The sequence below is a fragment of the Jatropha curcas genome, chromosome 2 (genome assembly GCF_041381405.1).
Source record: "Jatropha curcas cultivar XTBG-Jc1 chromosome 2, XTBG_Jcur_1.0, whole genome shotgun sequence".
In the NCBI taxonomy this organism is placed as follows: domain Eukaryota; kingdom Viridiplantae; phylum Streptophyta; class Magnoliopsida; order Malpighiales; family Euphorbiaceae; genus Jatropha; species Jatropha curcas.
In genome coordinates this window covers 27,479,885-27,546,433 of record NC_143152.1, presented here as the reverse complement: position 1 = coordinate 27,546,433, position 66,549 = coordinate 27,479,885, and the positions used below count along the sequence as shown (strand labels likewise).

General features: G+C 30.0%; 7 protein-coding genes across 10 annotated transcripts in view; 2 read left to right on the top strand and 5 right to left on the bottom strand.

The window, feature by feature from the left end:
- Positions 1-2,721: 2,721 nt before the first annotated feature.
- Positions 2,722-4,098, bottom strand: LOC149498522 (peroxidase RIP1-like). Its single transcript, XM_089717951.1, has 3 exons — positions 3,825-4,098; positions 3,536-3,730; positions 2,722-3,445 (listed from the first exon to the last, which is right to left on the bottom strand). Exons 1-3 carry the CDS (start codon positions 4,041-4,043, stop codon positions 2,894-2,896), a joined length of 966 nt encoding a protein of 321 aa, XP_089574077.1. The 5' UTR covers positions 4,044-4,098; the 3' UTR covers positions 2,722-2,893.
- A 1,961-nt stretch (positions 4,099-6,059) lies between these two features.
- LOC105648060 (cationic peroxidase 1) lies at positions 6,060-8,129 on the bottom strand. The gene is made up of 4 exons (XM_012234324.4): positions 7,839-8,129; positions 7,048-7,230; positions 6,803-6,968; positions 6,060-6,724 (listed from the first exon to the last, which is right to left on the bottom strand). Exons 1-4 carry the CDS (start codon positions 8,070-8,072, stop codon positions 6,345-6,347), a joined length of 963 nt encoding a protein of 320 aa, XP_012089714.1. The 5' UTR covers positions 8,073-8,129; the 3' UTR covers positions 6,060-6,344.
- A 1,708-nt stretch (positions 8,130-9,837) lies between these two features.
- LOC119370393 (uncharacterized) lies at positions 9,838-12,507 on the top strand. Its single transcript, XM_037638453.2, has 2 exons — positions 9,838-12,136; positions 12,233-12,507. The coding sequence occupies exons 1-2, from the start codon at positions 9,838-9,840 to the stop codon at positions 12,505-12,507; spliced, it is 2,574 nt and encodes an 857-aa protein (XP_037494381.2).
- An 8,865-nt stretch (positions 12,508-21,372) lies between these two features.
- On the bottom strand, positions 21,373-23,090 carry LOC105648136 (cationic peroxidase 1). Its single transcript, XM_012234439.1, has 4 exons — positions 22,887-23,090; positions 22,302-22,484; positions 21,882-22,047; positions 21,373-21,758 (listed from the first exon to the last, which is right to left on the bottom strand). Exons 1-4 carry the CDS (start codon positions 23,088-23,090, stop codon positions 21,373-21,375), a joined length of 939 nt encoding a protein of 312 aa, XP_012089829.1.
- Positions 23,091-39,783: 16,693 nt separating this feature from the next.
- On the bottom strand, positions 39,784-41,346 carry LOC149498521 (transcription factor bHLH61-like). Of its 4 annotated transcripts, none has more exons than XM_089717836.1 (4): positions 41,127-41,346; positions 40,772-40,867; positions 40,330-40,503; positions 39,784-40,006 (listed from the first exon to the last, which is right to left on the bottom strand). In XM_089717836.1, exons 1-4 carry the CDS (start codon positions 41,202-41,204, stop codon positions 39,911-39,913), a joined length of 444 nt encoding a protein of 147 aa, XP_089573962.1. In that variant the 5' UTR covers positions 41,205-41,346; the 3' UTR covers positions 39,784-39,910. The 4 variants fall into 4 exon arrangements, with proteins under 4 accessions (XP_089573962.1, XP_089573960.1, XP_089573963.1 ...); XM_089717834.1 differs by having other exon boundaries at positions 40,739-40,867; positions 41,127-41,345; XM_089717837.1 differs by having other exon boundaries at positions 40,330-40,500; positions 41,127-41,345.
- A 9,471-nt stretch (positions 41,347-50,817) lies between these two features.
- On the bottom strand, positions 50,818-52,989 carry LOC149498520 (D-mannose binding lectin protein with Apple-like carbohydrate-binding domain-containing protein). The gene is made up of 2 exons (XM_089717436.1): positions 52,286-52,989; positions 50,818-52,006 (listed from the first exon to the last, which is right to left on the bottom strand). The coding sequence occupies exons 1-2, from the start codon at positions 52,670-52,672 to the stop codon at positions 50,996-50,998; spliced, it is 1,398 nt and encodes a 465-aa protein (XP_089573562.1). The 5' UTR covers positions 52,673-52,989; the 3' UTR covers positions 50,818-50,995.
- A 10,226-nt stretch (positions 52,990-63,215) lies between these two features.
- LOC105648063 (alanine--glyoxylate aminotransferase 2 homolog 2, mitochondrial) overlaps positions 63,216-66,549 on the top strand; it is a 4,172-nt gene continuing 838 nt past the window's right edge. Inside the window, exons 1-6 of the mRNA XM_012234333.3 lie at positions 63,216-63,553; positions 63,873-64,103; positions 64,228-64,398; positions 65,428-65,571; positions 65,672-65,851; positions 66,127-66,352. Coding sequence (XP_012089723.1) covers positions 63,317-63,553; positions 63,873-64,103; positions 64,228-64,398; positions 65,428-65,571; positions 65,672-65,851; positions 66,127-66,352 — 1,189 coding nt within the window. The 5' untranslated portion in view covers positions 63,216-63,316. The remainder of the gene's footprint in view (positions 63,554-63,872; positions 64,104-64,227; positions 64,399-65,427; positions 65,572-65,671; positions 65,852-66,126; positions 66,353-66,549) is intronic.

The following is a 66,549-nucleotide window of genomic DNA, read 5'->3' as shown; positions in this document are numbered from 1 at the left end:
AGTTCTTCCTTTTGATTTGAATACAGTCCTTCAAAACTTGCTTGCAACTTCAGAAGATGTGTCCATACTCAACAATCAATATTAGACTTGATCTCTTTGCCATCCACTGAACAACCGTTTTCTGTAGAATATGAAACTACACCACCACCAAGTAACATTCCAGAAGAGGCTCAAAAAGGCAATAAAAGGAAAAACATCACTGAAGATGTGAAAAATACAGTTTGTATATTACAATGTTCTAAAATTGAAAAAGGTAAGTCAAATGCTCGCAGTATTCATAAAGTTACAGACAGTTTATCCATATCCACTAAGACAATTTATAGAATTTGGCATAATGCAAAAAAATGAGCGCAACTATTTTTATTTAGGCAATGAAATTAGGTTTTAGGTTCTGCATCTTTCTCTTTAGCCCTCGTCAGAGTAAATATAAATTGGCACAACTATTTTTATTTAAACATTGTCGTTTGGAGGAAAATCTTCCTTCGTTCAGAATTTATTAGAGTTGTGAGTAAATTTGACTATATGTGTACACTTAAATGTTTAGCATAAGATTCTTGGTGAAATTTCTATGTGCGCATAATGTGCTTAAATTTCACATTTTCTTAATGCACGGTTCAACCAATTTTTTAACATTAAATGCTAACCACAATAATGTCTATCACTTTCTTAAAATACTCCCAAAATCAATGTTTAATCTATAAACCAAAGCAAGGGCATATTGGACTCTTTGCTTTGGTATTTGTCCCAAAGTTACTATAGTAGGAAAATTTCTTTATATAAATAGAACGCTCAAAAAGTAAATTTTCTCTATATAAATAGAACAGGGAATATAACTTCATATTTTTTTTTTCCAGTGTATAATCAGAAATATTCTCGTTTCAAAAATAAACTTTATTCTCTTGGTCCATGAGTTGATGTTACCGTTCAACAAATGCTTAATTAGTCAAACCTTTTGTTGATTTCATCTATGATGGGATCAAATCGTTCTTTATTAATCATAGCTTAATTAGTTGATGTTACAGCTTAACCAATGCTTAATTAATTAAATAGTTGAAATTTTAATTTGTGTCGATTTCATCTATAATGGATTAAATCACTCTTCATTTAAATTTCATATATGTATATAAATGGAGAATCATTGACCATCTATATCTATAAATAAATATAATTTGCGCTCTATTACTTCACTGAAAATATATCTATCTCTGGAAAATATTTTCTCAAAAAATCTTCCTTTTAAAAATATTTTTTTCAGAAATTTGCTTTTAGTTGTTCAATTGCAATATTATATTTTTAATATATACAAATAAAAATACTTAATTTTATAAAACTTCATGTATTTTAATATTTAAATGGAAAAAAATACTTGCGGGATTGAACATCATGGTTAAGGTCATAGGTTCGATCCTCCGCAACGCAAATACCCTTGGGCTAGCTCCTTTGCCTCCGAGAACGAGCAAGGATTAATTAGGCTTGAGTACCGTTAAAATGGGCATAGTCTTAAATATACCTCGCATTGTATTAAAAAAAAATGATAAAAATAATATCCACTCATTATCAATTGATTAATAGGGTATGTATTAAGCACTTTTCTTTGCTTAATGATTTACTGAAATTTGGAAAAATAGCTTTCTCTTTTCAAAGTGATAATTTTTTTTCCTTTAAAAATTAAAATACATTTACTTGTTTTATAAGGAAATATATATTTCTCATTGATCAATTCTCGGAAGTATTTCGAACACAAAAAATGAAAGAAAGAAAAAAAAACGCTCTTCATTTTTCTTTTTTTTTTCTCTAAATTACCTTTAATTAATATGTTATTTTGAAAAATGGTTCTAATTCTACATATTATAAGATATATAAAACAATTTAACTCCGAGAAACAAAAAATAGATGTCTTACCATTGAAATTATATATACCAATATTTTAAATATAGCTAAATGCATAAATGGTTATGTACTTATATTATTGCAAAATTGTACTTATATTAAATTTCTAAACTTAAACTATGTACTTATATGATTTTATGCTTTCATTATATTGTCAAATGTAACATTTTAGGAGGGAGAAAATTTCAATGACACAAGAAACGGAGAGATAATTGCCATTAAGGGTACCATTTTCCATTAATGGATGGAGAGAGAGCCATTCTCTTGCAAAGTGAGATACAACAACTTTAACGATTTCAATGTATTTATTTATTTTTTTAGCATATATATTTGCTGAATAGAGATTTGGATAGATGAAAGAAAAGAAGAGGGATAGCGACTTTAATTTTTATTTTATTAGAAGGGTATTTTATTACTATGAATTTAACGATAAAAATCACTAAATCACATGGAAGAATAATTTGATTTGATACAATTAAATTTTAGAGAATAATGCCAAATATACAAAAATAGGAGAATGAGTTAATTAATTTTATAAATTTTCATGCACGAAATATTTATTTTCTTTTCATTATCTTGTTACATCGGAAGTATAACATTTTAAAGAGAGAGAAAATTTAACTGACACCATACAACAGTGAAAATAGCCTCTAAGTAAAATAAATTAAATAGATGATTTCTATTAACGTATTTCTTTCATTCAAAGTGTAATAATTGATTTTGAAAAATTAAATTTACACCATGTTTGTAAATATTTTGAAGGCAACACAATTAAGGTAAATATTTTTATTTCACAACTTTTATGTAAATTGCTCAAATTCTTTCGCAAAATACAAAAGTAATTTTATTTATATATTCGGCCTTTTAACAAATTTCAATAGACAATCTGCACCACGCATATTTCCATGCATGCATGCTTTCTTAATTAACAATCAAATTTTTATTTCTTACGAAATAAATTGAAGCCATAATTTAAAAATAATATATTCATAATCCCAAATATCTAATTCACCTTCCTGCAATTGCAACGAATTTGGCCTTGTTTTCCAGTCAATGGCTTTATATTTCCCATCTTAACCATAGAATTAGCAAAATCTGCAGAGAAAATCTCAGCATTTGAGCTATAGGTCTTTACTAATCCATCAGTTGAGCCGCCCACAAATAGCTGCTGATCGGAATGAAGAAGGCCTCTCTTATTTATCAAGTCAGTGAAATACGCAGTGTCAAAACGTGCAGGCGATGAATCTAGCGGTGCAAGATTTGTATTTCCATCAACGCGTGGGCATGTTAATCTGCGCTGTCTTGCGAATTTGGGGTCAATAGTATTAGCTTCGTTGTAAATTCGGTTTCGGAAAACAATGCACCGTGCAAATCCTATAGTATGGCCGCCGGAGAGAGAAACAAGGTCTTTCTTGTTAAGACCTTGGTTTTTGAAGTTAGTAATAAGTGCAGGAAGGTCCATGAAGGGTGATGGTATGTCTCTGTTAGCTTTTGTTCTGCTTGCTGTAGTTGAGTCTCTTCTCCCAAGCTGCACTGTCCATGTTGGTCCTCCTAGCTGCACATTTCCATTGTGTATATGTCAGCAAAAGCCATTGATTATATTGACAACCTTTAGAGAGGTATGATCAGAAATTAAAGAAAGTACCGCAACTACAGAATCGCGAGCTGCTACAGCTAAAATATCAGCGCAGGAGACCACAGGGCGACCGCATACTTTATCTACTTCCAGCTTAATTTGATCAATAACCTCGAATCCTCTAGCAGAATTTACATTAGCAACTGCATTCTTTTCACTATCAATTGTAGGTGAAGGATCCAAAAGAACTGACGCATCACAGCCCTATATTAATCAGAAACCATTTATTAATATGTTAATGTAATAAAATCAAATTAAAAAAATGAGAATAATTGGGAAAAAAGTATTTATAGAGTACATTAACGAAACAGTCATGAAAATGGAGACGTAATAAAGAAGCACCCATGCGACGTTCTTTGTAAACGGCAGCCTCAATGAGTCGTTTAATAGTGGGTAAAGCTTCAGGGCACACTTTATCATAATAATATGGAGACAACGATTGCGAAGAAGCAATAGTAGCAAAAGCATGCAATATCAGCAAGACTGCATAAATAGAGAAAATGTTTCGCCAGGCCATTTCTTAACAGCTATATGCAGTATATGAGCTACTGATGTAGAAACTAAATAGAGGTTTTTTGTTTTCCTTTTGCTTTATTTTGGGCTCAGTTGGGGTCGATATTTATAGATGGTGAAAGTCAGAATAGGCTTAGATCCTTTGGACTTAGCCAACAATTTCATGTTGCAAGAAAACATAAGTGGACTCTGTCACTGCGACTTAGTATATAAATAATTTTGGTTATTTGATTTAGTCGTGTATAGGCAATCTGTAATCTTTTGTTTTATTTAAATACAACTCTCATCTCTCCATGTAAATAAATATAGATTTATATATAAAATTGTCTTGCCAACCGCCTTAGGCTGGTGGCTAAGATGGAGACGGCTTCAATTCCCTTCCCCATATATTGCCTTTTAGGGATTAGACTGCCCTTATTGGATTTTGATTTGTATTTGAAAATTATAATTGTGTTAAGTCCACTTTTTTTTTTTTCTTTTATTTATATCGCAAATATGTAGTCCCCATAGACTCCAATAATATAATATTTTTAATCAAATGAGGCAAAAAATTAAAAGAGGTAAAAGAAAGAGAAGCATGATGGAGCTTTTGATAAGTGGCCAAAAGATGTGCGGCTTGATTTCCTTCACGATATATGTGATGAATGGAAGAAGAGTGAAGATGCAACAAGTCAGCAACACGCAGCAAAACTTAAGGACATGCTCTAATCCATTGTGCCCGATTAACGTGAGCAACTAGGTCCAGACAATCCATTTCCACCTGAATGGGATAAAAACCTTTATCAATACTCCAGAAAAGCCCCCAAATCAAAGCCTCAAGCTCTGCATCATAAACTGTCCCGGTAACAATCGAAAAACAAGCGGCAGCAAAATATATATATATATATATATATATATATATATATATATATATATATATATATATATATATATTTGAAATGCCCGCTAAAAAAATATATTTAATTAATGAGTAGTAACTCAACATATATAATCGTGTCAATATATAATTTAGAAATTTCAATTTTAAACTCTTAATCGGAGACAAATTTCTTTTAAAAAAAAGTAATACTGATTTTCTTAATAATATTTGAAAAATATATTCTAATTAAGTTTCTTTGGCATTTTGGTGAGCATCTCTATATTCTTTAAATATGAAATTATTCTCGTGATTAACCTTTTCATAACAAGTATTTTTTTGATGGATTGAATCCAGGCCTTGCAGAATATTATAATTAAAGTTATTGCGAAATAGACTCCATGTGATCACACGCAACGCGTAGCAATTAAACGAGAATTTCTGTCATTTGTCTGGCAGTCTGGCACATTTACTGTGAAGCAGAATGCCAAATAAGTTGGGGCAGTTGAACAAATTGTATTAGAATAAGTTCCCAAAAATTACTAGTTTTTATTATTATTAGTCTAGTATACCTTGTCTACCTTGATATGGTCAACATCAACGCATCCTAATAATAATTAGCAGTGTCTTAAAATAATGTATTTGGTAAGATTATCTTAATTGCTTGCCTCACATGTATAAAGAAATTATTGATGAATCCAAAGGGTAAACCTCCATTGGTTGGCAAAACAATTCCAATGCGCGTATGTGAATTTTTCATGGTGTTTTCTTCTCCAATAAGTACTTACTTTGTCATAAGCATTTTATTTTTAGATTTTGACCCAAGCAAAGGACATTCTTTAATAGGCCCAATACAATTACGGAGTTAGTTAGTTGCCTTTGATAGGCCCAATTTAAGCAATGAGTGGATTTAACTGCAGATAATTTGGGCTCCATGGGCTGGAAGTGCAAAGACGACACTCAAAATGAGTAATTATTCAAGAAGCTTTAATGATAGGCTTGCTTTGGGATAAATGCATATTTAAAATAACTTAAGCAAAACTTGAAGCTTAGTTAATCAATTATATTTAATTAATATGATTAATGATCAAATTGTTTTGTTAAAAGATCAAATTGCTTTGTTGAAAACTTAAAATTGATTGAAATAAATTGAAATGGTCAATATTTTGTACAGAAATTAAGATTTTCATATGAATTTGTATATTAAAATAAAATATTTCAATCACTCTCACTGAAACAGTATAAAATTACAACTATGAAACAGTACAAATCAACAATTATTCAACTATTAAACTATTAAGATACTACATAATAAACAATTTTAGAACCATAAAAATGATAGTACCAACAATACTTTGAAAATCAACATAAAAATTTATAATACCAACAATGAACCAATACAATAAAACCCCCCAAAACAATGTGTATATAAAATGGTGTCAATTAGTCTTAATTGGCTTTCCTGCAGTTTGTCCTGATCTGGCCACTTGTACCAGTAAGTGGGCTAAGGTTTCCCATTTTGACCATCGCACTGGCAAAATCTGATCTGAAAGATGTTGGATTTGAGCTATAAGCTCTGACTTGAGAATCTGTAGAACCTCCATTAAAGAGCTGTTGGTCAGAGTGTAGAAGACCCTTTTGAGCCAGCAAATCCTTGAAGTAAGCATTATCAAAAGTCCTTGTCGTAGAATCAAGAGGAGCAAGATTGTTCCCTCCAGTACTAGGGCAATTTGCTTTTAGCGACGTTGCAAATGCTGTGTTTATATTTGTTTCGTTGTAAATTCTTGTTGCGAACACTGTGCACCTTGCTTGCCCAATTGTGTGAGCTCCTGCAATAATAATAATTATATCAGAGATGGATAAAGTAATCATGCCCAAGAACTATGTATATGTATATATATATATACCTGAAAGAGCCACCATTTCTTTAGTAGTGAAGCCTTTGCTTGAGAAGTTAGAGATGAGAACACTAAGATCTGAAAATGGAGAAGGAAGGCTGCTTGAAGCAGCACTAAAACTTGCTGTGGTTGAATCTCTTCTGCCTAATTGAACGGTCCAAGAAGGTCCACCCAACTGAAACAAATCCAAGAATTACTTAAGAATAATAATAAAGTACATTAACTTTTAAAGGTGGACAACAATTTGTTCTTACAGCAACAACTGAGTCTCTAGCAGCAACCGCTAAAATATCTGCACAAGAAACCACACCAGCACATGAACTTTCCAACTGGGATTTGATCGAGTCTATTACTTCAAATCCTCTAATTGAATTATTATTAGCAGGTGCTGTCTTCTCTCCTGAAGCTCCATCCAATAGTACCGATCCGTCACATCCCTATTCATATGTTATATAAATAATTATTGTATAAATTCAAGTCTCACTAGCAGTAAATTAATACTAAAAATTATATCTAATTATGTATGGTTTCAATAAATCAATCTAATTATAGTTTTAAAAGTTAAAACACAGCGAAGCAAATATTATTAGGAGTATAGAAGATACAAATGAAAAAAAATTTGAAAGGGGGAAAGAAAAAGAAGACAGAAGTTTCCTGTTCTTGTGGAATTCTTTTTTGTTTTTTAAACGAGAAGATTCTTAGTATGTCGTGCATGATTCCATTACTATTGTTATAGACAGTCAATAATGTCGGCCACCGATACCAGACAGTATAATTAACCTTAAACTTTACTTAACTATCTAATGATTAATTACATAAGCAAATTGCTAATTGATTAGATGAAACAAGAAAGTAGATAGAATTTGAAAAATACATCAACCAATCAATATAAGCATGCATATATAATATAATATAATTTATTATGAACTAGCTGCTCTTCATCTCTTGATATGAAACACGACTACCTACATGCAATCAAATGCAGAAAAAGTATTTATATGCATAAATTAAGAAATGGTGATAAAAGAGAAGCTAAGTAACTTGCATTAACGAAGCAGTCATGGAAATGAAGACGAAGCAAAGATGCTCCCATGCGAGCCTCTTTAGAAATAGCAGATGTCACAGCAGAGTTAATGGTGGAAAGAGCAGCAGGGCATGTTGTGCTGTAGAAAGTAGGAGATAGTTGAGCAGAGGCCATTCCAACAAGAAACAAATAAAGTGCTAATATTATGAATTTGAAGCAAGTTAGAGTTGCAGTGGAAAACTGGAAGGAAGACATAACTCTTAAGTAATAAATTGATATTGCTCAAGGCTCAGTGTGCTTTGTTATGCTCTTGGTGTGCATATTTATAGGAGTTGCAGCTTTACTATTTCGAATTTTTTATTTATGTGTTGAGTCAGACGTTGACTAAGAAATTTAATTAGGAAGTGAAATTATTTAGATGGAAGCTGAGGTTGTAATTTCCTTCTTAACGTTGTTTGGCATGTCAAACTAGTTGCATTACATATGATTTTTATCATTAAATAAAAATCGCTCTTTTCACTTGCTAACTCTCCTACCCTTAGGTATTGAAATATAAGGAAACAAAAACATTAATTATAATTCTTAATTTAAAAATTAATTTCTCATAAAATAATATGTACAAAAAAGCTAAACAGGATAAATACATTTTGAATTTTGACAAAAATTTTGTTATCCCCTAAACATTAAAATTCACTTTGACTTTATGACACCTGGAATTCATTTTTTGTGATAACATCATACGATGTCATATTAACAATAATAATTTTTTTAAATTTTTAATTTTTATTTATAAAATATTAATTTAATATTTGATTAGTATAATTTTTAAAATAATAATTTTTACAGTTGAATTCAACTTATAAATGTATATTTTAATTTGTAAGGATTGAAAAACTGAACTACTATTTGCTCCCTAAAATGCCAGTCACTTTCACTGAGTAACAAAAATAAAGAAGGGGTTAAGGGTGGCCTGGCCCCTGCCACTAGTCAATTTTTTTAAAAAAAATATTTACCGGTTAAAATACTGAAATTTTTGAATTTTACCTATAAAAATAGTGAATTTTTTAAAATTTCTTTTTCTCTCCCTAACTTCTAATTCTTACTCCTTCACCCTCTAAAGTTTTTAAAATTATTTTATAAAATAGTATTGACCCTAAACGTTTCTTTTTTTTTTAAATTAGGCTCCCTAATTTTGAAATATGCTCCATAGTCTACTAATCTCACTTTCTTTTGTTAATTTATCTAATTACTTATTTATTAAATTATATTTTTAGCTAAGCAAAACGCGGCGGAGCACGGAGGGGGACCCCATTGCATGGATGCTTATCTATTTCAACGACTCCCACATATCACGGCCATGTCAAAAGGCAGAAAACAGAACAGAGTCAATCACCCATTTTGGCATGGACAAAGCCCATAGTTCTAAACAAATAATTTCACTTTCAGCTTTTATATTTTTTTAAAGCATGCTTTTAAAGATTCTGTTTATACGAATGTTCATTGACCAAAAAGATAACGACATGAAGTCAACTTCCACATTCATCGGTCAGAACTCAATTTGCATTTGTTTTGTGCCCTTCATTTTTGCAATTTAATGTAAGGCCTAATGGTAATAAAAAACATTAATTTTAACATTTTTATTAAATTTAGTCAGTTCTTTTAATTTTATCAATCGATACCATATACTTAATTTTTAGAATCAATTTTAGCATCCGTTTTCCTTGTTAGTCTTTATTTCAGTCAAATAAATCCCTACTTGTTTGGGATACTTGATTTGTTTTGTTTGTTAACATCTTCTAGATTTTTGGTGTTTCTGTTAACTAATTTTCTGCATTTCAGTTCTGTAAAGCTATATAAATAGCTATGCTATGTCAAGTTAATCACATCATCAGATTCTTCTCATAATTCTCTTCTCTTTCTTTCTTAATCTTCTTTAATTTAACATTTGGTATCAGAGCCCTTAGGGGGTTAGAAGTAGCAGTCTTCTATAAGTGTCTTTCTTCTTTTCTGTGATTCAAATATGACAATTGAATCTTCTTTTGTTCAACCAGCAATACCCAAATTTGATGGGCATTATGATCAGTCGGCGATGCTCATGGAAAATTTCTTGCGCTCAAAAGAGTATTGGCACTTAGTAGAAGATGGAGTTCCTGCAACAGCAGAAGGAGTATCTTTGACAGACGCACAAAAGAAAAGCTTTGAAGATCAGAAATTGAAAGACTTGAAAGCGAAGAATTTTTTGTTTCAAGCATTGGGTCGATCAGTCCTGGAGACAATCCTCAAAAAGGATACAGCAAAAGACATATGGGACTCTCTGAAGCAGAAATATCACATAACAACTCGTGTTAAGCGTGCACAGCTGCAAGCTCTTCGAAAAGAGTTTGAAATTCTTCACATGAACACTGGAGAAACTGTGAATGAATTTATTGCCCGAACTCTTACCATTGCTAATAAAATGAAAGCAAATGGTGAGGACAAGGGAGATGCTATTGTGGTTGAAAAAATTCTGAGATCCATGACTCCCAAATTTAATTATATTGTTTGTTCTATTGAAGAATCAAAGGACACAAGCATGCTAACTATTGATGAGCTGCAAAGTAGTCTGCTTGTGCATGAACAACGCATGAATTCTCAGAATGAAGAAGAGCATGCTTTGAAAGTTTCACATGGAGATCATTTTGGAGGAAGAGGTTGCGGTAATAGTCGGGGCCGTGGACGAGGCAGAGGCAGACAGAGTTTTGACAAATCAACAATTGAGTGCTACCGTTGTCACAACCTTGGGCACTTTCAATGGGAGTGTTCACAAAAAGAAAAGGAGGTGCATTTTGTTGAGGCGCAAGAAGAGATGTTGTCGATGGCATATTTGGAAACAAATATTGCCAATAAAGAAGATACTTGGTTTCTCGACTCAGGTTGCAGCAATCACATGTGCGGGAAGAAGGAGTATTTCTTTGATCTTGATGAAAGATTTAAAGATTTTGTGAAGCTAGGCAACAATTCTAGCTTGAATGTCAGAGGCAAAGGCAATATCAGGCTGCTAATGCATGGGATAACACAGACCATCACAGGCGTATTTTATGTACCAGATTTGAAGAATAATTTGCTCAGTATTGGGCAACTTCAAGAAAAGGGTCTCTCTATATTGTTTCAGCGTAATAAGTGCAAAGTGTACCATCCTGAAAAGGGGTTGATTATGGACACGGTAATGGCTTCAAATCGAATGTTTGCTCTAAATGCTATATCTCAACCTATAGCATCAGCCTGTTTTAGCATAATTACAGAAGATAATGTACAGCTTTGGCATTGTCGTTATGGACACCTAAGCTTCAGCGGTCTGCAACTTCTCCAACAAAAAACAATGGTGCATGGGTTGCCACAAATGAAGGCTCCACTGAAATTGTGCAAAGACTGCTTGGTAGGGAAACAACAACGTGATCCATTTACTAAAAAGAGTACTTGGAGAGCTTCACAAGTTTTGCAATTAGTTCATGCTGACATTTGCGAACCTATCAAGCCTGTTTCTAATAGCAACAAAAGGTATTTGCTCACCTTTATTGATGACTACAGCAGAAAATTATGGGTCTATTTTCTAACTGAAAAGTCTGAAGCTTTTGCTGTTTTTAAAAAATTCAAGGCTTTGTACGGGCTTAAACAAGCACCACGAGCCTGGTACAGCAAAATAGAATCATATTTTGTGAAAGAGGGTTTTGACAAGTGTGATTATGAGCATACTTTATTCACCAAAACATCGAAGAATGGAAAAATATTGATCATCAGTTTGTATGTCGACGATCTTATTTTTACTGGAAATGATGAATTGATGTTTGCAGATTTTAAAAGGTCCATGAAAATTGAGTTTGATATGACAAATCTTGGGAGAATGAAATATTTTCTTGGTTTGGAAATTTTCCAAAATTCAGATGGAATTTTTCTTAGTCAAAGAAAATATGCCTTGGAGGTTCTGCAGAAATTTGGAATGCATAACAGTACTGCTGTTTATAATCCCATTGTTCCAGGTGTTAAGCTTGTTAAAAATGAAAGTGGAGCTATGGTTGACAAGACATACTACAAACAAATAGTGGGTAGTCTTATGTATTTCACCGCAACTCGGCCGAATATGATGTTTGCTGTAAGTCTTATAAGTAGATACATGGATAGTCCCACTCAACTTCATTTACAGGCTGCAAAAAGGGTGCTTAGACATTTGAAGGGAATTATAGATTTGGGGATTTTCTACAAGAAGGGGGGAGATAATGAGCTGGTTGCTTATGCAGATAGTGATTATGCCGGAGATTTGGAGGATAGGAAGAGCACTTCAGGCTATGTTTTTCTTTTTAGCTCAGGAGCAGTGTCCTGGTCTTCGAAAAAATAGCCAGTAGTTAGTTTATCCACTATAGAGGCGAAATTTATTTCAGCTGCTTCATGTGCATGCCAAGCTGTATGGTTGACAAGAATTTTGAAGAAGCTGGATCCTAAGCAAGACAAGTCAGTTATGATTCGTTGCGACAATAATTCTGCCATTAAGCTTTCAAAAAATCCAGTGATGCATGGACAAAGCAAGCATATAGATGTTCGGTTTCATTTTCTGCGAGAGCTTACTAAAGCTGGCACTGTTGAATTGGTGTACTGTGCTTCACAAGAACAACTGGCTGACATCATGATCAAGGCTCTCAAACTGGATGCCTTTTAAAAGTTACGAGCTTTATTGGGCATATGTTCAAAGGAATCAGTTATAAACTGATTGCTTAAAGCATTCAGTTTAAGGGAGGAATTGTTAGTCTTTATTTCAGTCAAATAAATCCCTACTTGTTTGGGATACTTGATTTGTTTTGTTTGTTAACATCTTCTGGATTTTTGGTGTTTCTATTAATTAATTTTCTGCATTTCAGTTCTGTAAAGCTATATAAATAGCTATGCTGTGTCAAGTTAATCACATCATCAGATTCTTCTCATAATTCTCTCCTCTTTCTTTCTTAATCTTCTTTAATTTAACATTCCTTCCATCAATTTAAAGTTGATGTGGCTATTAGCTTTAAAAAGCGAGCCCCATGACATAGAATGTCAGCGCCGCGTATTCTAAACACGTGGACTGTAGGCTGATCCATTACCTATCTTAAAACGCTACCGTTTCCTTATAGGGGAACTGAACTTTTTCTTTATTTCAAAATCAAAGCCACGAGAGAGTTTTGACTTCTTTAAATGACCAATCATTTTTTCTTCTTGTCCTTATTATCTTTTCATCAAACTAAAACCCTAAAATTCCTATAACAACTCTTCTTTGATGATGGATCCATAACTTAATCTTATTTCCTTAGTATTTATTCATCTAAAATTTGATCTTTTACTCCCTGCTTTCTAAAATTTAGAATTTCAAATACTCTAAATCTTGGCACTGATTATGGAATTAAGCACTAATTTTAACATGCAAGAAGCTTCAGAAGCTGTGGTCCGACCAACTACGCAAGTTCTCTACCACCATAACCAAAGGGCCAAATGTTATACCTCTTGGAGTTACAACAACCCAAGGAGGCGTTTCTTCATATGTTCCCAATGGCGGGTATGAGTTTATCATATGAGCTTTTCATGAATTTATTTATATTTTATGGAGTATTATTAGACACTAAGCTGATTTTTGCCATGGATTTGAATATTTTAAATTAGGTTAGGAGAGAGAACTATGACTTCTTTGAGTGGTATGATCCTAAAAGCCTTCCTCATGATAAAGAGGTTATAAGATTTTAATTACCCAAAAGAATTCTCTAAAATAACAGATCACCTTGATGGAGCAAAAGGATGGATTGATAGTGGTTAAGCTGACAGCATTAGAGAAGAAAATTAAAAAAAAAAAAAAAAAAAAAAAAAAAAAAAGAAAGAGGAGGTGATGCGCGCTAGAGACATAATAGAGGCACTACAGCTAGAGAATAATGAGTTGAAGCTTGCAAATGCTAGGAAGGAGTACAAGGAGAAGCTGCATTTATGTCGCATTGGTTGTTTGATGTTGATTTTGGGAATTTTTATGTTGTTGTGTATGGGCTAAGAAAATTTATGTAAGGTTAAGCAATAGGCTTTGTGTATGATTACATATGATATTGGATATATATGAAAAGATTAATTGCAAAAATATCTCTTTTTGTCTCCCTTTTTCACATAATGATGCAAAATATTTGCAATTTGACAGAATGCTGATAAATAACCGATTGATATATGAGACTACTATGCTAGCAAAAATCATATAAAAAAGGGAATAATATCTTTGCATATAACTATAGTTGGAATAAAAATATATTGAAATTTTGCAAAAAAATCCATATCCATAGCTAATAAAGTTGCATAAGATTCAATTACAACCATTAACAAAATGGCCTGGTCACATTAATATTTAAAGTAGCTTACAACTCTTATCTATATATAAGAGGCCAAGCAAAAATAACAAAAAAAAAAAAAAATGTTCTTTTATCTTCAATTGCAGAATAGTCACTGCTTAGTTAGAGAGGACTCTTTTGTTCCGATGACAATTCCAATATTAGTCTGTCGACCTCTAGTACATTGTAGCTTGGATTTTCATTGTAAATCAATGGTGCCTTGCCTTTACTTTTAGCAGCGTTTCTAGCAGTTGACACCTTATCCTTGTTCTTGTTTTGACAAGTTTGGCTGCTACAACAGTAGCCTTTGCTCCAACAACATATTTCGATCCTTTATTAACTAGAGCGAAGAAGTGAAATTTTTAGATCTATGTATTAAAATAGTAATTGCATGCTTTTATGTATTACATTACCTTGTAATACATTTTCCCGCACTCAGTAGATATATAGCATCCAAACCCTTTACTTGCCTATAAAAATAACAATTTACAGCTAGTTATATACTTGAAAAAATTTAGGCAATATTACAAAATAATACATACCACTACCTTGTCCCTAGCATCAATAGCTGCCGGAGCTTTGGGATTTAAGGCATGTGTTCTTGCACTAATGGTAGCTAACATATTTGCAAGTCCTTGTTGTTTACTATTTGATGTGCAGGTATAACTATAAAACTGATGTGGTTCTTTTTAGGCAAAGATTGGAGAAACATTAAAGTTGTAATTGTATTAAAATAACTATTTTAATACCTGAACGTTTCCATTTACAGCACTACTGACACTTTGCTTATTTTGAGATTTTGGAGGGTCTACCTCTTTTCTTAGCCTGTACAAAGTCAGATAGAAGAGTAAGATAAAAAAATGAATTAATATAATAAACATATTACTCATTTACTATATGAATTTCACATATTGTCAGTTACTGCTGTAAAGATTGCCAAAAGCAATTTCAAGAATTATACAAAAATTATAGATTTAGAATTTTACATTCGTTTGTACTTAATTAAAAGATCTCAAAAATGACAAAACACTAATGTAGAAGTATGAAAATAAAAAAATATTACAGCATTCATAACAGTTGGCATAAATATTTACAATCACTAACTTAGACAACAGTTCGCATTCAAAAAAGACAAACACTTAGACTGAATTTTTCACTAACTTAGAATTTTACAACCACTGACAGTTAACATTGAAAAAAGACAAACATAAGCTAGACAATAATGTAGACTGACTTTGCTTTTTATAACCATTAACTTAGACTGAATTTTCCCTAAAAAATGACTTAATTTCAATAAATTTAGAGTGAATTTTTCTTTAAAAAAAGACTTGGCTCTTTACAATACTAACTATTAAAAATCAAATGAAAACATAAATATTAACAAGTTATGCATTACTTCTTACGGGTCTAAAGAGTTAAAATTAAAGCAAAAACATATTAAATAGTTAAAATGTGAACCTATTGGTTATGTTTTACCGATTCCAATTGTGCACCAGCATTTTTACAAGTCCTTTTGTTATGACCATATTAGAAGCATTTCTGACATTGCATTTGGCACCCTGTCCTAGATAACTTTCCTTTGCTTTTTAATTCTTCATCAACAGCCATATTTCTTTTTTTCTTTGGCCTGCCAGCTTTCTTCTCATAATTTGGTGGCTTTATTGGATCTTGACTCACCTCAGGCCGCATTTTACATCCATTTAATGGCTGTAGAGCATATTCATAGCATTTCAGATACATGTCCTTCTTCAAAAACTCATGAATGTAATCCAACTCATCATACTTCATGTAATTCATATAGGCAAGCACATGACAGCAACGTATCCCAATTATATCCCATACCTTACAGGAACAAGTATTACCAATCAAATCCACAATAACGTCATCTTCCATATTTGAGACTTGGAACTTATCACCAACTGCAGGCTTAGGAGTACAGTATCTTGTAAGTAATTTGGTTTTTTCTGTCTTAGCTCTAACTCTAAGTGGGAGTATTGGGTCTTAGCTCTAACTCTCAATGTCGTTGTTTACACTATCCTCGTTCCGTAGGATTCTTTTCCTTTCAATTTCATTTTTCGCGATTTAAGGATTCTGTCTTCTCTTTTCAGCGACTTTGGTTTTGAAAAAAAGATCCCAGGAGGAAACGATAGTGTTTTAAGATACGTAATGGGTCAGCTTTCAGTCCATGTGTACAGATTACATGGCACTGGCATTCTATGTCGTGGGACCCACTTTTAGAGCTAACAGCCATGTCAGCTTTAAATTGATGGAAGGGAGACAGAGGCTAAAATTGATACTGAAAATTAAGTATATGATATCGATTGATAAAAATTAAAAGAACATGCTATAATTAATAAAAACGTTAAAGTTCAGGCTTTTTTTGTCATTAGGCCTTAGTGGAATAATCTCTACAATTTCAACCTTGATTATAGTCTAATTGGTAATATTTTTAAGTAGTTGGCAAGATCGCATGATCCTTTCAATTCTTGTTTAACATAATTAATTGAGTAGTTAATTTTAATTTGTTCTTAAACATGTTTATATTGACATTTGCTCCTTTACTAACTACGAAGGTAGATAATGATAAATTTCATGGCCACTAGCGCTAGCTGTACCCCACACGCTTGCTGCTTATTCCATATTTATCACAGTCGAGGACAGAGAGCTGAAATTAAATCTTTTAAACTAGTGTGCATTTTGTCAATGAAGATTCGACTTGATAGTGACATTTGTTTTTCATGCGTGGACGCTTGTATGGTAAATTTGTAATTGAAGTGATTGCACTAAAAAAAAAAAAAAAGTGTATCTTCATTTATAGCACAGTGGTAAGTATAAGTATGATTTAAAAATTGATTATATTTTCATTTTCTTATATTTAAACTCAATCACAATAACTTTAATTTAATATAAAATTACACTAAAGGTAAAGTTGGATTACTCACTCTATTAACTTTTTTTTTTTCCCTTAAAAGTTAATTTTAAATTGGATTTAGATAATCTGAAATTACATGAAATTCCAGTGGATCAGAATCGTGTTGATTGGGTTAGAAATTAAATAATTCTCTTTCATATCTTTTTGAAAGTAAATAAATTTTACGTAGAAATTTTTTGCATCTTTCTAATGAAAAGTTGGCAGTGACAGCTAGCTTTTCTAGCTAGTTAGCGAAAAATTGAAAACTGTTCTAAACGCGTAAATTTAGAAGAAAGATGTCCTTAAAAAAGAAAAATTGGTAATGATGATGATGACATTGACGGATTCCTGAGTTGAGTGTGCTTGCTATTGCTAATTGCTATTGCTCCATACAAATTCGTAGTTATGGTCACTACCCAACCATCAGAAGACGGGAATGTAATGTTGTGTTCGGTTAGAAAAAAAAAAAAGCAATTAGATTCAGAGTAAATTGATGACCCATGATTAATATTATTAACTTATAATTTTGAAGATAGTTTTTTACAAAAAAAAAAAAAAAAAAAAAAAAAAAACAATCCACATCAAGTAAATTTGGTCATGATATATGTTGTTGGTGTACGTAGATATTGTGATTCTCTAGCCAAATTCATCTCTATGGCTTTTCCAATATTGTTTGTTGGATATGAAACCTATTCATCTTTATCAGCAACAAACAGAGTTCTTTAAAGTGATTTATATCAAATTTTAATATTCTTGATAAAGAATGAAAAATTATGACGTGCAATTCTTTTTAAAGATAAACAAAGTATTTAAACATAAAAAATTTATAACCAAAACACCTATTTAGCTCAGCTGTTTATACGAATTGATAGCTGAAATCGGTTGCTGATAGCTAACGGCTAATAGCAGTTAGATGATTAATATTATGGTTTAGTAAAATTTTGATACCAATTACTGTCGAAATATAAAATGATAATTAAAGTATAATTGTTTTTAAATATTATGATATACAATTTATATATTTTATAGTAATTAATTTTTTTAATATATTATTATTTTAAAATACAATAAATCAGATAGCAAATCATCCCAAAATACAATAAATCATTTAATTTTATTTTTTCTCTTTCCGAAAAATGCTAGTCTGCCGAAAAGCTGTCATAACAATTACATTATAAATTTTTAAATACATTATGATTATATTATAAGCCCATTAAAAGACAGCCTTTTTTCATAGAAGTTATAAGTCATAGGGGGCATAAAAAAGGTAGCATGGCATCAGCTTCCAATTGGACCAGGCATTATTTGCAGGGAATCTTAATTTTCGGAAATCCTGAACACTTAACTTCCAATCAACAATTCAACTTTTCCATATATTATTCTCCTGGAACCCAAAGTCCTCCTGAAAGGAAGAGGAATTCAAAAATCAAAATTAATTATAAGCATGGCCACTCCATTTAGTCATGTCCATCGGTTCATTTTGAATCGAAACCGAACCGTATTGTAGATGAATTAAAATTGGATCGAAATCATCGGTTTAAAGTTTTGAACCAGAATTGGTGGTTCAAAGGCCGGTTAAGATTCATGTGAATGTTAAAATCTGAACCTGAATCAATCCTGAACCGTCGGTTAACCGGCAATTCCGATCCGGTTTGAATCGAAAATTTTCTATTTTAGTTTCAAAATAATATTCACTTAGCCTATTTTATACATATCTAAAAGTCTCAATAATATTTTACTACATGATATTTACTTAAGTTTTTTTTTTTAAAAAAAATATACTTTACCTTAAAAGTTAAAAATCTAAAAATTAAAATGGTAAAAAAAGAGAGAAATATTTAATCTAAACTTATATTGTTTTTAACTTTTTTTTACCCATTTAAATTGTTTACTAAATTTAAAATTACATTCTTTTGAAGCAATTTTCAAAATTTTCTTATAATTTATTTAATGAATAACATTTAAACAAAATAAAGTGATAACTTATTTGATTATTTTATAAAATTAATTAATTTTATTCTTATATGAGTATGAGCACTCTAAAATTTATTTAAAATAAAATTTATCAATATTTTTTAAACTCATATTAATATTTTTGAAGATGCAACGTTAGATTTCGATTTAAACAAAAAAAAAAAATATATATATATATATATATATATATATATATATATCGCTGGAGACCGTGATCGGAATTGTACCAAAACCGGTCGGAACCGGAACCGACGGTTCAAGAACCGATTCAAATTCAATATTTTAAATATTTTGAACCATCAGTTCCAGTTTACAGAACGCTCGGTTCAATCAACCGGCTAAGCCTAACTTTGGTTACTTCACCATCCCACTAAGTAATATATTATAACTTTTTCAACTGTGAAGAAACCTAAAGGTGAGGTTATCAATTTGTAGCGACGGTAGATCATATGCTACATAAAATATTAAACTCTAATAAAATAGAATTCATCTTGAAGATTCTCTATTTCTAGAACTAAATACATGTATTAAAGTGAATCAAAATTGTAATGTAATAATGTCAAAAAAAAAAATTGAAATGTAATAAATAAAAAAAAATCTTTCTCAGTGCATTTTAAAAAATAGTAGTATATTCTTTTTCCTTTTGAGAATTGAAAGTATTTATATTCTTAATGCATGCATGATGTATATTCTACTTCTAGATGCAGAAATTAAGAGTCAAGTAAATATTATAAAAATGTGGAAAATTTGGAACACCTCTTTGTGGATCCATTATGGTGAATGCTATTGACATGGACAAGGTGAGTCATTGATTGCGTCAATTTGGTTCCATCACAGGCATTCAAATCTTCTACCGGAGCCCACTTAGACCATTTAATTTTTATCTTCATCGGAATTAGATATATCTGATAATAGGATCCAGATATTATATGAGAGAATTATAAAATTTTAATTTTTCATATTTTCCATGCATAACAAATTCCAAATTGTCATCTTTAAAGTATATTTCTTCTCGATAATATTTTTTTATTGTACTTAAATTAAAATTATTTCATTAACATTTTAATAATATTAATATTTAACCTTACTTTTCAGTATCTTTAAACCAACCAATACGATATTATTTATTTATATTTAACCCGTAGTATATTATCATTAGACATTCTATTTGTAAAATAACTATATATCATAAATGTTTCATTGTTATTTGATTGTGTATATCTTTTTCTTTATAAAACAAATAATTTTATTATAGTGATTCCACATTAAAAAAAAAATGCAACATGCATCGTAATATAATTCAGATATTAGAAATTAAAATCTATATATCTTATAATAAATTATATAATTTTCATAAAATAGTTGTAAATTTTAATGAAAGTGGCTTTTCCTAAATCGCAGTTGTAGATCTTTGCTACTTTTTATTACATTGTCATCTCCATCGTATAACACATATATTAAATCTCTTTTGAGTGGGAATTTTCAGTTTGCACTTCCCACATTTATACTAAATCACTGTAACAAAATATAACAAGTGCAAAGTTTTAAATTGTCAAATATGAATAATACTTTGATATATAATATGCTATAAAATATTTATGATAATATTACTAATTACTTTTAGTTAAGGAGAGGTTTTAATTATACATGGGATAATATTTCTGTTAATTCTTATTACCATTTAATTTTTGTCTATTAACAATGTGCAATATGTAGATCTTAATGTGAAAAAGGGGTAATTTTTTATAATTACAAAGGAAAAATACAGTTAGGTCCCTAATTTATATCTTAATTAATATTTTTGTCTCTTATGTTTAAAAAATTACTATAAAGTCCTTAAAATTCGCTTAAACTCAATATCATGTCCTGTCCAAAAAATTAATATTTTTATCTTAGCTAAACACATTTTTTTGATAGAATATGCTCAATTTTTTTTTTTTTTTTTTACGTAAAGTACTACTAGTGAATTTGAGCAAAATAGAGGAATAAAAGTATTAATTAGAGTATAAGTTAAGGATCCAATTATAATTCTATCTAATTTTATGCATCTAAGAATGCTATTTTCGGAGTACTACGAGGCAATATTGAATTTTGGTTGATTAAAAAAAAAAATTCTCATCCTTATTAATTGGATAGGTTCCATTAAACTAATGAGATTATATATATTAGTTGTAAATATTAAATCAGTTAATCTCTTTCTACAATCAAGCATATGAATTGGATGTTCTTTATGTCCAATCCGTTATTTTACTACATTTGCATTTTATTTCATTATTATTCTTTATCTTTTGGACGTCGATCTTTATCGTTAATTAACAACTCTGCAGGTTCTCCTGATCTGGCCATGTGGGTAAATCAGTGGACTAAGATTTCCCATCTTGATCATTGCATCTGCAAAATCTCTAAAGAAAGACGTTGCGTTAGAGCTATAAGCTCGAACCTGAGAGTCTGTACCACCTCCATTAAAGAGTTGCTGGTCTGAGTGCAAAAGACCGTTTTGGCTCAACAAACTGGTGAAATAAGAATTGTCAAAAGTTGTCGGAGTTGTGACACTGAGATCAGCCAGATTATCATCTCCTCCAGAAAATGGACAATTCTTCCTTAATGAAGCTGCATATGAAGAATTTATGTTTGATTCATTGTAAATCCTACCTCGGAAGTTTACACATCTTGCTTTGCCAATTGTGTGAGCTCCTGCCACAATAATTATACATCAGAGAGCATTACTATAGGTTTTCAGGGATAGAACTTCTTGACTAGAAGTTCTTGTCTACCAAAAAACGTACCAGTTCTTGAATAGGAGTCTTAAAAACACACCTGAGAGAGCTACCAGTTCTTTGATGTTGAACCCTTTGGCCGCAAAATTGGGGATAAGTAGGCTGAGATCAAAAGTTGGGGGAGGGAGGTTGAGAGCCGGTGCAATAGAACTTGCAGTGAGTGAATCTCTTCTGCCCACTCGAACTGTCCAGCTAGGTCCACCAAACTGTATAACATATTACAAGATTTTGAGAATTTTTTATTAACACATTCCAATTGTTTAAGAGTGAACTAAGTTCACGAAACATCCACACTTGTGAGCTCTGAAAAGAATTGAGGTTTCCCTTTCTCTCAAGGTCACTAGTAGAGTAACTTTACATTACCCCATAGTCGAGCCATAGTCAGTTAACCGCCAAATTTAATGGCTACTAGTATAAAATATAGGAAAGCAAGAAATAGAATATGAATATTTGAACTTACAGCAACAACAGAGTCTCGAGAAGCAACAGCTAAGATGTCTGCACAAGAGAGTACACCAGGACATGAACTTTCCAATTGGTATTTAATTGAGTCAATTATTTCGAAACCTTTCAAAGAATTGATATTAGGTATTGATGTTTTCTCTCCCAATAAGCCATCCAACAACACTGATGCATCACATCTCTGTTCATATCCATTAAGCTAATTATGATATTTTTTCTTTGAGCGTCTTATTTCTCAATTACCCAATTATATATATATATATATATATATATATATATATATATATAAACAAATCTAGCTTGTGGTTGCATTAGTTTTATCATATTTTAAAAGATTAGCAAGTGGAAAGTTTCAAGTTTAAATCCTCCCATCGTAAATAAAATTAAAATGCAGAATTCATTTTATAAATTATAAAATCTACCACATTTATGTTGAGTCATAAAATTAAATTCATTCAACCATGAAATTTATATTTTCATTTATAATAAACATTAAAAACATGAAATTTCATGAAGTTATACGTAAATACATGCAAAAATACATTCACGAGAAAGAATAATAAGAAAAAGAGAGATTAATTACGTTAACAACGCAATCATGGAAGTGAAGACGAAGCAAAGAAGCCCCATTGCAAGTTTCATTTGCCACAGCACTCTTCACAGCTGATTTAATGACAGGAAGGACATTAGGGCATGTCTTAGCATAGTAATCAGGAGATAACTGAGCAGAAACTATTCCAACAAAAACTAAAAATGCCTCTACTCGCAACTTGAAGGCATTGATCATGGTTAATCAGTTTGAACAATAAGATTGAGATTATTGCAAGTAACTGAAGAACCTATATCTATATTTATAGGATAAGGTTAAATAGTGACGAATATATATTTCCATTTTTGTATATTTTATTATTTTACCTAATATGACATCTTAAAATATTCATAAATAGATATGAATTAATTATTAAATTTAATATCATTATTCTTTCATTAATAATATTCGTATATGTCAACTCTCTCAGTTCAATTAATTGTATCCGTTGGTCCTTAATTTATAACTATTTTCCTTTATCGGCACTAAATTTTAATTTGTTCTTTAAAAATTCATTTCCTTATAAAAGTATAACAGTAAAATAACTCTTCCACTTGAATTGAATTTCGATGGTTGGAATAATATATGGGATATTGAAAAAAAAAAATTAAACAAGTCAGGAGATAGCTCCATTCTCTCTGTCCTTGAATTGGGCATTTCACTATTGATTATTGTTGATTTCCAACTTTAATTTGATAATTTTGTGGACATCAAGTTAATTGATTATGATTTACAATTTTGCAATATAATATAATAATAAAATAATAATATATGTTTAAAGGGTTTGATTTGCAATTAAACTTACAATAATCATATAATGAAGTATATTTTTTACTAAGTCACTCTAAACATTTTTTTCATTTTTTCATTCAAAATAAATTTTAAATTAATCTAAAAATTAATTTTAGAATATATAAATTCAATATTCAATAGAAACTTATAAACTGAAAATTTATTAAAAAAGTTCACTATTTTTCTAATAAAATATATATATAAAAAGATTATCTTGTTATTTAGACTGTAGGTGTTTGGTAAGTTTTTAATCAGCAACTGATAGTTGATGATCTCAATCGGTTTCTAATTCTATAAACTACACTTTGGAATTTTTTCGTATCAAATCTCGAGTTCCTATTTTTTTTTTCTCAATGAATAGTTAAAAATACTCTCGTTACATTAAATTTGTTTTTGATTGGTTTAATGTATGGAGCAGGTCCATACACCAAGTGTAGGTAAATGTTTCTCTCAATACCATATATCTCGATATGGCATTCGGATAATCGAAATTTTATTAATTCCGACAAACTTATTTTACTACTGTATTAATGAAAATTTATATATTTTTGAGGGATAAATTTTTTTTTGAATATTAGGGAGAAAGATTCGAACCTAAATATATAGTCAGGTCGTAAATGCACTTATCACTTGGTTGTACCTTGCTATACATTGGGCGACAAATTAAACTTTAGACATCATAAAGAAAAATGAGACATATATTACCACAGGTCAAAAAATTAAGCCCAACACTCTCCATGCAAAAGGATATAAAAGGGTTAGAGGATTAAATTATCTAGAGGATATGTAGATCATAGACATAGATGCTAGTTGCTAGCTAGGGACCGACGTACATAGTGTTAAGATACCATTAGCCAAGTCAAGACGTAGATATAATCTTGGCTCAAATCCATGCTGTTAATATTTTACTGTTTCTGCAATTTGTTATATTTCTTGATCTTTGTTATTTACTTTGATTTTCTTTGATTTGATTAGGTTTGTAATTCCTAATGTGTAGCTGATTCATCTCTTGTAAATAGCTATTTAAAAGCCACAGTCTTCAATTGCAAATATATAAGAAAACACTTCCATAATTCTGATTCCTCTTATTTTCAATTTATACATGGTATCAAAGCAAAACCATGGCTGAATTAACAAACCAATTTTCTTCTCATCATACTAATGCCTAGCACTCCTTTTCTGTCAAACTAAAATCATCAAACTATCTAGCCTGGAAAACTCAATTCCAACCCCTCCTCAACTATCACAATCTTAATCATCTCATTGATGGCTCCCTCCTACCCCCAAAAACAATTAAATCCCCATCTAATCCAGCTATTGATATTCCAAATCCGGAATACACGACTTGGTTCAAACAAGACCAGCTTCTACACTCTTGGCTTCACTCCTCTCTCTCTGAAGAAGTCTTTCCATATATTATTGGGATAAATTCCTCTCGAGAAGTCTGGCAAGCTTTAGCTCAATCTTTCGGTTCTGTCTCTCAAAACCTACAACTTCAAATTCACATTGAACTTCAAAAGCTCAAGAAAAATGATCTGTCAATCTCTGCTTATCTCCAATGTGCAAAGGCACTCAAAGACGAATTACATGCTACTAGCCGACCCCTCTCTACGGCTGAATTCAATGCCATTATTTACAGAAATATGGTTTCGAATATCACAACATCATTACTGCCTTGAACCTTCACCCCGACCTTGTTCCTTTTCATGAGCTTCATGGACAACTTGTTGCTCATGAAATACTTCTTAAAAGTTGTCATGAACCACCTCAAGCAAATATGGCATCTCGACATTTCAATAATAATTCACTTCCTTCGCTACTCCCATCACCAAATTCGAACCCTAATTGGCAATGAAATTCCAATTCTAAACCCAAAGGCCCTTGTCAAATATGTGGATTATAAAACCATACTACAGATAAATGTCGTCACTACTACAAAAGACAAAATTAAAATGCAAATCAACACCAAATCACTCAACAACTGATGGCAAATTATTCATACAATTACCCACCACCACCTTTCCCTTACTACCCCATGTTCAATCACTATCCACCCCCATCACCAGTAGTAAACTACTCCAACACATCACCTAACAAAAATAATTGGCATCCTGATACTGCAGCCAATTGTCATGTCACCCCATACATTCAATCATTAAGTACAACTGCTAAATACCAAGGTACGGATAATCTTCATGTCGAAAATGATGTTGGCTTGCCAATTTCTCACACTAGTACAATTACTATTTCTTCTCCTAATGGTCCTCTTCTTCTAAAAGATACTCTATATGTTCCCAAAATTGTCAAAAATCTTTTGTCTGTCCAAAAATTCACCACTGATAATTGTTGTTTTTTTGAATTTTGGCCTCACTGTTTCTTTATTAAGGATCAGGTCACTAGGAGAATTCTTCTGGAGGGTCCAAGTGAAGATGGTATCTGCACCCTTAAATCACCTCTCAAGTCTGCCCTAACAGCTACCGTCCCGTCATTTTCTGATTGGCACTCTGCCTTGGGTCACCCCTATCGTCGAACAGTGTTCAAAATAATAAAAGACTTTAAGTTGCCTTGTTCTAGTTTTGATTTTACTCCTTATTCTGCGTGTAATTTAGGGAAATTGTCCAAAATATCTTTAGCGTCAGTTGAACATAAAAGCACAAGTCCCTTTCAAATAATTCATTCTGATATTTGGAGCCCTGCACCTATTGTTTCTAGCCTAGGTCATAAGTATGTTCTTTTGTTTATCAATGATTATACTCGATTTACATGGGTATATTTGCTCAAAAATAAAAGTGAAGTTTACAATTTTTTTCTTCAATTTCAGTCACTTATAAAGCATCAGTTCAATTCTAAAATATTGGCTTTTCATTCAGATTGGGTAGGGGAGTATCAAAAATTAAATAAATATTTTCAACAAAATGGGACAATCCATAGAATAACATGTCCTTATACCCATGAATAAAACGGCCCTGCTGAAAGAAAAATTCGTCATGTTGTTGATACTACACTCACCTTACTGTCACATATAAAAATCCCATTAAAATTCTGGAATTATGCAGCTAAAAGTAGAGTCCAATCTATCAATATTTTACCTTCTCCAACATTACAAAATAGAAGTTGACAGTGATTTTCGCAAGTGTACGAAATCGCTACAAGTAATATAGAATGAGTAGAGTATCGTATCCACATGGATTGTATACCAAGTATCAAAATTATGTTAACCCATTATTATTTAAACAATAAATGAGAGAATTTGTGTTTGCAAATGTAAAATAAACAAGAGTCAAGTAAACAAAAATTGATTAAAAGAAATCAAGGAATTGAAACTACTAGGGGTTTTGATTTCACTTAATTCTATCCAATTTATTTCATTAGTTCATTAATCAATTTAATTATTCAAGTAAGGGAAACAACTCTGAATTCACTAACAAGCTCTTCCGATGTATTGCTAGCTATTTTAATTCCATTTAATTACCTATCTTCCAATAGCGCAATCAAATATAAACTAAATCATTAAGTTATGTAGTTGTTTATGAATTTACAATTTAAGGTTGATAAATCATAACCCCCCCATGAGTCAAACCATATAGCTTCCGCATCAAGTTATTATTCTCATGTGTTTTATTAACCTTTTCATATCAAAGATCATTCTTCCGATAGTGATAATTGAAATAAATCAATCTAGGGGAAAATTCTGCCTAGAAGCATTAAGTTCATTAATAAATCATAACTTGAATAAGGAAAAATAAATCTAATTGCATAAATTGGAAAAGAGATTAAGCTACATCAAACCCCTAGTATAAGAATTTAGTTACACATAGTACTTAAATAAAACCCAATAATACTTGATAAATATTCCATAATCAATAAGGATAATGAAAGAAATAAACAAGATTAAGAGTTTAGAAATAAGAACTAGTGATAAATTGCTTGGATGGCTTCCTTGAAACTTTGCACAACTCTTGAATACTTAACTTCTAAAAATAAACTATATACAAAGCTATAAAATGAGAGAAAGAGTATGGAGTGTAGTGTAATGTGTGGGATGGGATTTTACAATGCATCCTTCCTCTCTTTATATAGACTTCTTGGGAGAGAATTTCTACATTGTTTAGGGAATAAATTCCACCTTGTTTATGGAATAAAGTTCTCAATCAAGCCTTGAATTTCTCTCAATCATGTCTTCCATGTGCATAAATTAAGGCTTGATTTGTATGTAAAGAAAGTTGTCCAAGATTAGCTCTTGAAATTGGTGGGAATTTGTTGGCAAATTTTGACAAAATTTAAGCTCTTTATCTTTGGCACGGGCATGCTGATTGGCACGGTCTGGGGCGTGCCAGACTCTGGAAGTCTTATGCAATAACAGCACGGGCGTGCTGATTAGCACGGGCTGACCGTGCTAAATGAATTTTTACCTCATTTTTATCCTTTTCTTGCAAAACCCTACATTTTTCCTCAAAATCAAGTGAGTTATGTTTCAAGAAAACTTTTAAATAAAAACATATCAATATTACATAAAAACTAATTTAAATAACTTAAAAGTAATAGAAATTTTAATCAAAATTACAATAAAAATACTATAAAAATAACACTTATCAGAGGTCCTTACATGTGTCTATATAATTCTTCACTAAACTATCTTGTGCAACAACCCTTTGGTTGCACTGTGTATCCTTTTCTTCGACCCTATTCAAATCATAAGTTTTCTTTTAGGTCTATACCATATATATATTTAGGGACCAGCCCATCTCATCATGTCCATCGTTATCTTGACCCAACAACAAGTTGGGTTTATCTTGCTCATCACGTTAAATTTGATCCTAAAATGTTTCTTCGGTTCAATGCAACTACAAATAAGAGTCCACCTCCACCCGAAACACCTTGGTTATCTCTTTCAAATCAGATACCTCAGCACGTGGATACTCCAGAAGGATTTTCAGGTACGACCTTATCTTCTTCTACAGAGTTCAACTCAACCATAAATACTATTTCTCCTCTCACTCATTTATCCCCACCTGACACAAATAGCACCCACGTAGATTCTGTTCCATCTCCTTCTCCACAAAATCAAATCATACCATATGGTGAACCTTCAAATCCACATGCTCTCGACCTACTTGTTGACATCTCCTCTCACTTTCCCAACCTATTTGGAACATCCGTTCCCGGTCCACCCGTAAACCCGAATGAACCGAGTCGAGACGCTACAATCTGGTTGACTCTATGTCCTGTCATGCTGATATCATAATGTATACTGACTATACTATCATGCTGTTGCTTTCTACATTAGTACTGTGCTTAATATTTACACGACATTATACTAGTGTCCAAAATGAAATGGGCCCAACTATATGCCCTGTACATGCCATGATAAATATAGACAGAATTAAAATATCAAAATAAGTAGCTACCCTGAAGACTGGATCTTCAAAAGATGAACTGCAGCAGTTGTAAGATGATTCTCTACGGTCCAGACCCAAAACCTATGAGTTAAACAAGTAACTCGCTGAGCAAATAAAGCTCAGTGGATATCTCAACTTATAAATAAACATGCAAGCACACATATCATTATACTTTCATGATATCAATGTAGAAATAAACATATAAGCACATATTGCATTAGCTTTTCAGTAGTTTATTTACTGTTCATTATGTTGTATGACTTATGAAATTTTTACATCATATAAGTGAGAAATAATATAATCTCCGAACTGTATGGCTCCATAGGGTTACAGTGAAACCGAAGAGATAAGAAGAACTGTATGAATACTGTATGAAACTGGATGAATACTGGATGACTGGGCTGATATGGCCCATATATAATCATATCCACTCAACGGCCTGTAGCCGGAGTACCAAACTGTATGGGGCGCAGATCTGCTATCCTATGTCGCGACATAGTCTTATCTACATGGTTTCTGCCTAACCTCAATGGAGCATATTATCGGTATTTCAAGAATACAAAACAAAAGCATATTCAATTCTTCATCAAATTCATAACCCATGTTGTTTACCTGTATGCTGTCTCATTCTTTCATGCTTTAAGAGGATATCATAGATAAATCGAAGTAAAAGCGCACAATTGATAATTTGCATGGAAATCTAATTGATGCACCCGTGAGGCAACTTGTACCAATCATTAGATCACTTAATTTCTACCGGTCAGTTTAAGGAATTTATTGCTGTTAATGTAACTCAACTCAGAAGGTTCAAATTCAGTAGTAAATCTTAGGTTGCATGAAGCTACATATGCATGCCAACAACATTTCTAATGTAGCCTTGAAAAATGACAGGGCAGCCTGCACATGTTTCACAAATTCTAGTATAACTCTATATTCAGAAGTCCAATTGCAGTAAGTCTAAATTCTATTGTTAGCTAACACATTAAGGTACAACTTTGTCTTCTATCACATCTCTAAATTACGTTTGTAAGGTAGTCAAATATTGAGCTCAAGTAGCAACTGCCAGTCTGCCCAGCTGTTGGTTTCCAGCCTGCATAGTTTGTACTATTGTGGTCATATCTCTCTATTTATACCTCCAATTTAGGTGATTCTACATTCTATGGTTAGATAACACATTAGGCTACAAATTTGTCTTCTACCACATCTCTTAATTACATTGGTAAGGTAGTCAAATATTGAGCTCAAGTAGCAACTGCCAGCCTGCCCAGCTATTGGTTTCCAGCCTGCACAGGTTATACTATTTTGGTCACAGCTCTCAATTTATAACTCCAATTTAGGTGATTCTACATTCTATGGTTAGATAACACATTAGGCTACAAATTTGTCTTCTACCACATCTCTACTTCCAGTCCGTCCAGACTGTTGATTTCCAGCCTGCACAGTCTGTACTATTTTGGTCATATCTCTCAATTTATAACTCCAAATTAGGTGATTCAAAAACTCATGGACAGCTAAAACATAGAGGAACAAATAACTCTTCTATACCACTTCCTAATTCCATCGTTAAACAGAGTCAAAATCAGGGTGAAGTTACTGGTCAGTGGTCCAACAAACTTGGTTCAGCATGAATTCAATATCTATTTCATTCATTCAATTCATCCCATGCATTATCACCATTTACAGACCTCTAATTCAACATTCAGTAATATATGTTTTCATTATCAACACACTACACAAGTATTCATGCAAGAAAATGTGAAAAACTAAAAGAGATATCAAACCTTCAACCAAAAGAACTTAAAGCTTCTTCTTAGCTTCCTTTTCCTCCTACTTTAAGCTCCCCTCTCCTATACATAATAACTCTTATAAATCAAAATATCACAAAAGTATGAACTTTAAGAAAAGCTATTTACTTGGATAGAGTTCTAGGTTGAATTTAGTGTTTAAATCACATGAAAATTGATGGAGAAAGGAAGGAGATGAAGAGAAAGATGAAGGAGATAAAGAGGAAGATGAAGATGAAGAAGACGTTGAAGATGAAGATGAAGAAAATGAAGAAAGCAAACTGAAATGGAAGTCTCGTATACTTCCCAACTATCTCTTTAATTGTATGGTACAATTACCAAATAATACCTACATTTTCTACATGTTACATTTTAATACCTCAACTTAATATTTTAGTGCAAGTAAGTCCTACTCCTTATACTTTAATCTTTTTGTTTTATGCAAGTAAGTCCACTTCTCTTACTTATTTAAGTTACATCCCATTCTACCCCACTCTGGAGTTAAATGGCTCGAACCGGGTTCTAGTTCGGCCCGACTCGACTCGACTCTATGCAACGACTCGATTCAGTAGGATGTTACACTATTCCATCCCAAAATCCAATTAGAACTCACCCTATGCAGCTTCGACAATCTATTCATCAGCAACGGCGGCGTGCATGTATCTCTATAAGCAAGCCTGATTATTTGTCGTCTGAACCTCAGACCTATAATCAAGCCCAAAATCATCATCAATGGAGACAAGCAATGGAATATGAAATTAATGCTCTTTTACAGAATAAGACATGGCAGTTGGTTCCTCGCCCTCCGAACACAAATATTGTGGGTAATAAGTGGCTCTTCTGTATTAAACGGAAAGCTAATGGGGAGATTGAGCGTTACAAAGCTCAGTTGGTTGCGAAAGGATTTTCTCAGTAACCTGGGATTGATTACAATGAGACGTTTAGTTCGGTAGCAAAAGCAACTACAATTCGCAAAATTTTGTCTCTGGGAACCGACGTACATAGGACGCAAAGGGGTCCTGTCCTCTCCAATATAAATAAAAAAAAATTCAATTTTAACTGTACAAAGAAATTGGAAAAACTATATTTTAATTTGGTCCCCTCATTAATTAAAATCATGATTTGGCCTCCCCAATTCTTTGAGCTCATCCATCCCTATTGCTAGTTAACTAAAAATTAATCAATTTTATTCCTAAAAAAAAATCAATTTTCGTTTTTTAATTTCAAGAAAATATATATGCTAGTTCTAATATTATTAATATATATTTTTTTTTTTTGGAACAATTCTTTGTACGTAAGTTTTGCCAAACAGTGCCAACACGAGGAGCCAAAACGATAATCCGTATTCTAATTCCTGAGTTCCTATTTTGATTCGTTTCCGACAAGTTTTACGAGGAATCAGTGAGAATTGGCAATTTCACTGACAATTTTTCAGCCTTCATTTTCAACACATTTCACTGTTGGTTCCCTGTTAATTTCACTTTGTTTTTCTTATCTTTTTCCGTTTAAAATTATATATAGAATCAAGAAACTTTAGTCGAGATAATAGATCTCGACTTGAATATCTATATTGAAATTAAGTTCATTTTATAATTTAGTGAACTGATTTTAAACTAGTTTATTCTCAAACCGACTGAGAATCATGGCAACCCCAACAATAAAATTAAGATTGCTATTAAAAAGATTTAACACATTAAAAAATAAAAATTAAGATAAAAATCACTAAAGAAATATTTCATTTCTTTGCATATTTCTTAGTCTTGATATGAAAATAACTTCATCTTGATAAAAAAAAAATGAAGTTAATACAAAATTAACCCACATGATATTATTTCATCACAATAGCAATATATAATGTGACTCTATAAATTGAATTTCGCCCCTTCCAAAATAATGAAATTTCTATCAAAATACAAAATAAAGTGTTTGATAATTCATATTTTCTTTGATTTAGTGTGTTTTTAATGTTGATTTTAGATTAATAAGCTAATATGCAGACAGCTTAGATGTGCCAAATATAATTTGACATAATTTGATAAATTTCATTTCTAATCTTTTATTTATACTAGTCTTTTTTACTTGCACGTTGAGTATGTTCGTTATATATTTATACTTTTTTAATTTTTTATTTATATAATATTAAGGCATAAGTTTTTTATCTATATTAAAATAAGTACAATTACTTAATGCGTATTGGACTTTGTCGTACAAGTTACTTATAATGCTACTTCCTACATATTTAATTCTATTTTTTTTTTATAATGAAATAATCTCAAAATAAAATTCAAATCAATCCCTAGACCTAATCCTTCGATTCCTAATTTATAAATATAGATTCTTAAAATCTGTCCAAAAAGAAAATTAAGTCATCACTCAACATCTAACATCCTGCCCTCAACCCAAAATCACTATATGCAACTATAATAATAAATTATTGTTTACTGCTGGGTAAAAAAAAAAATGAGCATATGATATGAATTAACGATGCTAATTATTTTAGCTATAGTGACAGCATTGCTTACCCAATGCATTAAAGAAACAAATATATGCCCTAGAGATGTAAATGAGCCGAGCCAGCTCGCAAACTGTTCGAGCTCGATTTGAAAAGAGTTCAAAAAAACTTCACTCGAGTCGAACTCAAGCATGCTCATTTGGCAAACGACCCAAGCTCGAGCCTAATAATATTAGAAAGCTCATCGAATCTTAACGAGCTTTTATATATACAAATACATATATAATATTATTTTAGGTTAGTTGAGCATCGAGCCTAAATTTTTAGACTTGCTGATTTTCGAGCCGAGTTAAATTCTATCAAGCCGAGGTTTGAGCTTGGCAAGTTCGAGCTCTGCTCGGTTCAATTACACCCCTAATATGTATATACACACAAATTCTTGAAACCCTAAAAAGTGACTCAAAACAAAAATATATAGTTCGAGTCTTTTTCCAGTTTTATAAATACTATTTTCTTTCAAGTCAAATAGATTTAGAATATAATAAAAAAATATTAAGAAAATTAAAAATGTCTAATCATGGTCATCTATTTATTGCAAAAGTGATATAAAATCTCTTACTAAATTAAAATGATGGTAGTTATAAATTAATTCAATAACGAAAAATAAAATTTAAAAAATTTTGTTATAAGAATAGAACGCTTCTCGGAACTTATAACAAGAAATAAATTATATTAAAAAAATGACCAATTTAAATTTCAAAAATTAACTCCTTCTTTAACTGGAAATGCTATAATTTAATGAAGTTCGATGTTGATGGACAAATATATATATATATATATATATATATATATATATATATATATATATTATAGCTAAGTTAACAAATGAAAAATACAAAGCCTGTAATTTGATGGAAGTTTAATGTTGATAGCCAAAAAAAAAAAAAAATTATAGCGAGTTAATAAATGAAAATTACAAAACAAATAATGCTAGCATCTAAGTGCGTTTCTCTATTTTGTTAAGCTGCAAATTCAAAATGAATAAATAAATAAGTTAATTAATTAATAAAAAGATTACATAAAAAAAACGTTCTATCCTCACCAAATAAACACTTAATTTTTTCCACAACCATACAGAAAAAGAAGAGTATTTTTTTTCCTTTTTTATTATCTATATGTATTTATTTAAGAAATAATTTTTAAAAATTATATCTAATCAAATAATAAAATTTAATTTTTTTTTTGTTTTAACCATAAGTATTCTGAGCCCACTAGTCTAGAACTAAATCTTGCTCACACCGAGTCCACCCAAGAAGGGGTAAAGTGCTCCTAGCGAGTATTTGCTTCATCCATGAGGATTAAACCCTCAACCTGACTTAAGAGAGAAAAGTGTCAAACCTCTCATTTCAATGCTCATAGGTAGAAAATGTAATTTTCTAATTGGCTACGACTAAGTTTATTTTAGAATATTCCAAATTTCATTAACGACGATATCGAAAATCTCATTATTCTCTCATATTCTCACGTTTATGTATAGTATAGATAGATAGATAGATAAATATTTTAACAAGTATAATTATTTGTTAAATATCAAACATATACTGCTCGTCCCATTTTATTTGCTTGTTATTCATTTTTTAAATGTACTAAAATATTTGCAAGATTTTTAAATTTGTATATATAAATAATTATTTCATTTATGATCCTTCAAAATGAAGGATTTTTATCAATATTTTAATGAGTTAAAGATAAAAAATAACAAAATAACTTTTGTTGACTAAATTCTTAATATACGTATTTTGTCAAACCATGCAAACAAAACTTGAAGGAAATATTATATTCTATCAATTATGTTCTTCTAATTCTTTTAAATAAGCATCATTACTTTATTGTCCATAAATGAGAATAATAATTTCAATCATAAAAAATACTTCATCCATCTCATTTTGTTTGTATGGTTTGAAAAAACACGAATATTAAAAATTTAGTCAATAAAAGTTGTGTTGCCCTTTTTTATCCTTAACTCATTGAAGATATTAATAAAAGTCTCTCGTTTAATGAGGATTATAAAGATTATTATGAAAAAAATAATTATCGACATGTCTAAATTTAAAAACCTTACAAATATTTTGAAATATCTAAAAAATGAATAACAAGTAAATAAAAACAAAATGGAACGGACGGAGTATTATGTAATGATAATTAGGTTTAGCCGCCACTCAACAAGATTTAGGGCCAATTAAAGCGCATTGGGCCCTCACGAACGATAAGGTGGATCAAGTCCTGATATCCAGTTTCAAACTATTCCCATAGCATGAGAAGAAGGCCCTAGTCCGTCTATATTGGGCCCAGAAATCGAATCGAATGAACGGATTGTACTTAGCAGATAGGCATCCATGACGCGAGTTTTGGAGTCGGAAACAATGGACTTACTATTAGTTTTTATTTATTTATTTATTTATCAGGAAGCCTAAACAGTTGAAAAAAATATTTATAGCCTCATGCATAATTTTACCTGAACTATCAATGTTGCTCCTAGTAGCCCTTGAACTTTATTAGGGATCTATCATAATCTTGTATCAATAAATCCTTTAATAATCATGTCTCTTGTCAAAGTATAAAAATAGAAGTAAAATGTACACGCGTTTACATAGATTAAATAATTATACGTGTAATCTATATGGGAGAAAAATGTTGACAGTAAAAATAAAATTTCCTCCTGCTTTTGGTTCTTTCATACCTTTCATCAAACATCTTTTGTGCAGGAACTAAAAAATGAATCAAATTATTATTGATATAAACATCACAATCCAAACCATAATTTACAATATTTAGCTCAAGAAATTGACTAAGAGAAGGAAATAGAAAATAAAATAAAAAAAGCATGAGTTCCATCAGAATAGAGAAGAAAATCATAATATTTTTATGTGGCAATTTTTATAATAACAAATTTTTTTTGACATGATAATAACAAAAAAAATATTTGAAAATGCATAAAGCATCAAAATCTAAATTTCGACTCTATTACGAGACAAATACTTAATAGCTGTATAAAGTTATATCTCTCATGTCAACTATCACTTGTTTTCAATTAGTATTTTTCGAGATAATTAAATTCTTAGTGTACACTATAATATTTATATACATAGCCCAAAAAAATCATATAAATCACAATTTAATGAATATTACTTCATCTATTCACAAAAATTATTTTAAAATAGTTATTTTGTTATAGTTTTGAGAATATTAAGAAGTGATCAATGAAGTTTTTTCATTTTTACTCTTATATATATATTAAATACAATAATTATTAATAATGTGAGATAAATGATAATTTAATCAAATTGATAAACTTTTTATAATTTAAGGAAAATAATAATCTCTTTAATCATCGTACAAAAATCTTAAACAGAATCATCGTATAAAAATCTTAAACAGCTTCCGTATGTATATAGAGAGAGTAATTATCTAGTGTAACTAGTACTTTCATTAATTGAAATTTTGTAAACCTTGTAGAGCTAAACATGTATGGACTAGATCATTGTCAATCAAATATCAAACTTTCTATATATAATATGATATATCGCCATGCGCCTTGAAATGCTCCATAGAGTTGATTTAAAATGTTTTAATACATATTTTATTCATTAATTTATGTTTAAATTTAAATTATTTATTGATTCAAAATTATGTTGTAGCTCGACCATTTTTATAATATTACTATATTAGTGGGGAAGATTAAAATATTTTTTAATGTTGACTAGTCTGATGCCTAGTGCTACTCTTAATTAAACGACAGTCAACATTTTAAATTTATAAAATACGGGGGTGGGGAAGATTTTTTTTTTCTTTTTAATATTAAACTTTAAAGATTGCATATCATATCTATACCCAAATATATATTCATTTGAAATTATTTTTTAAAACTTTATTTAACTAAGTTCTAACTCTCTCTCTCTCTCTCTCTCTCTCTCTCTCTCTCTCTCTCTCTCTCTATATATATATATATATATATATATATATATATAAATCCATTTCAAATTTTGAATTAAACTTGAATTTGTATTATTAAGTGTGAATTTCTTTTTATTTTATTGCACCGGGTGTACAAAAATTAATATTAATAAAATATATATGCCAATATTATAAATTGAAAAATTAATTAAGAAAAATAAAAAAAATTAAGCATGTCACGGTAACAAGATATACTTAAAATTTAATGATAATAAAATGACAAGAATCTAAAAATAGTATATAAATCTATGAAAATTAAAAATTCATGATAATTTTTTTTTAAAAAAAAAAAAAAGAAGCACTAATGTTCAAAAATGTTTTATCTTAGTTAAACCTCTAACTAGTCATCAAAAGTCAATGTTCATTGAATTTGAAAACTAAAACATTACTTTTAAGTATATAATATAATATTATATGGTGCAACAGACATTTATATTTTCCAATGCTCAAAGATGGTACAAGATTTAATGGTAGAAAATATATATAATTAACAAAGCCATAATAGGTAGAACAAACCTATTCACAGCAGCTATATGCGAACTCATAGAGGCAAGGGAGTTGAAGTTTGAACCTGAGACCTTAAATTATTATTATTGTTGTTGTGTGTGTTTATATATTCATATATATAGTTGTAGAGGTACGATATGTTCTTGGAAGTTAATGTTTTTGACAAATTAACAAAAAACAAAACGTTTCAACAAATTCTATATAGGGTTTCCGGAAACAGAAAAGTTACTATTGATTACAAAAAAACTAAATCGACTCTTCTAGTAATAATCAATTCCTAAATTTGCAAGTTTCTTGAAGAGAAGGTTACTGTAGTCTACCATCCAAATCATGCAATCAATCAATAAATTTAATGTAAAGCATTGCCAACTTGTTCATTTGTCTAATTTAAAAAAAAAATGTATACATAGACTTTTTTTTTCGTTTTTTGGAATATTTCTGCAAACCTCTATGAACACAAACTGGTACCGCTGAATTTCTAACTGAAAACTAGTGGCGAATATATATGTTTGTTAGAAAACGAAATAAGTTTTTAATTATTTAGTTAATTAATTGTAATTAATGTACCCACCAACCAATTGTTTTTGTATACTATGTAATCACCAACTTAACAGACACCTCTCATGTTAAGCCTAGTTGCATTTAGTTAGCCTTCTCTTTAATTACTCTGCTATCCCAATGCTCAACGCTGATTATAATTGTAGATATACTATGATTAGGATTGCATTGTACGACTAATAGTCGTGACATTTGCTCTTGGATAAATCGATAAATATCTCAGTAAAGAATGTCTGTTTTATAATATAAAAAATTAAAATTTATACTTTACGAATATAAATTGATACCATGTCAATATAAAAAAATAATTATTATACTAAATTAATTAGTTAAACATGTCTCACTTGAATAAATAATCATTATGATTATAATCACCTAATGAATTAATCTATTTTTGCTGATTGGCTATAAAAAATATTGGGAAGTAAATAAACATACAAAGAGTAGCCAAAAAAAAAAAAAAAAAAAAAAAAAAGGCTGGTTATCCTATCAGCTTGTACATAGAGAATATCTCAAGTAATCACAATTGTACCTTTTTGACAACAAATATACGTATAATGCCAAAAAATTAAAAAAGAAAAATTGATAGTACAAATAATTAGCTGCAATCCAACATTATATTTAGCAATATCATTAATATATTGTTATAAACGTACATCAATTATTAGTTATTAATAATTCAATAATTGCTATAGTTTTTAAATGTATCGAAACAAAAAGAAAGAAAATGCACATATTTGAGAGAGAGAGAGAGGCGATCAAACTTAATGTTAGAAGTTTGTAAATCATATATAGTAAGAGAAAGTATAATAATTAGAAAATTAATCCAATATTAAAGATTAGGGTTTATGAAACCTCTCCTCAGATTGTAAAGTGCGCTTTTCTTTTTCGAGAATCGAACTTAATTATGTTCTTATTCTTATAAATTGAGGTCTTCCTCAACCAACATCATGATAGGATTTTGAGGAATGTTTTAATAAAGAAAAAGTTTGCACACCCTAGACAATAACCCACTTTGTAAGCAGCAATTATTTGCTGGCTTCTTCTTGAGTTTGCACTTTACACGGACCAAAACAAATGTTCCCTAAATATAAAACAATCATACACTGAACCGTTGAACCTCAGAATATGATAAGCAATAATAAGAAACTATATATTTAAAATGAATTAACATCTTCTCAAGTTTTTATAACCTGCCTCATCATATTCATGCAATGTTGTCTTCTCCTACATCTTTTTTTTTTTAAATAATTTAATTTAATTAAAAATACCCATGAAAATTAGTTATCTAAAATTATATTTGTCAAATTAAATCCTAACTGCATTTTGAAATAAAGGTTAAAATCTCATGAACATGCATGATTGATAATATTTACAGCAGTAACTGAAGATATAATTTAAATGCTCATTGATTTGCATGGAATCAGATAGAGACACAATACACTTGCATTTCTCGTTGGCTCAAAAGCGAGAGAAGGAAACATTTTATATAAGATAGTATTTGAATTTGGATCAACCTTGGTCATTGCTGTTACTCCAGTTATTGATTGCCTGCACCACTGTCTGTTTCACCACTTGAGCATCTAAGCTATCAGCATCCCCTTGGTACTGCAAAAATTAAATACATTTTCTCTTATTTTTTTTAATGGTAAAATTAATTATCGCTACATTAATAATTGGATAACCATTGCATTCCACTGTTTATGTCGACCGAATAATATTTGTAAATAATTTAGAAAAAAAAAATACAGTTATGACTTATGTGGGAATTATATTTCACATGTGATTTTTTTTTTTTTTTTTTTTTTTTTGGCCACATAGAAATATATTCTACTGTGATAGAGAAATGTCGGGAATTTTCTTTTATTATTATTATTATTATTGGCATTAATTAAAATAAAAGAATTAATACAAAAAAAAGAAGTCCTTACTTCTCCTCCAACAGCTTCAAGTTGAAAATTGTCTTCACAGGAAACCCTAGCGTCAAGCACATCAAGGCCCAGTTCTTCAAAAGCTTCAAGTATTGAAACAAGCAAACCAGGGCAATTCTGTTCTGAAAACACATTAATAAGGAAACCCTTTTCTAGGGTTTCAACTGTAACCTGCTAATTTTATAAAATTAAAAAAAAAAAACAAAAACAAAAACAAAAACAAAAACAAAGCTGTATCATTTCCTATGAGTATACAAAAAGAAACTGTATAACTTCTTTCTCTATTTATACAAAGAAAAAAGGAAAAAGAAAACAAAATATATCATTTCATTTCATTTATACATAAGAGTGAAATGGAAATAGAAGAAAAAGAAGGGTGCGCGTGTGTATATAACAGATAATTGTTCACCACAGGTAATTGATTCTGGGAAGTTGTAGCTACTTGAGGATTTCCAATCTCTTGGTTAAGCCTTTCCACTTTGTCCTTCAACTCTTCTATATATTTAGATGCATCTACTGTTATCGATGCTTTATTCACCTGCCAAAATCAAAAAAAAAAAAAAAAAAATCAATCCGAGAAAATATATATAGTTTGAAACAAATTCCACCACCAGCTTGCTTTCCACTTTCTTGATCAATATCACATACATATGCACACACACGTTTTCCTTGCAAATAAAGATTTGAAGAAGATTTCATCTTTGAGTGAATAAAGAGAAGGGAAAGATTAAAGAAGTGAAAATGGAGTGGTGAAAATTAATGAGTAAATAAAAGGTTGAAGTGGGTAATAAATTTACAGAAGAAGAGTGGGAAACATCGCGGAGCAATTGTAGTCTGTCATACAGAGCTTTCTTCTTTTGCCTTCGAGAAGACATAATATTTCTTTCTTTGTTTGTTGTTATACCTTTAGCAAGTTGTTTGAGTTTTCACCGCAAGAGGGTTTTTATAAAAGCGTGAGGCTGTGGATGACCCTTCTCTCCACTCATCTCCACCCTATATCATTGCTTGTTCGTTTCCAGCATCACTGATGACTGCCTTCGTCTTCTTTCCCCCACACCAAATTAGTATAATTTCTTCTTTCTCTATTTACTATTTTGACCTTCTTTCTCTATTTACTACTTGTATCTTGTCACTAAAAATATTTTTTATTTATTTATTAGAATATTCTCATCTTAATTTATGTGCATTGAAATTAAGTTTTTTTTTTTTTTTTTGAGTGATTTTAGTAATAATTTTCTCCACATCAATTTAGTGCATTTAAAAATACTGTACTATTATTTCTAGAGTGTTCCTTTATGGAATCAAATATTGATTAATAAAAAAAAAAAAAAAAATTTCATCTTTACTAACAAGAAAAAAATATTGTTTAGAAATTATAAATTATTCATTTAGAAAACCCTGCCAAAGATTAAAAATTCAAGTTCACTATGTTTTCTGCGTAGATATTGATATTGTTATAACATATGGTTGTATTTGAAGAGATGTTATATATATATATATATATATATATATATATATATATATATATATATATTAGGAGATGCAATATTCCATTAAACCGTAGAGTGTAAATATGTTTTACCTTTCTAACAATTGTGCTTTTTGGGATCTAATCCCTTACTAGTTACTGATATATTAATCTATATATTATTATTTTAAACATTGTGAAATGAATAAATTTATAAATGAGATAAACCACTACTTGAAAGCTAATTGAAGTTTAGTTTTAAAACAGTTTATTCAAGCTCATTCGATAAATTTAACAAATTAAATTAAAATTTACTTATCAAGTTTAATATTTGCAAACGAGCTTATAAACACTATCGAGCTAATAAATTTGTAAATGAGTTTGAGTTTGAATCAAATTTAAGCCAATAAATAAGTCATATTTTTTTAACTATAAATTGTAAACAATTTAAATTTAAACTCATTATAAAATTTAATTATTTGTAATGAGTCAAGCTCAACCAGAATGTTTTAATATCGAATTGAAATATTTTATAGCCAAACAGCCTTTGTTATTATGAATCTTTAAATAGAGGATTAAAAATAATTAAGTAAATATATTGTACGACTATATTTCCATTATGTATGTCGTGATTTATAACTCATTAATCCAATCGGGGCAACGTCATCACCAACAAGAAGATTAGGGTTCTTTCAGGGTCACCAACATTAGTCATCATTTTGCAACTGAATTAATTTTTTAATGCTTGACGTCCATTCCATTTCATAGCCGACCACTTCTTCTCACAAATTACATAACATGTAGCACGTGTATACCTTGTGTGATTAACACTGAGCAAAATTCTTGCCTACTTTTAATAGTATTATTATATTTTTAATATTCAATGCACAAGCATGAAAATAATTAAAAATAAATAAAAAGACAATTCTGAAAAAATGGCATGCCACCAACTCTAAATTACGATAAGTAAAATTCTATCTTAGTTTTTCAAAGTAATTTAGGGTAATTGCTACTAAAATCAAACAGTGATAAGACAATAAGCATTTTATTAATTAAGCTATTTTTTTTTTTTTTATGATTTAGTGAATGTCCATGTTTAGAATAGAAGATTCATAAATGATAAACTCTTATTTATATTCTAATCTCAAAATCATATTAAAATAAAAATAAAAATACTTATTAATTAAGCATATATTTTGGATAATAATTAACTATGCTAAAAAAAATTATGTTAAGCGTCAATCACACTTAATCTAGTTAATCATATATTGTAAAAGAAATGAGAAGTAAGATATCTTAAATTCAAGAACTCTCTACCATTTTGATAAATATATATATTTTGGTACTTATTATAAACATATCTTTGGCTTTGAACTAAATATCTTTTTGATTTAGTGCATTCATAATTTTTTGTTTAAAAAAAATAATGAAATCGATTCATAATCAATAAAAAAAGAGAATATATATATCTTTATTAACTAACTAATCCTGTTAAGTATATACTTATGGAGATAATATTAAAATTGCTTAAGCTAAGTCAATGCTAATTCCCTAAGGAAATAAGGAGCATGCATAACAGTTGCTAATATAATAATTAAATGTAGTATATTATATATTACAGAGTGAGAGTGAAAAGAGCAAAAATATGACAAAGAACAAATTAAAATCTGAGGAAGAAAGAGACACAGGGGCAATTTGGAAATGGGATAGAGAGAGAGAGAGAGAGAGAGAGAGAGAGAAAGAGAGGGACAAAATGGATAACGGCGAGACGGAGAGAGAGAGATAATAAAAAGAAAAAGGTAAAAAAAAAACATTTGGGTCTCCCGTGAGAAGTGTTTGGATGGATTGACAGCTAAACATCCTTTGACGCTTCCTTCGCTGCTTTCGATGCCTCTCCTCCTCCGATCACGAGCAGATTCCTTTCTTTTACTCACACAAAAAAATAAAATACTACATAATAAAACCATTGCACGTGCCTCTCTCTTTCTCTACGTGACCTTCCTTCTCTCTTTTTCCAAAAAAATGGGCATGAACTTGCCACATATGTCATCTCTTCAACCTTTCTTTAATGACAATCAAATCTATGTATTCTACCGTCTAAGTAGTCTCATCTATTATCTTTTCCTTTTTTTTTTTTTTAATTCACTTCTGGTCTTACTTGTTCTTCTTCTTCTTCACCTAACACTCACTTCGATCCTCACACCATGTTTATATCCATGTTCAAGCGCTAAGGCACCACCATTGTTAAAAAGAAACAAAACCCTAGCAAATTAGTCTTCTTGTTAGGGCATAAAACTTTTAATATATCATATATTAAAATCCAATTAATAAATTATTCAAGTCATTTTGATAATAGTTGTACCTCGTCACAAGCTTTCTATTTATTTATTTGTACCACTTTGGATGAATCCTCCTGTACAATAATAGCCGAAACTATTCATGAGTAAAAATATGTACTACCTTTCAATAATGGGAAATCATATTTTTGTCAATTACTAGTGTCGATGTTGTTACTAGCAGGTGGGGCTGGCTATGCATGGGTACAGGTGAAAATGAAAGAAGACAAGCCTGAGCAGAGCAGATGATCTCTTGGTGAGTTAAAGAGCATAAGGATTATACACATCCAAATCCAAAGAAAATGTAGATGAATCCAATATTCCACAAAAACAGAAGCGCAATGTACCCACCAATTCACATGTTTGTGGCCATTATCGCCACAACAAAACAATAAAACCACATAAATACACAACCTGCCCAAACCTTTGTCTCTTGCGCTACTTCCAATTCTGCTAAGCTCCTCTATATTAGGCTTTTTAGGTGTCCTTAGGGCCCTATCACTCTTCTTCACTATAGTTAATTTTTCTTAATTATATTCTGACATTCCCTTAATTTTGGATTAATATACCATTACATATCTAAATTGTGATATCATTTCCCTTGGGATCTTCATTTATAATGATTAGTTTAATGAATATAAACATATTGAAAACATTAATAATTAAAAAATTGATTAGTGACCTTCCTGAAAGTTATTCAGTTGAATTGGACTTATAAAATAAATGTTGTGTGATTGGAGAATTATTTTTACAATGCATAATTTAGTATTATAAAGGTTTAAAAATTACTTGATGAGGTGTAAATGATTAATTCTATAAAAATTATTTAACATTTCATATTTTTTTTAATTTCATGATAAATTATGTCAAATTAATAATATAGAATTTACAAATAAATTTTAAATTTAAAAAAGAATATCATATACTAAATGAATGAATTAATTTAAGCAAAAACTAATAATGAATTTTTTTTTATTGAATTATACAATTAATCTGAAAAAGAAAATTTATTGAATAATTTAATGATGAATAGTTTTTCTAAATGAAATAAATTTCCTATATATGAGTTCATTCCAAATGCTATATAAAAAATTTCTAGATATTTTTTTTTAATTTGACTCTTTGGAGTAAAATATTATTAATCTCTATTATAAGGCTCAAAACTTCAGATTAATTCAACATTCTGAAAAGGACTAATATTTTTAAACCAACATTATTAAGCAAGATGGACCCATATGAATATTAACAATACATTGTATACCAAATTTATTACATATGCTTCAAGATTAATCAGCAGCACGTGCCCTTGTAAATTTCTTGATTGATGTAATGATAAAAATCTCTCTCATGTTATAATAAAGAAATTTCCAAAGATTAGTATTATTTTTTAAAAAATTTGCACACAATTTGTCGATATTCTGATTAAAATTCTCCAGTTATAGTAATTTCAAATTTCAGTTTATCAATTTTAAATGTAACATTCATCCGAAGATTTAATTTATTTTCATTAACCCAACTGCATGTTGATCACAGCTTAAAGATTTAATTAGTAATATTAGGATATATTTTTGGATTAATAGCAGAATAGTAATATTGGAATCAAGAATAGTTGTTAAATGGTTTGTCAATTGAGGGGACTTGGTGCTTATCGTCAGAAATGATGATGTTATTTTATATTGTTTTAATATTTATATGTAAAAGAAAACAAATATATCTATTCAACAACTATGCATAGGGAAAACAATTTTGACACGTCAGGAAGACCTAATGACATTATATTATTTCATCTATGAGAATTTTGTTAATTTCATAATTTGAGTTTAATGATTAATTAAGATTGTTTTTATTCCCGTCTTCATATTATTTTTCTTTAATTTCTTCCTCTTCCTTAGCCTCAATTCTTTTTTTTTAACTAGTGATTTGTAGCAATCAAGAAGTAATATTAATGAACCAGACATTAAGTTTTTTTTAGGTGATAAAACTGATTAAATTTTTAGAAATTTGATATTTTGAAATTTTTTCGTATGGTAATATATTAGTGTCTAAACTTTTCCGATTTTTTTATTTAATGTCTCAACTAGAAATAACGTTCAAATGCACCTAATTATGAAATATAACCTATTCAGATACTTGATTGATTAAACATAAAATTACTTTTATCAGCAAATTAATTTTATTTAATTATTAAAACTAGAAAAAACTTAATATATTCAGAGACTAAACCTGGGTCATAAAGGCGCGAAAAAATAAAATTAACATATAGAAATAGAAAAATGAACAAAATTTAGATATTAATAGACGTGGATTAAACGATATCTAATCACTGGTTGGCAAAGCAATTTTCTTTTTTTATTATTTTTTGTTCTTGATTAGACTCTAACTACAGTCTAAACTAGAAATACATCTCACAATCTTGATAATTCCATAAACAAAAGTGTTCCAATGTACGAAATATTGTATTTTCAATGACTCTAATATAACTTGATTAGAGCTCATAGGTAATAGAGTAGAGTCATTCCATGATATATCGGTATGTAGAGGCATTGTTCGGTTTAATTCTAGGTTTGAAAACGATGCAGTCTAAAACCAATTAGAAGTATGAGACTTATTCTTTTGATGATTTGATTGTCTTCCTAGGATGCTTAGAGAAAATTAATTTATGTTTTATGTCTGACTAAATGCTTTTTGTATCAGAACATTGCATGACATGACCATTCTTGTGTTCTTATATCCAATAGTATGCACAACATTATGATCAACAATCCAATGCCTAGGTAGCTAGTTGTTTGGCCGGTGGGTTGAAATTAATAAAGGAATTTAACAATTTATGCCCATAACATATAAATTATGTTCGGTGGTACAAGTTCTTTGTTTAGAGTCAATTTTAACTTTTATATTATTATTTAATTGTGAATAAGATTTTCTTACACTTAATATGATTCATTAAACCACCAATTGATAAAGAGTTTTTTAAATAATTATTATCGGATTTTCTTTTTTTCTTCGATAGTTAAAAATACTATTTTTATGTTTATATTTAATTAGTGTGGTGTATGGATGAATTCATTTATCCGGAGTAGATAGATAAATTTCTCTAGTTGTATACATGTTACATGTAAGAGAAGGGGGAGAGAGATAGGAAATGAATGGCATGATTGAATGTCAAATCACAGTATTCCTATGTTCATTCAAATAGTGCCCTAAATTTGGAAAACTGTCTCGTGACAAAACCTATTTTCTTCTTTGCAAACTTTTCTTGCAAATGAGATGCCAATGACTTAAAGAAAGTTCAAAAAGGAAAGCAATCTCTCAATTGTGTAAGTCAAGTAATCATATAGAAAACCTTGAGAAAAGAAGTCTGCGCCAATGAATTGTCTTTGTCTAACTCATCATGGAAATTAAATTTACCACCATTTTTCCCTTTTTGAAATTCATATATATTTAAGAACACAACAAGTAAAAGAACATTTAAAAACAGGTTACTTATGGCTATGAGAAAGAAGAATTTACATTATAATTTGCTTTAAAGAAATGCATAGAATCCTTTAAACTCCCATGGATGCATGAAAGAGAGGAGTCAGTTTCAGAAGTTGCAGACAAAACTCTGATCACTTTGTAGGGTAAGTAGAGATTAAAAAGGTTATAACTTTCCATTTGTAAAGTGCATAATGTTCCCATCAACCTTCCCCTAGACAGCCTTTTTGTTTATTTATTATTGAAGAAATAATTAATTATTCGTATTGCATGAAGCCAAGGCAAAACCATACTCACAACACAAACAAGCCTCACAATCTTTTGACAGCTATATATATTTGTCGACATTGAACTTTACAATCTCTATATTTCTTAACACTCCAAAACCCTACAAAATAAATAAAAACCTTATGTTATATATTTATATCGGATGCCGCGTCGAGAGGCAAATGCTCCACAAATAATTACATAAGTACAAAACCAATGCCAGGATTCGTAATAAGCAAACAAATCACTTCACACGGTTTCCATATAAAATAAATAAATAAAAACCTGCAAGAATGTCATTATTTCTACATAGAATCATTAAAATTGATCACATTGTCTTGGAAGAGTTTGTTTTTAATTCCTTTAGACTTTAGAGGACTCCCTGAATAGTTCCAGAAATTTTCTTTTTCTTTTCTTCTTTTTTATTAGGCAATCTGCAGATGATAATAATTACTCCATTTATAGTCTGGAGGTTATGAGTTTGAGCCAAGAAAATAGTCCGAAAAAACAAAGAGAAAATTGTTTATACCAACCATTTCCAAAGCCAATAAACATGGGATATTTCGTGTACCGAATCATTCCCTGTTAGACAATCTGCATTTCAAGAAAATCTCACCAATATAATTAAATTCTATATAATTATTATCTTGGTGGGTGACTGGGCGTTATAGCAATGGCTAAGGAAGCTGTTGAAAATGGTGGGGTGAGATGGATTGCGACAAATTGACAACTGATAGTTAAGCGAGAATGGGTCCATGTAGACATGCCACTCCTTTGTTGTGACGTGAGATTTGTGACATGAAGGTTCACGGGCTTGGTTCTGGTTATGAAAATGATACACAACATGCTTTTTTCTGTATTATTATTATTATTATTATTATTATTATTATTATTATTATTATTATTATTATTATTATTATTATTATTATTGCTGTTAAATGATATTACAAGTCAATTTTATCTTATTACTATATATACATAGGTAAGTGAGATATTCTGACCTGATAAAAAACATCTGTGATGGAGCAAATTACATGTGTCGTTGTCCGAATTCCTCGCATGTTGGATATAGCCAGCCAACCAGCCAAATCCACAGGTGAAAGAAACGAAACTGAATGATAGCAGCAGAACGAAGATTGAAGAATCCACGGCCATATGTAGGGCCTTCAGCCCACTACACAGCTAGTTTAAGATTACTGTTAATTGTTTTCAACTTAAATAGTTGATCACCCAACCCAACAAAGTACAAGAAATCAATAATGATATATATTTTTTCAAATTTCTTACTACGTAAAATTCTCTTAGAGATACAGTTTACTTCTATCGATCTAACCCCTTGCTTGTATTACTTGTAGAAATATACTCTTCAATTGGGTGATTTCTTATTGTTTGATATGTAAATTTTATTTTTAATATATCCTAAAATTTTGAAATAAAAAGGTAAATCAAGTTTTGAAATTTGACTTTGTTAGTTCTAGCTATGAATGTGATAAAGGCTAGTGTAAGTGAAACGATATCTTAACCACTTGTAATGAATTCCTAACTATTTGGCAGCGATAAGAATGTCACTATAGAGTTATTTCTGGTGTGAATGGAAAGATGGGATTCAATATAGTAATGATGAGACACCGCAAACAACTATATAATTGGCTGCATTTCCCATAAATGTTGAATCAAATCATACACATGTTAACATTTTTGCTCCAAATGTTAACATTGATGTTTTAACAGATTAGTTATATTAATTAGAGAAATTATTCGAAAATTAACCAACATAAACTTAGTGTCCAATGTGAAAAATAATCCCACCACAGGAATATATATATATATATATATACACACAAAAATTTTGATGATTAGCATAAGAGCGTGCTGTCTTTTGTGATTTAAGGTCAAAAGATAGGCTTTATATACTTTTCAAGAATTCGAATGCAACTTCGCCTTTTCCCTATTTCCTTACATTTCTTACAGCAATTTGGTATTTTTCGCATGTGATATTTTTATATACATATGCACCTTCATACATAGTTACAGCCAAATCCCATTTGCATAAAGTCCAAGCCCTTTTCCTAACAAGACAAAGAAATGAAGAAAGAAAGAAATTCTACTGGGAACTTGAGAATCAGACAAATAGAGAAGTAGCAGTAAAAATTAACTTCTCATGAAACTCCTACAGCGGCTTAGAAGAGTCAAGTCTTTATGGACTGTCGTAATTCTATTCCGACATAACGTCAAGTCGTTCATATAAAATTTAAAAAAAAAATAATAGTTTAGGAGCCCTTCAGCCCATACTACATTGAAAAGCCATGACTTTCTGATAGTATAAAGTCCATGAACTTTCCATCTGTCAATCTAATTGTTTAGATATGATAAATTTGTTGAGTTAATCTTATTCTTGCCTACAATTTTGTTTTAATTTAAATATACATATTTAAAAAAAAAAAAAAAAATCTTTCTTCTTAAAAAAAATTGAAACAACTAGAACGACAGGAAAATCTTATTATCATTGGTGAAATGTCATGGGCCTTAGCATCGTCCATAGTAATTGTAAACTAGATTCCTAAAAAGGTCCATGGGCCTTCGAAAGGGCCATGGTTTATGGCTTGTATTTAACAATATCTTCCATTCTGAAGGCAGACCCGTTCATCTTCACCGAGTTCCTTAAGCCCTTCCCTTCATTTATATATATATATATATATATACTTTTCTATTTAAATTATTTTATTACTATTATATTATTATAGTTTTTTTTTAGTGGAATTATATTATTATAGTTATTAAAAGTAATATATATATATATATATATATATATATATATTTCTAAAACATAGTGTAGATTGATAATTTACAAGTTAATATATTCAAATTATCATTATTTTCAACAGTGTTTTTGTTAACTACAGCTCAAACAACATCTAATAAACAGAAAAGCTAAAATTCTACTTCAAGAGAAAAAGATCAATTTCTACCAAATGAATGTCCAAATTTAAAATAAAAAAATAAACAAAGAATGCAACTTTCATGACACATTCAAGTTTCAATCCTAATGTAAAAAACAACCAAAATTGTATTCCTCATCTCTATAAGCAAAATCACAAAGTAAAAAAAATAATAAAAATAATCAATTATTGTTATCAGTAGTTGAAATGTTATTTCTTCTCTTTTGAATCAAATAACAACCAACTCCACACAAAACAAGCAAAATAACCAAACCATCAATCAAACCAACCATAACCAATACCCATTTCTTCACTCCTGACTTGCCATGACCACCAACATGAACCCCTTTAGGAACTTTTACCATATAAATCAATTCTGTTCCTCTTCCCACCTGTTTAACACCCATTACAACTCCATAAACGAAGCACTTACCGACGGAATACAAAGCAGCCACACATTTACAGTCTTGTAAGCAGAAATTTGCACATCCTTCTTTGCTAATATTAACCTTTACAGGAGCATTTGCTCTTAAAACGCTTCCAACACCATTTAATTCAAGCATTTCTACCTCATTTTTACCTCTGCCACAAAACCCACCTGAAAATCCTTTACTACAATCAGAATCAATATTATTTTCTTTAGTTAGTAACCGAATACACGAACAAGTACTCGAAAATGTACATATCCCATAAGGTTTACAAGATAGAGGAAGATCACAAGTACTATTTAGAGCTTGAAATGCAGCTTCAAACTTTTGTTTTTCTGCTGAGTAAAAATAAAGACCTAAGTTTCCTGTTTTGTTCAACAGAGCTAAAAATCTCAGGCGAGGCTGAACATTCCCAAAAATTCCTTTTGGTGATAATATCTGCGCAATTTTGTGATGTTTGTCGTTAAATAACTCTAATCCTTGAGACCCCAATTCAACAAAGCTTATGTTTCTGTTCTTTGAAGGCTTAAATTCCCAGTAAGAATAGTTCAACTTACCAGAAACCAAATAGAGAGCAATCTTGTTGTATTGAATTTGGAATGTGTAAAATACAGTTGAGTTAGTTGGGAAAGAAGTCAAGCGAGTCGCTACATTTAGTCTTTGTCCCCACAGAAGGACGTCTGTTGGAAAATTAAAGCTCTGCCATTTTATACGGTTGAAGGCATCAACTAGGATCAAATTACCGGTCCCCAGTATCTGTAACCTCTGCATCAAAACGGAGAATTAGTACAATTTTCCCTGTAATAGCACGTTTGACATTAAAGTTGAAGCTGCATTTCTTAAAAAACAAAATTTTTAGATACCGTGTTCAGCCATTTTGAAAATTTAAGATTTATTTTAAAAATGTATTTTAGTAACATGTAAAACCTCAAAGTAAAACAAGAAACAGTTCGTTCTTCAACGGTAACTCAAAAAAAGCGAAACAAACCCTAACTAGTTTCAAGCATTTTAACGGTAACTCGAACTTGTGGGTTTTAGTGTTACCTCCACACCTTGTCCATGAGTCCCAGTTCGCCAACCCACTTGTTCTCTTTGCCCTTTCAATTGCAAATCTCCATCTTTTGTTAGCTCAAGGACGCACTTATCTGATGTGAAAAAAGGAGAGTAATGCCCAGAATTCCATACCTTCGCATCTCCAAGAAAAACTTGTAAAGAACAGGAGTATTTTCCATCGATAGGTTCAATACTCAATGCAACTTTAAAATTAGGCTCAATTTGATTCGTCTGCATTAGAAAAGCTCTTCCAATGAATCCAACACTATACTCAATTGGGATTGCAAGTGTAACTCTGTAGCCGATTCGAATATCTGATTTGGAATTGACATGAACAGCAAAATACAGAATAAGAAAGCTTAGCAGATGGACCTCCATAAAAAAATTGAAACTCTGTTGCGTTTTTGTTTAGTGGGTATCTGTTTGTTAAGAATTTCCGGGAAAAAGGAAAGTGAAAGTGAGGGAAAAAGGTTGGGTGGCACGAGTGTAGGAGCTTTTGGACGCCCAAAAACAAAAAGAGAGTTGGGTTTCATTTTGGTGAATGTAGAAGTGGGGTTAGTGATTACATTGTGGTAGGAAAGATGGTTAATTTTTGACACTCCATGAACAGCTTAAGCATAGATTAACGAAGTTGGACACAGCCTGTCCATGTGAAAGTTTCTTAGCCTTTTTTAGGGTGCCTTAATGATTTTAAATTTGGTGTAGACTGTAAATGGTATTATAGCACTCTCCAATGTGGCTTGGGAAATTATAATTAAAGAGTCAGATGAAATTTTAAGAAATTGAAATGGAACGACAATGATCTATTCAACTTTAATCAGAAATTTTTAATTCAAGTCTTGAGAATAGAGTCTTTTTAAACATGCATTGCCTTCTCTTTATGAATCTCTATCCGGTATGAATCTGGATTAATCAGGCCAATAGATTTCGCACACCAGATGTTTGGCAAAAAAAAGTCGATCGATGTTTTTTTAGGAAGTAGTTGTATTATTTTTTTAATATAATCTTTTGTTTAATGGCAAAAATGGTGTTATGTCAAATACTACTCAAATTTATTTGGTCTTCTTTTATTTTTTATATAAATGAGAAACAAAGCTCAAAAATTAGAAACACAATTTTAGAAATCATATTTATATCGTGCTTTATGCAATAACCATGTAATTACAAACGCAGGAGAATAAAGAGTATAAGTGCCCGAATTTAAAATGCTTGCAAATTTATTACGTTGAAATTTTCCTCGCGTAAACATAATTAATCGATAATTTCAATTCAGATAAAGAAGGTGTCTTATAGCAAATTACCAAAATTGAAAATAAAAGTTTAATAAACAAAATTCAAAGATTTCAAAGATTTGAAAATAATTAATTTTTCTAAATTAAGTAGTTAGTAAATTTAATGCATTACAGGCGGCGGCGTGAGCAAAATTAAATAAAATTGATGAAATCATATTTACTCCATTTATTATTAAAAAAAATTCAATCGATTTATTTTTTAATAGAAATAACTAACTCTTTTTCAATTCAATTCAAATTTTATTAAATTTAAAAAACAAATCTAAATTTACTTAAAAGTAATTAAAACGGAATTGAACTTAATTATATCAAAAAGATTTGAGTTCAATAGATCTATAGGGAGAGGCAATGACAGAATCAGCTTATAATTAGAAGCTAAGTTAAAAATAATTTTGCTTAAATTTTCAGTTTTCAGAAATAAATAAAAATAATGTTTACAGGTCATACAGATCGTGTATTATTCATTTAACAAAATGTCAAATAGAATTATCATTTTGGACCCAGATGTTTTAATCAGGAAGTTGGAGATGGATTATGAGATGGGACAAGGTGAGTTCATCTAATTTTGTTGTTGGGACAATTCATTGCTTGCTTTTACCAAGTGCGCAGCGCAGGCCTTCTTGTCCTTTTGAGTGGAATTAGGAGAGTGTTCTCAATTTTATGTTGTGACTTGCCACGTGTCAGATATAGGATTAGCCACTTGGTGAAATGGCACGTGCTGACACTTCTTTAACGTTGGTATGACGTGTGATGCCACTTACATTAACATGACGTGGCAGTTGGCATCATAAGACGGTTGTGGTCTTCCACCAGTGAATGCAGCCCACTACGGAGGTAAAAGGAGATTCAGCCCACTAAGAATTTCATTTGTTGGTTGGTCGAGTTTTTTTATTTGTTAGCTAAAGGTGCAGTACGACATGTAAAAATGTGCTCTATCAACTCTAATTTAAATTTTATGTTTGGTTTTTATTTTTTATAAAAATCATCGGCTAAACGAAATTTATTAATTTGATTAATTCAAATTCACGTCAGATAAGCCTATAAAAGAAATAAAGCGCTCATTATTAAATTTTTAAAAGTGTTACATATCCAAAACTCGAAACATTAATGTGAACAATACTTACAATTCAACCCTAAACTTTGGCAGCAATCCTCTATTTGATATATTTTTCATGCAAGTGGTTGATTTCATTCATGTAAAAAGATAATGGGCTCTAATGGGCTTAGGCTAATTTAAGTTGAAGTGGTTATGGACTTTAGTGGACATTTAATATAAGTTAGCGTTAGCTGTAAATTGGGCTTTAGAAAAAGGGTTGTTCTGATTCACATACAAAAGCAGTATTGGATGGAAACATTCCCTTGCAGCTAAAGAATCAGCAAAGCCATTGTCACCTCTGCGATGAATATGATTTTTCTTGATTCTAACTTTTCCGGTGATTGAGAATGTTTGTTATTGACATGAGAAAAGACAGTGAAATTTGTGGCGTACGTAGTTGGGCTTGGTTTTATAATCTTGCATAATTTTGTGGAAATTTCAAATTAAATACTATTTCTTGTAGTTTTTGCTTTGTGAAATTTGGAAAGGTTGAATAACCATTTTCTTATTTGCATAAACCCGAAAGGGATTTTTCTTTAACAGTTACTTGAGAACTTGAGAATGTTCTTCAGATGACATTTGCTCCCCAGATTCCCTTATGAGTTCAGTCCTGGTTTTCTCCTACAAGCATTATGGTTGTTTCATGCTTAATGCCCATTTAGCATCAGGTGTTTGATTTGATTGATCAACTTTTTTTAGAAAGGAAATATGGAAATGAGCTATTTTTTGAAATAAATTGTCTTTATGAATTCATTTTGTTCAGACAATTTTAAAAGCTTAAAACTGAAGGAAATTTCTTGCCTACATTCTGTAAATGGATAATCTCATACACCAAGCCAATTAAAAAATATTTTTCTTTATAGCTATTTGTCTAACTATACAATTGATGGGAGCAATTTGTTATTTAAGTATAGATTATTTCAATCCATCTAGATTCTTGTATCTATTCTGAATTAATTACACAAATATCCAGTAATGGTGTTTGTTAAATTTAGTAATGAAGATAACAATTATGGCGGTTATGCCAAGTTATCTTAACAAATTCATACCTAAATGATAGTATTTTTTTTGAATTGGATTAAGTTAACTTGCAATTTGCATATATAAGCGTTCTATTTAACTTCATGTGTAATATACTTCTTAACTTCATAATTTTAATCTTGTAGCATTCAAAACTTTGACAAGGATCTATCATATGCAATTAAAAATTTTAGCAATACTACATGCCTTTTTTTTACACTATCAACAACAAATTTAGGAATGTATAGTTTTTTAGTAGGTATTTAATCAAATTTAATTTTACAGATTGAAATATTTAATAAATTGATCTGCAAGTTAAAATGTTTAATATAGTAATTTTATAACTAAAAGTATTGATAGAGTCAAATAAGAATCGAAGGTTTAGTTAGACTTTTATTTTCTTGTAGAGTTGAAGTACCAATTTATACATTTTGCCAATTTTTTTTAATTTATTTTCTGATATTACTAGAACTTCTGTGAAAAGACGGGGTCCAACTAGGTTTGAACCTGTAAGAAGCTCTCGATCAGTATTGCTTATGAAGCACTTAAACTCCAAGAAAGAGGCACGCAGTATTAATTGTAATTTAATTACAGGGCCAGAAATAAAAATTGGATTTTTCAACAAGAATAAGATTGCTCATACTTACTCTACATGGCTAGCATTGAGTAAATTACCCGGACGAGGGTATCCCAGCATAGTTGTCAGAATGAGAAATCAGATAAGCTATGAAAATAATAAAATAAGAAAGCCACGTATGCGAAGCATCTTCTTGTTGGCCAGATAAGACGCTGACGCTCCATCGACAATTGCGATAGGCAATGTCCGGTAGGTAGGTTCCAATGAAATCGGAGTTTCAGTGCATTCTGTTTCGCTTCTTTTGATAATTGATAATTATTTTAATAATTATTAACTATTTTAATAGTCAGTAAATATTAAATGTTAACAGTTATCGTCTAGCCGTTTTAAGAGTGTTTAAAAAGCGAGATTATTATATAAATACAATTATTTAATTGACAATAAATTTAAAATGATAAAAAAGGATATTACAATATTCACCTAAAATTTTCAATTAAATTCATTATAAAAAAATAATTCCAATAAATCTAAATTTTCAAATTTTAAGGGAGTAAAAATTGAAAAGTTCACTATTTTATAAATAAAATTAAAAATTTTTAATTTTAGGGGATGAATATTTTTTATTTTTTATTTTTTAATATTTGTTTGAGTTTAAATACAAATATATAAATATATTTTTTTAAATCAATTATAAATAAGGTAAACATAAAGATAACAAAACACGTAGTTTGATAACAGAATGATTTTATATTAATTAAGGATAAGGGTAAGGTTATAAAAGAAATTCAGTAAAAAGAATGAAATCCTAAACGTTAGGTGAGATAACTTTTAAAAAAAAAAAAAACACTTTATGGACTGCTCAAAGTGAAAGCTACTTTACCGAACATAGTAATTTAGAGAAAGAGTGTTTTGATTAGTTGAAAACACTAAAAGCTACTCTAAGCGTTATTGTCGAACACGCCCTTAATTAGATTATTAATTATCAAATTAAAGTTCCATCTGTCATGTTCTAATAGCTCTTATCTATTTTAATAGTTGTCAGCTATTTTACTATTGGTTAGCTGTTGGTGCTTAACGATTATATAACAGTTTAAAATAAAAGTATTAATATAAATAACTATTTATTAGCTGTTTAATATAAAATGACAGAAAATGGTATAAAAGCGAGTAACATGATAAAGACAAGTGATGGATATAAGTGTCATAAAAAAACTATAAAACGCTAAACCTTAATGAAGATAACGTTTCATAAAATACGATATTAACTCTACACGCTATGATAAATATTGTATTACCAAACATTATAATTGATTAAAATAGTATTTCAATCCTATCAAAATACTAAACAGCACTTCAAATAGAGCATAAACCCTCGCAACAAGCTAAATCTCTTTTGGTTATTAGACTAGAAAAAAAAAATACAAGGAAAAAAATGGGAGTTTTTATGAAATGTAATACATATTTGATAGTGCTCACTTTACGAGAATTTTTTTGTTTTATAAAATTAAAAAAAATTGTATATTTAAGATTTAATTGTAACTAAGATTATAAATTTATTATTTTCATATAATAATTATTTAAGATTTAGATTTAAGTTATAAATAAAAATTATTATTCGCACAAAAAAATGTTATTTTATTCTTTCTCCATAATAAAACTAGGAATTGGAGTTTATTTACTCAAGGATAAAACTAAGAGAGTAGAAATAAATAGGAAACTAGATAATTCAGAGAATAGATAATAATGATTGATTCTCACTATAAAAAATTTGATACAGATATTTATAATAATTCATACACAACATTAATTATCTGAATGAATATCTTGAGTTTTAAATGTAAATTCTTAACCGAGCATTACGTTATTTTGAAATAATTATGTAACGCTCAACATAATTATATTGATAAATTTATAAATATATATCCTCATATAATTTATTTAGTCTATCAAAACTAAATGACAAAAAGAGATTAGTTATCATTATTTATTTAAATGATTTACACCTAGCGAGTTGCAAACACAGTAAATATTTAGATTTTTATAGCAAGATTATGACGTGCATGGGATTCTAAGTTGGGTTGTTATCCACTCCATATATGAGGAAATTTACAAAGGGAAAGTGTTAGTAGAGCTACAAGCCTGCAACCAATTTAATTAAAATAATAAGTCAACACAAACTAAAATAATAGCAAGGATAAGAATGAAAAACAAATGATATTGTTATAACTAAAATAAAAATATGTTTAGATTTTTTATTTTTAGAATATGATAGATTTGGCAGAATCGCATTTTCTTATAAAGATTTTGAATAATATATGAATTTTTTTTACCTATTTTTTATTATTTTAACCTTACAGACAAAGTAAAAATTATTAGGGTTAATTTTAACCCAAAAGCTTAATGTTACAAATTCTTTTACATGTTTACGAAGTAGTTGTTACTCTTTCAATCACTGTGCTCGAAAAATAATCTTTTTACTCTAAATAGAAGATTGATAATAAGAACACTTCATTCTTGGGATTTATTTATTTATTTATTTATTTATTTTTATTAATACGTTATTGTCATTTTTAGTGCAACAAAAGCTTGCGGACAAAAGAGATGTGGAAATCCTACAAGGCAAACATATAAACAAACATGTCATTGTCTCTAATAATCGAATGTATGGAATTGATGTTTAAAGCTTTTCTTTTTCATAACAAATTAAATATTTAAATATTTTCCTAATTGTTCCAATGATACTTTATATTCATCAATATAATGATTTTTTATTAGTATGATGTAATTAAAAAATTGAATCATTGCTATGGTGACTCCAAACAATGGCCACACAAATTTTGCATAGCATTGGATCATTTCTAATTCTTGGTTTATTATGGGCATATTTTTAATTAGTACTTATGGCTATCATTTAACGATGATATTCTTTTCTTTTCTTTTTTTTTTTATTTACTAATTAATACTTGTTAAAAAGGTGGTTAGATACAGTTTTTAGGTCTTATATAACCCTAATCTTGGACAAGATTCATTATGCTGAGCTCTTATAGATTTGTATAAAGCTCTTCTAATAGGATGAGACGTCCATCTTCATCACCTTACGTCTTCGTCGAGGTAGTTGTATGGTTTTTTTTTTTCATTAGCAAAAATAATATTTATTTAATTATATTTATTATCCGGAAAGAACTTATTTTATTCGAGTATTATCCGAACCCATTTGCCGACGGACACTTTTATGAATTTCTAGTATTTTAATATATAAACTTAATAACTTCACTCATTTAGTAATTAATGTGATTCTTTTTCCTTTTTTTATGGGTTCCTTAATTCTGATATGAATAATTTTTACTTAGCTAGATTAAAAAATAAATTTGAATTTCATTATGAATATTGGATTCACCTTGCTGCTAAATAGTTAATGTATCACTTTCGCTTCTTAAAAAAAAAAAAAATACTTATCTAGTAATATTCTCTATATGTATAAATAAATTAATTAAAAAGTTTTATATTATTAATAAATAGCGGTTTAAGTGATAAGATATATTTAAATGTAGTAATTAATTTTTGTGAAGTTAGGAATGAATTGTTTTATTAGTAAAATGGTTAGAGATTGTTCCAACCTACAGAAATTATGCTTCTGAAGAGAAATTAACAAGGGAAAAAAAGATAATAAATTTGTAAGTGTATAAAAAGAAGGGAAATAGAAGAAAATGAATTAAAGTTGCAAAATTATACAAAATGCAATAATAGCACTAAATGTAGACAAAATGTCAAGGCAGGAGTGATCTGATTAAACTGATGAGTCATCTGTCAATATGTTATTTTGATGAATGGACACCAAAATAGAAAAGGGACTACAATGCTTCTTTGCTGTACCACCACAAAAATCCAAATGATGGGGACTGAATATTAGATTTCCAATCTTCGAGACAATCTTCTGAATGGCTGTCAATAAAGTCCCCCTTTTTTTTTTTTTTTTTTTTTTTTATGGTAAGAAAAACCATTCGTTTTGATTAAAAAAATTGCTATAATTATGTTATATTTTTTTAATTCATTAGAGGCTTATATAGATCGAGATAACACAATAGAGAGTAGCTCTCCCCTTGATTTACCCGACTGATAAAAATAAGTGTGGTCTAAAAAACTTAAAATCGAAACCTTCTATTCCTCGTATAAGTGAAAAAATTAACCAAACCACCACCTAATTGACATAATTATGTTGTATTTGACATCAGCTTTTAAAATACTAATATCTAACATTTTGACTATCTCAGCATATTATTTTTAATAGTTACGGTGTTCGATAAAATAATTTATATAATATCTTTTCAAATATAAAAAAGTGTTTAATCAAATGTTATCCCAATTTAGGATTTAGCATTTCATAATAATTAATAGATAAGTTTTTAACACTTATACCTATTACTTTTTTATAAATTAACAAAACCCTACTCGTAATATAAAAACATTTCCTTTACTTTTTCTTTATAATTATTTTTATCCAACATTTTCATTTTATTCTATTGTAAAAATAATTAATAACTATTATAACATTTAGTATTATCGAATAAAACTTTAAAGTTAATTATTATAATAGTGATTTAAAATTAGTAAATTTTATTTATTAGTAGAGGTGAATTTTGTTTAGAGCATCTATTAAAAATTTAAAATAGTCAAAAAGGGAAACTAGTATATTTTTTTCCTGTTTCATTCACCATAAAATAAATCTTTTAACATTAAAATAATGCTTATTGAAAATTTGATCTTTTCCATAATTTCACAAACCTTAACCTCCTAAAAAATTGGCATTATATCATATTTTACCTTTTAAAATTAACCAAGCAAAATTTCAAATATTGACTTCACTGTCCTTTTCAATGTATTAAATTAACAGATGTTACATGAAACATGGAAAATAAAGCTTATTAGGGTAAGAAAATAGAGATTTTAGCCATAAAATAATTATCATTATTACGATTTTTTATATATAATAATTGCCGTATCCTTTTTTTTTTTTAATCTTCATATACCAACCAAGTTTAAATCAGTTAATTTTGAATGAATTTAGCTGGTTGATGGCCAAAGCTAGCAGTTAATTTGGTGATCACTTAGTAAATTGTCAAGTTTGAATATTTCAAGGTAAATAGCAAACTCAAATAAAAAATCTAAATCGCTTTCGATTAAATCGATTGAATTGACCCATTAAAAAAAATCAAATTGACCAATTCGATCTAAATTTAAAAACTATATATGTATTCTTTTATAAACAACATGAACACACTAGAAAGAGAAATCCATCCAATTCAAGTTAACAGGAGTGAGCACTATTTGATTTTAATTGACATCTAATTAAATCGTTTGATTCGAAAATTCAATTTGGTTCATTTGAAAATAATTTGATTTGGTTTAAAAATTTTGATGCTTAATTATTTTGGTTTAATTCAATTTGGTTGATTTTGAAAAATCAATCAATGCAATTTTTATTATATAATTAATTTATTTGATTCAGAATGAAACGGTTCATTTACGTATCTCTAAATTTTTAAACTTTAAAAGAATAAGACTACAACGATATAAAAGGGGATGGGCTAAATATTCAAATAAAAATGAAATAAGATACATGAATTAATTTTTCTGAAAGTTTCAAATTTCAATCTCATGATTGAAAATGGGGAAACCAATTAGAAGAAGATAATCTCTATGATTAAAAATTTAAAGGTAAAGAATTAAACCGATTAATTAATTTTCGTTTGGAGCATTACCATTATAGTAAACCTTATCTACCTACCAATTTTTGTTTCATTTATAATTGAGAAAATGTTCAACTCGCGATTTACACGTGGAACATTTCTCAATTGCGATTTCTGGCTTTAGCATCATCTCGTGTCGCTATCCTGCAGTTCGCTATCAGTCATGCTCAAAATAACTGCATAGTTAATATCTCAATTTTATCCATTTTTCTATTTAATTTTCATCAATTAAATATGTGAAAGTATAATTTTTATCCAACTGAATATATTTAATTCAATTTTTTATGCAGTTTTGTTCAATAAATATTATCTCAACAACTTCATAAACCTTTTTAATATACTTTTTACTGCTTTGTATATATATTTTAAAAAAAAAATTTATAACTTTCATATTTTAAAATAAAATCAACAAAAAAAAAATGATAACAAAGCAAAAGGAGAAACAGTTTAGAAAAAATAAAATTGAGACAGTAAAAAAAATTAACATAATTTGAATACCAACTTTATAATTAATATTGTGAACTAGACAATAAGAGTAATCCTCATATTTAATTACTTTAGTTGAAATCGATGAAAAATAGAAAATGGAAAATGATAACTAAAAAATAAAATATTATAAAATAACTTCAGAAATATTTTTATATATTAAAGTATAATAATAATATAAAATCCTTATCATTTTGTAATTTTTTTAAAAAATAATTGATATAATTATAAATACATTTTTATGTGAGAATTAAATAAATTACACTTTAAAACTATAAATTAAGAATTACAAAATAGAATTATTATTTTGTGATATTCAAAAAGGAAATAAAAACAGATTTTTAAACGGAGAAAGAATTTTTTTTTTTTCAATCATCTCCTATAAAAGCTCTGTAATATTCAACAATTTAATTCAATGCTTGTAATTAATATGAGTAACGTCGCTCGTAATTTGCACAAAATTTAAATAAAAAAAATTCATTTGGATTCGTTTGATTAATTTAATAAGTAAGCTCGTTTATCGAATGCCAGTGCAAAAACGAATCGCTATTTTATTTTCAACGAATGTTTTTTTTCATTTTTATGGTTAGCTAATTCGGGACGTAACGGAAGGCATTTATCAGTATTACTCGTCCACAAACGACAAACCATCAATACACACGTCATATCCTCTCTCTGCTTTATAAACAAACCCACTCCTTCTCTGCCACTATACGACCCTCTCTGTCTCTCTTTCTCTGCTTCTTCCCAATTTCTCCTATCATTCAGTTCAGATAATCCTGCATTTACGGAGACATAACAAAGATGCAGAGATTTGTCGCCAAAAGGTTGCTTTCGGGAAGAAGCTCTCTCTCAATCCATCGCTGCTTCTCTCAGCTTGCTCAGAATGAGGCTTCCGTCCTTGACAATGACGCTCTTATCCCCAAAATGCCCCCTTTTGATTACTCTCCTCCGCCGTATACCGGTCCCTCCAGCGAAGAGATTATGACTAAGCGAAAAGAGTTTCTCAGCCCTTCTTTATTCCACTTCTATAAAAAACCCGTGAGTCCAAATCATTTTAGCTTTTTTAATTAAATTGCGCTAATCGTTATTAAGAGCAATGTTTTTAACGTCTAATTTCATATAAATAAATCAATATTTCGCTTTCAAAACCTAAACAAGTTTTTAACGTTCTAATGGCTGTTTACGAATTGATAATTATGTTTGTCTTGTTAATTTTACGGTTATGTTTATGGGGAAAATGAAATGAAATGAAAAAAATTAAAACTTTAACTTGTTAATCTTATTGGCGTGTTTTGGGCCGTTGGATCTGAAACTGATGTGACATGGGATATTCCTTCCTGTTGTGTTTCTCTGGCAGTTGAACGTGGTGGATGGTAAGATGCAGTACTTATTCGATGAGAACGGGCGTAGATACCTTGATGCTTTTGGAGGGATTGCTACGGTGTGCTGCGGTCATTGCCATCCAGATATAATCGACTCAATCGTCAACCAGATCAAGCGCTTGCAACACTCCACCGTACTCTACCTCAATCATGCCATTGCTGATTTCGCTGAGGCCTTAGCCTCTAAGATGCCTGGCAATCTTAAGGTGCACTAAAGCCTTTGAATCAATCTGAAATTTTGAGTTTCCAATAACAAAAAGATTGCGCTGTCTGATATTAAATTTTAAATATATAATAAGATTTTTTAAAAATTTTTGAATTTGTGCACAGGTTGTGTTCTTCACAAATTCTGGTACAGAAGCAAATGAGTTGGCCATGATGATTGCAAGATTATATACAGGATCTCATGACATAATATCATTGCGGAATGCATACCATGGCAATGCAGCCGGGACAATGGGTGCCACTGCTCAATCCATCTGGAAATTCAATGTTATACAGGTATATTCTCATTTTTTTTTTTTTAACAGAGTATATTCTCATGGTTTATGTATGTGCATATATAGTGAAGTTAGGTGATGATCATGACATATTTGGATGTAACGAGAATCATACAAAAAATGGAAAGGCGTTAACTTCACTTACTGTTGAATATTGATTATATAGTCAAGTCCAATGCACCACGCGATGTGAAAGATTAGCACATAGTTTGTGCATAGCCTATTAATGGTATCATAATAAAAATTATTATAATAAGGTGCTGTCAAATTGGATGTGAATTCATTGATTCTGTGGAGAGAGGGTATATGTATTTGTGCATTAAACCCTTTTGAACTTAAAGATTTTCAATGTTGTCCGAGTAAAACATATTTGATGGTGTAGTGAAAAAGGAAAAAATAATTTGATGATTTTCTCAAGTAAAGGTTGTGAATATTTTGCGTTAGGACAGGTGTGACATATTATAAGCCATACCTTTCAAGTTAAAAAGGACCACTTTTTATTGTCGGCTGTAATAAACTTATTATCAAGGCTATTACAGGGAGCACTACAGTACAGAGACAAGTATTTGTTGTGATCTTCTATATAATTACTAAGATGAACTCAACCGTATGGCTTAGTTGTTCAAAACAATGCTTTTAATGCTTCATCAAAGGAGATATTTTGAATCTCTTGTCAGCATATAAAACTTTAAAGAGGGTCGCTTTCTTGCATAGAAAGAAGTGGACCCACTCTGCGTGAAAGGGAATGATACAGAACCAAGCAGGTCATTTTAGGATACAGTAAGTTGCTGTTCTAATACCTGGGCTAGCTCTGATTATCCTTTTGGCAAGATATATTATGTTTGCTAAACAATATAGGGCGCAATTTACAAGTTGTTAATTGCATGTATGGTTGGAAATCTCTCTTTTTTTTTATTGGAATTTCAAATTGTATATTTTTTGCTCTCTTTTTTCTTGCAATTTATTCAATATGCTTCTGTCACTACAAAGATGGTAAACAAATATTTGCATTATCCTCGGTTCACAACAGAGTGGAGTTCATCATGCCCTGAACCCAGACCCATATAGAGGTGTTTTTGGCTCAGATGGAGAAAAGTATGCAAAAGATGTCCAAGATATCATTAACTTTGGGACAAGTGGCCATGTTGCTGGATTTATATCTGAAGCTATACAGGTAATAATTATCTTAGGAAATTATCTTAGCTATACAGGTAATAATTTTGTAGAAAATTAGAAATTTTATCTAGGGGAAATTACTTTCTTGTATATAACAGGGAGTCGGTGGAATTATAGAACTGGCCGCAGGTTACTTGCCTGCCGTTTATAAAAGCATTAAAAATGCAGGAGGCCTTTGTATAGCTGATGAGGTTCAAGCTGGGTTTGCTCGTACTGGAAGTCATTTCTGGGGATTTGAGTCCCAGGGTGTTGTTCCTGACATAGTGACAATGGCAAAGGTTAGTTTTTTTTTTTTCATCCTTTTGCTTTAGACTTATCCTAAAATAGTAATGTAGGTAGCTGCTTTCTATGAGGGTAATTTTCTCTGGATTATGACATTTCAATGTAGATCTTGGCCTTAGTTCTGGTTTATCTTTCCCCACCAGGCTATGTGCCATGGGTTTATAATTCCTTAATCATTTAAAACACACTTATAACCCTTGTTATGCATGTTTCCCAAGCATAAGAATCTGGATTTGAAGTTTACAATTCTTTCTTTCATTGACACGTTCAGGGTATTGGGAATGGTATTCCTCTCGGTGCTGTTGTCACGACTCCTGAGATTGCTGAAGTATTGACGCGCCGCAGTTACTTCAACACATTTGGGGGAAATCCTGTGTGCACTGCTGCAGGGCTGGCCGTTCTGAAAGTGATCGAGAAAGAAAAACTTCAGGAAAATGCATTTGTTGTGGGGACCTATCTGAAAAAGAGACTAACCGAACTCAAAGATAAATATGAAAGTAAATCATCTTTCTTACCACTAACTTTATTTATTGGACACTTGTTTATGCTTAACAAAATTTCAGCTTTAGCTTGCCTCTGATCATAGATCTAAAATATTTTAATCCGTGTAAGAAGCAATGTGAAACAGATGGTAATATTTGAAATTCTTATCCTGCAATTATATACAACTCGAATATTAAGCACTATTTTCGAT

What these genes read in the sequence shown, in the direction of transcription:
- LOC149498522 (XM_089717951.1), bottom strand. Translation starts at nt 4,043, where the DNA reads ATGGCCTGGCGAAACATTTTCTCTATTTATGCAGTCTTGCTGATATTG. An exon ending in TTCATGACTGTTTCGTTAAT is followed by an intron (nt 3,731 to 3,824) that starts GTACTCTATAAA and finishes TGATTAATATAG; the next exon opens with GGCTGTGATGCGTCAGTTCT. An exon ending in CTCGCGATTCTGTAGTTGCG is followed by an intron (nt 3,446 to 3,535) that starts GTACTTTCTTTA and finishes GGAAATGTGCAG; the next exon opens with CTAGGAGGACCAACATGGAC.
- LOC105648060 (XM_012234324.4), bottom strand. Translation starts at nt 8,072, where the DNA reads ATGTCTTCCTTCCAGTTTTCCACTGCAACTCTAACTTGCTTCAAATTC. An exon ending in CTAGAGACTCAGTTGTTGCT is followed by an intron (nt 6,969 to 7,047) that starts GTAAGAACAAAT and finishes GATTTGTTTCAG; the next exon opens with TTGGGTGGACCTTCTTGGAC. An exon ending in AGAAATGGTGGCTCTTTCAG is followed by an intron (nt 6,725 to 6,802) that starts GTATATATATAT and finishes TTATTATTGCAG; the next exon opens with GAGCTCACACAATTGGGCAA.
- LOC119370393 (XM_037638453.2), top strand. Translation starts at nt 9,838, where the DNA reads ATGACAATTGAATCTTCTTTTGTTCAACCAGCAATACCCAAATTTGAT. An exon ending in GGATAGGAAGAGCACTTCAG is followed by an intron (nt 12,137 to 12,232) that starts GCTATGTTTTTC and finishes AATTTATTTCAG; the next exon opens with CTGCTTCATGTGCATGCCAA.
- LOC105648136 (XM_012234439.1), bottom strand. Translation starts at nt 23,090, where the DNA reads ATGATCAATGCCTTCAAGTTGCGAGTAGAGGCATTTTTAGTTTTTGTT. An exon ending in TCCATGATTGCGTTGTTAAC is followed by an intron (nt 22,485 to 22,886) that starts GTAATTAATCTC and finishes GGATATGAACAG; the next exon opens with AGATGTGATGCATCAGTGTT. An exon ending in CTCGAGACTCTGTTGTTGCT is followed by an intron (nt 22,048 to 22,301) that starts GTAAGTTCAAAT and finishes TATGTTATACAG; the next exon opens with TTTGGTGGACCTAGCTGGAC.
- LOC149498521 (XM_089717834.1), bottom strand. Translation starts at nt 41,204, where the DNA reads ATGTCTTCTCGAAGGCAAAAGAAGAAAGCTCTGTATGACAGACTACAA. An exon ending in ATGTTTCCCACTCTTCTTCT is followed by an intron (nt 40,868 to 41,126) that starts GTAAATTTATTA and finishes TGATTTTGGCAG; the next exon opens with GTGAATAAAGCATCGATAAC. An exon ending in TTGAAGCTGTTGGAGGAGAA is followed by an intron (nt 40,007 to 40,329) that starts GTAAGGACTTCT and finishes TAATTTTTGCAG; the next exon opens with TACCAAGGGGATGCTGATAG.
- LOC149498520 (XM_089717436.1), bottom strand. Translation starts at nt 52,672, where the DNA reads ATGGAGGTCCATCTGCTAAGCTTTCTTATTCTGTATTTTGCTGTTCAT. An exon ending in CTCATGGACAAGGTGTGGAG is followed by an intron (nt 52,007 to 52,285) that starts GTAACACTAAAA and finishes GTTTTGATGCAG; the next exon opens with AGGTTACAGATACTGGGGAC.